This window comes from Ambystoma mexicanum, chromosome 7q (genome assembly GCF_040938575.1).
Source record: "Ambystoma mexicanum isolate Mex_15411 chromosome 7q, UKY_AmexF1_1, whole genome shotgun sequence".
Taxonomy (NCBI): domain Eukaryota; kingdom Metazoa; phylum Chordata; class Amphibia; order Caudata; family Ambystomatidae; genus Ambystoma; species Ambystoma mexicanum.
In genome coordinates, this window is record NC_090941.1 from 85,395,218 (window position 1) to 85,467,306 (window position 72,089).

Consider the following 72,089-nt stretch of genomic DNA (forward strand, 5'->3'; position numbering starts at 1 on the left):
GTGTTTCCGGCGCTTCCGCAAGGGAACTGGCCACAGGACTGGCATGACCCTGTGTTGCTCCTTGCCCAGATAGCTCAGGTGTGTCAGTCTCACCCGAGTCACTATAGGAGACCTGGGGCTTGGTTTGGGCATCAGGGGTGTGGGCGACTTCCAATGTGTCCTCCTCAGTCGCTCCACAAATGGAAATGGGGCTGTCGGCAACATCGAGGGGGGCCGTGGTTGCCACCTCCCCAGCCACACTCGACTCCGACGACCGTGGCATAGGGCATGTGTCTGCCGCCAGTGCAGGGTGGGGTGGGGGTGGTGCACCCTCCAAGGGCCTTGCTGGAGCTGGTGGTGTGCCTCCAGGTGTTCTCTTCCTCGCAGTTAGACGGCGGGCCCTGGCTTGGCCCCTGGAGGTGCTGGGCAGGTTGCTCTCCTGCTCCTCACTGTCATGCTCACTGCCTGTGGGGGTGGAAGAGAGGGACGGCATGAGTGATGAGAGCCAGCATTTGGACATGGCTAGAATAGCACATTCAGATATTTGTGGGTTATCGGCATTTGGGTGGGGAACGGCGCATTATTCAATACTTGGGTGGTAAATACATGCATATGTCTGTGTCACTCATGTTGGCCGGGTACTGTGCTGGCTCACATGCACACTGTTTACATCAACTGCCCTGTGTGCCTCATGGAATGGGCCACTTTGTGTGGTATGTGTCATATAGGTTACGGCCTCGCACCTGGCACTAGCCTGGGTCTCACTTGCTTTGGCATGTTCTAAAAGGGAGCCGACCATGCCGTGACTCGTTGGCCATGCCGTGACTCGTTGGCCAGACCTTAGCAGTGACTTTCATAACATTGGAGTTGGCAGTATTGACTGTGGACACTCACCTCCATCAGCGGATGATGTTACCCCGAACTCCATTTCTCCAACCCCTTCGATGGCTTTTAGGCCTATCATGGCCGCACATGTCTCCTCCCACGGCATTAGTTTCATGGGCGAACCTGGGCCTCCTCCTGTCTCCAAGGCCTGGCTTCTATTAGCAGAGAGGATGCTCTGCACCCTCAGCCGCAGGTCATCCCACCTTTTTCTGCAATCCTTTGTGGTGCGGGGGGTGTTGACCACGGCGCTCACCTTCTGCGCCACTAGAGCCCAGATGTCTTTTTTTTTTATCAACGCCACCCTCTGCATGTCATTGCTGAAAATAGTGTCAGCATGCTCGTGGAGGGTATCCACCAGCATTTGCAGTTCGTCAGGGCTGAACCACTCCTTTGGGAGGCGGGCAGCTTCCTTTTTTGGTGCTTTGGGCATTCCTAGTTGATGATGGTATCTTTCCGGTATGTCGAAAGTATGCCAGGGGTCCTGTCTGGTGAGGATGGCAATGGATTGTGTTTTTAAAGATGGCCGCCGTGCTCCTTCCAGTTCCTGTGCGATGACGCTTCTTCCGGTTCCACATTTTAACGGTGACCGTAAATAACGGTGACTACTATTTACAGTCAACGCTAATGCCACGTTACTCTTAGGCGGTAGTGTTCTCTACGGTGCGGTTCATGCTGGTAGGGGGTTTTCCAGCCTTTTTTGCGGTGTGCCGCTACGTTCATTACCGGCATGACGCAAAGCTCGTGCCCGCGAACTCGTAATAGTGCGCTTTTAGCGGTCTATTGCCAGCTCGGACACGATATTTGCGCCTGCCGGTAATGGGGGGAACTTACCTCCAATCTCGCAATGAGGGCCAATGGGTTTTTTATAAGGAGGAGATCCAGAAAGTCAGCAAAGACCAACACAGAATTTATAGAATGTAAACAGTTATTACTAGTGAAGGCTGTGGAGCTAACAAGCAATATATAGTCAAATGGTTGGGGTGATCTGCCAAATTCAACAGTCAGGTGGATGCCGGTACTCTAGAGGACACGGGTATATAGTGGGTAAGTCATGGAGTATACAACTTTTTACATTATGCTTCCCAGCAACATGTCTGAAGATATATTCCCAGAGAACAAAATATCCAACTTCACTGTGAAGCTGGCCAAATGTGTACATTTGGAAGGACAGTGGAGTGTGACACTCACAGAAGTACAGTATATCCGTTTGTGGGATACTTTAGGCAGCAGGTAAGCCACGTTCATAATTAAACAAGCAAAACCCACCAAGGCTTTCACTGGGATGGTTCACTGAGGGGTATTACCCAGATATACAGGATCTTGTCAGAGTCTTCAACAAAAGCATATCAAACATACCAGAGTATGATGATAAGGTGTTACATCAAGATCGTCATCAGCAGAACCTTATTTCGTCAGGGACTGGTCGCGTCTGTCAGATTTTCTACAACCGGGAGACTGCGCAACATATTAGGAAACCATGCATACGTTGAAAGTGTAGAACTGCAGGACAATACCCAAGCTGATATTAACAGTGGCTTTTACAGTTTACTGCTTTACAGGGATATAGGGGAGTATCAAAGGGTAGGGGAGAGCTATGCACCATTACTTAGAATTGTGGAGATTAGAGGAAACAACAATGATATTTTGAACATTCAATAGAGCAAACCCGATTACGTCCGTGTGTGTAAAATACATTTTGACACCATCAACATACTGATAGGAGACAATCAAGGACAGCTTGTAACATTTAAATACAGAAACATCTGGCTGCGTTGTACTTCAGACTGCTCCGGCTGAAAGACTAATCAAACAGCGTTACAAGGGCTGTGGTGAAGAACTATGGGGAAACCAGGGCCTATCTCTCTATATATAAAAGGGACATTGGGGATATGTGTGGATGTCTGTTTGAAATGTTCAGCATACTTCCCAACACGCTACAAACCTGAAATTTGGCACGTGTTTAGGTTCAATTGTGTAGCGTTGTAAAACGTATAACATATACATTTTTCGATTTGTGTTTTAAGCATTTTTTTAAGCAGTCTGCAATGCTTAGATATGTGTGAGAGCGTGTGTCTTTTCAAAATTCAGCATCCTTCCCAACATGCTTCAAACCTGAAATTTGGCATATGGTTAGGCTTTATGTTGTAGACAATGTAAAACGTATAAAATTACATAGCCACGGTAGTGGCTGTGTAGTTATGGTTAAGTTGCTGTTTCCATAGGAAGAGCCTTTTTTGGGTGGCTTATAACTTCGCTCTCCCTGGACGAATCCTCACCAAACTTTGCAGAAAAAGTATATGGGTCACTCTGATTTTCTTTTCAAAGTTTGCTGAGGTTTGGTCCAGGGAGGAAAGGTTATAAGGGGGGTCCCAAAACTTCTTTTTTTCCCATAGACTGAATGGGGAAAAAACCTTGCTCACGCCTACAGCCCAAACCGCTGGATGGATTTTCACCAAATGTGGACCAGGAGCAGTGGCTTGGTCCCGAAAGCGTGTTTTTGCAAATTTGGTGAAAATCCGTCCAATAGTTTTTTGTAAAATAACCAAAAAGTAGGTGACAAAAAGTTAATGATATCTATGTTCAGTCCGCGGACACACTTCACTGTTCGCTCCGTGGACAGGGTCCTGATTGGCTGGGCGATGCGCGTTGTGTCTGCGGACATTGGACGTGTTCGCTGATTGGGTGGTTGAGAGCGTATGGTGCGTCAGATTTTCTGGGCACGCCCGCCATCTTGTATTCGCAGACATCTGCAGACAGCGCGGTGAAACTTGGTGGAAAAATACTATTTAGTGAATTGTGTTGGTGTGTAAGACTGTTTGGGGAGGGTGGGGGAGTAAGCGATGGGTTAAATGTTGTATTTATTTAGGTGGGAGGCACCCCTGTTGTGTTCGTTCTGACCGCGGACAATACGGGTGTCCTGAAATGTTCGTAAATAAATGAAATGGGGGTGTCCTGAGGACACTACGCCTGTCCGTATGGTTCGTAGGCAAGTTGAAACTGTTCTAAGAACACTTAAAGTGTCCATGGATGTTCGTCAATAAACAAAATGGGGGTGTCCTGAGGACGCTATGCCTAACCATATTGTTCGCAAGCAAGTTGAAACTGTCCTAAGAAGACACGCGGTGTCGTGAAATGTTCGTAAATAAACAAAATGGAGTATCCTGCGGACTCTGTCCGTATTGTTTGTGGGCAAGTTGAAATTGCTCCACGAACACATCAAGTGTCCTGGGATGTTCGTAAATAAACAAAATGGGGGTGTTCTGAGGATACTATGCGTGTCCGTATTGTTCGCAAGCAAGTTGAAACTGTCCCAAGAACACACGTGGTGTCCTGAAATGTTCGTAAATAAACGAAATGGGGGTGTCCTGAGGACGCTGTAGTATTGTTCATGGGCAAGTTGAAATTGTTCTAAGAACTCATCAAGTGTCCTGGGATCTTCGTAAATAAACAAAATGGGGGTGTCCTGAGGACGCTATACCTGTCCGTATTGTCTGTAGGCAAGTTGAAACTGTTCTTAGAACACTTCAAGTGTCCTGGGATGTTCGTCAATAAACAAAATGGGGGTGTCCTGAGGACGCTATGCCTGTCCGTATTGTTCGCAAGCAAGTTGAAACTGTCCTAAGAACACACGTAGTGTCGTGAAATGTTCGTAAATAAACAAAATGGGGGTGTCCTGAGGACTCTGTCCGTATTGTTCGTGGGCAAGTTGAAAATGTTCTAAGAACACATCAAGTGTCCTGGGATGTTCGTAAATAAACAAAATGGGGGTGTTCTGAGGATGCTATGCTTGTCCGTATTGTTCGCAAGCAAGTTGAAACTGTCCTAAGAACACACGTGGTGTCCTGAAATGTTCGTAAATAAACGAAATGGGGGTGTCCTGAGGACGCTGTCCGTATTGTTCGTGGGCAAGTTGAAATTTTTCTAAGAACCCATCAAATGTCCTGGGATGTTCGTAAATAAACGAAATGGGGGTGTCCTGAGGACACTATACCTGTCCGTACTGTTCGTAGGCAAGTTGAAATTGTTCTAAGAACACTCATATCGTTCGCAGACATTAAAAGTGCCCATATGGCATAGTTAAAATGTTTGATTCTATCGGTGTGGCCTATGGGTGTGATATGCTGCGGTGGTTGTGGCCAGGGCCTAGAGTCTTGGGTGCATGGACGTACAGCCATGCACCCAAGACTCTAGGCCCTGGCCACAGCCACCAAGACCAAATTTATAAGCACCGAAGTTATAAGCCACTATGGGTGTGTTTGTTGCTAAAATCATTGGGTCTGTGGAGAAAAAAAAATCCATGTTGGATTAAAAAAAAAAATATTTTTGTTATGCTACAGTCTATTTGTTTGTTTGTTTTCAGTGTTCACTTGTTTCTGGCTAATGTTCTATATGTTGGCTTGTTGCATATTTTTGGAGCAGTTAGATACCTGTTGGTATATTCTAAATGTATATTTGTTGTTATAATGAAGTGGTATTGATTTATTTGTTTGGATATTGTAAAATTTTGGGGTAGTTAGATACCAGTTGGCGTATTATAACTGTTTATTTTTTTTATATAATTTAGTGGTATTCATTTATCTGTTTAGTTGTTGTAGAATCTTGGGGCAGTTAGATACTTGTTGGCATATTCTAACAGTTTATAGTTTTTTAATTGAAGTTTTGTTAATGTTTAAGTACAGATTAGTTAATACATTTTGGTTTTAAGAAGATTAAATAAGCATTTGTAAGATTTGCTGGTAATCTCTGCTTTAGAGTAATGGTACTATCATTACATTCAAGTCATTTTTTCGGAATGTGTGTTGTTTCTTTGAAGAAATACTTGAGTTACTTTGAGTAATATGTTCTTCTTTGGTTGTGGTAATTGATGAAGTATTAGTTTCTTTTACTCTCTTTGGAGGATTTGCAGTGACATCCTGTTGCATTTCTGTTTGATTTAGTTTTCTTCTACAACGTTTCTACTTATCGTGGAACAGGATATGTTTTTAGATGGGGGAGTATAGTGAACGAAGTCTATTGTATTCTAAAATGCAAGGAATATCAGCGTTTACTTTACTTGCATTAAAGTTGATTAGAAATAGACCATCAAGTGTACGTAAGCGTGATAGTGCTACGTAGCTCATACCTTCTTTAAAGACTGTGTTACCAATATCTATCAATGCTTTGTCTAGGGTAAGACCTTGACATTTATGAATGGTGACGGTGTATGCAAGAGTTAGAGAAAATTGTTCTCTGCGTAACTTCTGAAAGTTTGCCAAAGAGAATATTGACAAACTGAATGTTGTTGTCACGTGGGTATGTTTGAAAGCCAACAACTGTACCCAGTGCTCCATTAACTAGTCCTTGATCCACGTCAAGGTTACGTTTAAGCATTACTCTACAGTTTAAGGATAATTTTTATATTTTTTCCAACCCAGCTGTGTTGGAGATTGAATTTTCTAAACTATTTAGTCTTGTTGTGGCTTGCTCACACATGGGTAGTGTCATACCATGTACGTCTAGTTTGATGTGGCGCTAATTTCAATTATTGGTTGTATTTCTTTTTTCAACATTGTTTCATTGAATTTGGAATAGCTTGCAAGAGTTGGCATTAAGGCCATACAATTGATATTTTTGTGTGTAATTGTTCCATAACATCCGTAGCACATGCATTATCACCATAAAGTGCATGCATGTGCTGGATTTTCAATATTGTTTGTGCTTTTGAGATAGTATACCAACTCTAATACTTTTTAAGATGTTGGCATAAGTGAGACCTGCAGATTGCCTCATGTTTTCTGTTAATTCTCTGTATCGGAAATGTTGCCAAAGGATGACATTTGCTATGCTGCCAACAGTTTTATGGCAGAGTTTGTGTCCTAAGGTTTTAAAAATAGGCTCACCTTTCAATGGTGTCAATTGAAGAAGATCTCCGAAAACAATAATGTGTTTTCCTTCAAAGAGCTCTTCGTAGTTTGTTTTGAGTATTTCTTGTATTCTGAGGTGAATCAATGGCAACATTAGGTTGGAGACCATGCTCACTTCATCTATTAGTAGCATTTTCATTTGTTTTAATACTCTGCGTAGTTACATTGCAGCTTCTGTAGAAAGTTTGTAATAGTCTAATTTGTTTTGGTGTTCTACTGGCAGGAGTAGTAATCAGTGTAAAGTGACACCGCCTATGTTGTAGGCAGCTAAACCTGTGGGGGCAGTGACAAAAGCTGACAGTTTGTTTGTCAATTGTTGAAGGAATTTGCTGATGATTTTGATTAAGAATGTTTTGCCAGAACCAGCTTCACCACTGACGTACAGTAGTATAGGTTTATAATTTTGGCAGGTTCATTCTTTATTTTCATGTTGTACACCATGTGCAATTTCTTTTGTTACTTCTTGAAAAATGCTATGCTGTTCATTGTTTAGTTTTGATTGTAGTATAGTTAAATCTTCTTTATCTTCATACTGACACATGATGTTTTCTACTTCTGTCATAGCTAATTGTGCCTCATTTGCTATTAGTGGCTGTCCCAGTGGTTCTTGGCTTCCTGTTACAGAAGGTAGACTACTGTCAGGAGTGTCCTTATCTAGTTGGGCCTGGAGTTTTTCTTCATATTGCTGTTCATTGTGCAACATTGTTTTGTAGTGTGTAAAGTTTACATTGGTTATAGTGCTTTCATTTGCTATGAAAGCATCTTCGTAGGAGTCATAGTTATCTAGTATTTCTTCTTCTTTTCTCCATGGTTTAAAGAGTTGTAGCAGGGAAATGTAATATAGTTCTTTATGTTGAGGAGTCTTTAATGACAATTTCATATGATTAATTAAATTTGGTTTAGTGAGTTTTACTAAGCTGCCTTCACAATTTGTCACTCTGTGTCTACCTTTTTTTTCATCTGGTTCTATATTATTTTTGTATGTGAAGTTTTGGGCTATGGAGTATAGACACATGGTTTCCAAAGTGGTACTTCTTTTGGGTAGTATGTCTCCAGCAAATTGTTTCTCAAAATGTCTTGGCTGTTGGGATCATTTTTGGCTATTATTTCTATGTCGTCGTATGATTTGAGAACTCTTTTTCTAGATTTAGCAGGACCAAGATTTAGCCATACTATATTTTCAGATTTTCCATACAAAGCAGTACGGTTAAACGATCTGCTGTTTCATAGGAGCCACATTCTCTATGGAAGAGCATTTTTATGCCCAAACTGTACAATTTCTGAGACAGTGTTTGGTCTGATGACAGGTCATTCCAGAGGTCTTGAAGCTCTGTTTTTTCTGCTTTGGTTAAGTATGCTATAACATTTCTTGCAACTGCAGTGGAATTGTCTGCAATGTACTGCACATCTATGTTTGCATTCCATAAGGGGGCAATGATTGCATTGTAATCATTGATATATTTTTCTTCTTCTGTTCTTTTTATGTAATATATATTTTTAGGTGATTTACCTTTAACACTATGTCTAACTGAAGCTGGAGGGATACGCTCTCCCACAGGAGTGTTCCTTGTGGTGACAGGATTGGAAACGGAGGATGTAGTAGAGGATCTCAACCTACTACGCTCCTCGCAAGGTACAACCTTGCGAATGGCCCCACCGTGGAACGACCTTAGGTGTCGCTTCATAGTTGTCGTACCAAAGCTGTACGAACCAAGCCTCCCACAACTGAGAACCATTTGCACTCGTTGCAGGTGACTTTGTTCGCACGCGCCTTGGGTACGTTACCATGAATGGTAAATAACCGCCACACCCAAGAGTCACGGCGAGTGCTGGTAGTAGGGACTTCCACTACCTCATCCTCTTCATCCTCTTCATCCTCCTCTACATCCTCTCTCCTGTTCCCCTCTTCAGGCTCTTGGGGAGGTGGTGGTGGTGGAGGGGGTGGGGTTGGTGCTGAGGCAGATGTAGCACCAGGTTGAAGCAGAGGAGCCATGGTTGCCATCAGGTTTCCGAAAAATCAGGAAGATTGGCAGTCAAAGTACAGTGTTCTGTCAGGTAGCCAGAAACACAATGAGGATGATCTCTGGGGTGTGGCTTTTTATAGGCGTGCTGTCTGCGGATAGATCAAACACCAAAAAAAGGCTCAAAAAGTCCCAAAAAGTATGTAGAAAGTCAGGATTATTGTCTGGAACTTGTGCTATGGTGATTTATTATTATAAAATATTGTGGATTGCCTGAAAAGGTAGTTTTAAATTGTTCAGGGACACAAACAGTGTCCGCAGTCAGAACACACGCTCAGCATGGGCGCAGTCACATGATGGCATCGCGAACATGTCCGCGAAAGGAATGGGTGTCCGCAGGACACCAAATGCACTGAAAATGTTTTGCACGTGTGCGTTCGTGTTCTACGGACACTGTTCGGGTCCTGAAACTAATTAAAAGTGCGACACAAGTGAAACGAACAGTTATGGACAGGCGTTTGTTCTTAGAACAGTTTCAACCTGCCTATGAACAGTACAGACAGGTATAGTGTCCTCAGGACACCCCCATTTTGTTTATTTACGAACATCCCGGGACACTTGATGTGTTCTTAGAACAGTTTCAACCTGCCTACAAACAGTACGGACAGATATAGTGTCCTCAGGACACCCCCATTTTGTTTATTTATGAATATTTCAGGACACCAAAACTGGCTTTTTTTAAAAAAACACAAAGGACTAAATTAACACACACATAACATTTATTTTTCATTATATTATATATATGTACAATTTATGATAGAGAAGGAGTAGCAGAAACAGACACATAACACAGGGGAATTGGGTTTTTCAAGAGGATTGATAGGAGGAGATGAAGGGATGGAAATCTCATCAAAACGTTTTTCTATGTGGTGAGGGTTTGGGGATAATTGACTGGGATATGGAGAGGGGGGACAGGTACATGTTGCACAATGGTATCTATTTTTTTCTTTTATATGGTCCTCCACAAAATCTTTCAAAAGGTGGAAATTTGTCATGAGCTTGTTCATTTTTTCTTCCATGCGCTGGAGAGTTTGTTCTAAAGTATCTTGTTATGTATTGTTTTCATTGTTTGTATGGTCTGTTTAAAAAATATATATATATGTGTTAAGTGTACATAAAGTAATGCTTATTAATTTGGTTATATAGAGAAGTGTCTACCATTTGTTTCACTATCTTCAGACACTTCACCATGTGGGAAATTCTCCTCAAGCCATTCTAAAGTATTTGACATTTCTGTGAGAAAAGAAATATATATATATTACTTTTATTGTATTTAATATAGACATTTTAGAAATATATAAAAAAAAGTTTACTTACTAGATTGTGGTAAGTTGTCTTCTCACTGTTCTGTAGATCTGCTGCTGCTCCTAGTTGTGCAGTTTCTGTGAGGTAATTATGTTAGAAGCATACCTTTCTTGTTTTGGTATATTCCATGTTACTATATATGGTATTTAAATGGATGTTTAATGTGTTAGATATATAAGTTCTAATTCTTATTTATTGCTATATTTAATGTGTTTGTGTGTTGGTTTTTCAACTTGTACAGTGTTCATATGGCATGATATAACAATGTAATATACCCCTGAGTTTTTGGGTAGTATTGGTGTTGTCCGCGTCCATCTGCGGACATTCGCACAGTCCGCGGACATTAAAATCACTAGCTAGGGGTTCAGTATGTTCTATGTTATATGTATATAAAGTAAGGGAATCCTACTAGACATCTATCAAATTTACACTATGAATATGTATATTCAGTAAAATAAAATTTGATAAAGGGAGGTTATGGTCAAGTTACGCTAATAAAAACCTATGAAATTCAGTAAAAAAACTTTGTTAAAGGGACGTTATGGTTAAGTTGCGCTACTAAAAACCTATGAAATTCAGTAAAAAAAACTTTGTTAAACGTAAGTTATGGTTCAAAGTAAAACCGAAAAACCCCTGAAATTCGCCAGTTATGGTAAGCTAAGCAACCATAACTCGTGCCACCGTTCACTGCTAACATTAACACCCAGGACATCAAAGATGACATCACAAATGTCATTGATGACATCACTGATGACATCATATGTGCATTTACTTTTCATGAAAACTCTGTACAAGGTATTCTCATAATGTTGACCAAAAAGTGTCAAGGATCATTGGAATAAATATCATGAGCTAATTAGTGCACTAAGCAATGCATTGATATAAATAGAATTCTATTCTGAAGTTCATCCAGTATACTAAGCTACTCATGTAGAAATATGAGCAGTGTGTGCAGCATACATGATGAAGGTGCAATATTGATAATCTTGCCATGTTGAATAGTGAAATGAATATCTGCATTTTTATTAGAGTTTTGTGTACTGTGAAATACGTAATAAGTAGCTAATAAAACCCACTTAATACATAATTGCATTATTACAGACAAAACACAAAGAGACAACAACACATACAAATATGAGTATATGCAGAGAAATGATTGCTCTGTTTCAAAGCTGCTACTTACTGTATGTATGTGTATCACATGATGTGACTGGACTCTAAGGAAAGAAGCGTGAGTACAATGTATACAAATATGGTTATGTACAGGAAAGTACAGTATGAGAAAGTGCTGATAATCCTAATGAGTATCTTCATGCACAAAAGGATTACTTTCTTTCAAACCTGTGTCTTCCGCTAAGTATGTTTCATATGATGTGACTTGAACCTAAGGGAATTATTGTAAGAACTTAATTGAAGGATAAATCTACAAATATAGTATATTTAAAATTTTTAGTTCTTGACTGTTACTGAACAGAACCATGTGGCCTAGATATGTCAGTAAAGGAAAAACGCGGGAGGCAGACATGTGATGTCATCAGTGATGTCATCAATGACATTTGTGATGTCATCTTTGATGTCCTGAGTGTTAATGTTAGCAGTGCACGGTGGCACAAGTTATGGTTGCTTAGCTTACCTTAACTGGCGAATAACAGGGGTTTTTTGGTTTTACTTTGAACCATAACGTCCGTTTAACAAAGCTTTTTTTACTGAATTTCATAGGTTTTTAGTAGCACAACTTAACCATAGCGTCCCTTTAACAAAGTTTTTTTTTACTGAATATAAATATATGTATGTCTATTTTGGGGGGGGTGGGGATATGTGTGTGTGTCTGTTTAAAATGTTCAGCATACTTCCCAACATGCTACAAACCTGAAATTTGGCATGTAGGTAGGTTCCATGGTGTAGACTATGTAAAACATATAAAATATAAATATTCCTTTGTCTAATTCTTTTTTTTAGTAGGTACAACTGCTAGTATAAAGGACCCAGGCCGGGTAAAGCGATCAGTCACATTTTAGTGGGAGTCCTGTGATGTATGAATCAGGGCTCGGCGGTATCTTTAGAAGTCGCTTCAGATGCGCAATGCCCTTCATACGCTGCAGCCATGAATTAGCTAAACCACAGTTGAAAACGGGGGCCACCAGTATTGCAAAAGACATCATGTGGTGTGTGACAACAGCAGTTTCCAATCGTCTTGACAAACAGAAAAAGGATGTGCATGACAGATCAGGCATCATTTATAGACCTCGTAGGAGTGCTAAGAGGAAGAGGTACACATCTCCTCGACGCAACCCACAGAAACCTGTCAAGAAAGAAAGCTCAAGGAGTCGACGCAGACATCTGAGTAAGACAAAATGAGTTAGCCCTGAAAGACAGGGCAGTGATTGCTTCTAAAGAACAATGGCCTTCTTACACTGATCCTCCGGGGAGTGAGTGAAATAAGAGCTTAATCACTTCAGTGTACCGCCAATCCAAACCAGCATCGAGAACAGTTTTTTTCATGCAGGTGTCGCCTTTCGTAGTGCTATAGCCGCTAGCCCCCATAGAATTCATTGTATCAGGATCAACCGACTGACATGTATCTGGATTTCAATGAGACACTGCTGCATCTAACTTGTAAACTTACAAAGGCTGTCACCAACACCACATCTGAAGTATGAGTGGCCACTATTGCATATCCCATAGCACAATGTTCAACCAGGTGGACGTAACACTGGGTGATCGGTATGTATTCTTACAGGCTCATTATAGAGAGCATATAAAATTATTGCCCCGTTGCCTTGGAAAACCAGCTGGTGGCTGGTCTCTTCTACCGAGACAATGTGGGGCAGTTTGACACCACGGTTCTGGAGCGTATAAACGCAGTTTACATGAAGAGAGCCCACTATGCCAGAATCAGTAAAACATTAAATTTACTAGGCTATCTACATTTTCAGGATAAACTGTTGATAAATGGTGTTGACTTTAAATCCAGAAACACTGACATTTTCTGACACATCAGTATGGATGTCAAACCATATAAGCTAATCATTGTGCCAGCTAGTTAGCTCGTCAAATACGTGAGCTCTGCCCAACCATTAGACTAGTACATGGAGAGGCATTGCAAATATTTAACATGAAGTATCCTGTTGAGAGAGTAGGCATTAAAGACTTCAGCATTCGAACCGGTGGTCGGGGTACCAGTGACGACAACCTGTTCCAGGGACAGGTCGCAAAAATAATCTTCATGGGGATTGTTGAAACAGTATTGGTTACAGGTACATACGCTCGAAGCCTCTTCGACTTCATACACTGCAACATGAACTATGAAGCCTTGCGTAAGGATGACGTCTTGATCGCTGCCAAATCATACAAACCTAACTTTGGACTTCTGTACATAATCAGGGAGTAAATGGGGCTGCTGCCTATTATGTGGAAGCACTTCCATGATGCAGCCGTTGCATTCCCATGCAATGACTATCCACGCAGCTACCAAATACTGGCTTTTGATCTAAGACCCGACAACACATCATCAAGATAGTTATGCAAAGGTAGCGGGCGCCCCTCTCTCGAAAGAACAGACTTGAGAACCTGTTCAGTGGGTATTAACCACTTGAGAGTTCGCAGTCACTGCTTTTACTCACTGTGCCTTTCACAGATGGGAAATATCCATTTGCATATCAGTCTTTGTCCTGCCCAGGGGCAGTCCAGCACCGAAATGCAATGGCAATTCCAACCTGAACGAGAGTACCACCAGCAACCCCATACACGTGTTTCACCCTTGTTGGGGATCATCAGTGAGGTGAAGCTGATGCCTCTCTAAGCACAGTGAGAGGGAGACCACGTTAACCCTAGGTCTCCTGGGCAGGACAAAGACTGATATGCAAATGGATATTTCCCATCTGTGAAAGGCACAGTGAGTAAAAGCAGTGGCTGCGAACTCTCAAGTGGTTAATAACCACTGAACAGGTTATCATGCCTTGTTCTGTCGAGAGAGGGGCGCCCGCTACCTTTGCAAACATCATCAAGATACTTCAACCTATTGAGGAGTAGGAAACTACGATCTGACATAAAGTTGAAGGAAACCTAGCTACTACCACCCACTTCAAGTGTGGAGCATTTTTGACAGTGTTATCAAGATCAGCATTTAGCTCAACACACTCTTTGATATTTAATGGAAAGTCTACAGATAAAAGGATTCCTGTGTGTATGCCTCCATTACATGCCCCAAGTGACTATGCAGCACCCGTCCAGATAGGCTGGTAATAAAAACTGATCCGCAGGCCCGAAGTGGAATGCATTGTTTAGCTCTGTGATTGAAGGGGAATACGCTAATGGTGTTTGACAACTTGGCACACCCCGCAACACCACATATATGCCTGTGTTTTAACAGATTAAGAGAAAGGCATTGCAAAGTATTTACGCTATACCACTTTGCCAGTCCAACACTCGAAAGTGATTACGTACAGACAACGTTGTATATTTTTTATTAGTCATATATCGGAATGGTGATCACTGTCGGCTGTTTTGAAAATGTACTGTGACGGTATTCCTTAATATTAAGATATTGCACAACGTGGAGAGATCTCACAGACTTTTTGCCCTATGTCAGAAATGCAGATGTGCATGTTCTATCTAGTGTTACCGTCAACAACTGAATGTAATAAACAACCAGTCCGTTTTATTAATTGTAAAAGTATTTATAAAATAAAAGACATATTTAGGACAGAAAGGAGAAAAGCCATTGATTATATGTTCATAATCATTATAATGCAGAAAAGGGGGGTGGTTATACTCCCACAAGCGATTCAATACAGAAAGGAAATAAATACTTTAATTATTTTAAAATATACACACACAATGGGTATTTTGCACTAATCAGACAATCAACGTGGGTGTATGCATCTCCTGTGAGGTCTACGCGGTTCATACTTATACATGGAAGGTCATCATAGTATTGTGATGCTTTTATTAAAGAGGTTTTAAAGCTCCAGGTATGCCACTGTGATTCAGGACTGGATGATCATGATCTGTTTATAGGGGTGGTTTGTGTGGCTGTATTCACAGCACTGTGTTGTTGTGCGCTAACGCAGCAGGCAGTTTTCAACCTTTCCCGAAGGTGTTGCTGGGTAGCATAACCTACAACGGATGTCAGGATATTTAAATCAGTAAACTGACTGCATGAACCTGTTCCAACCGCTGGGGGTATTTTTTTATAGAAGTTGGCTGTCGACTTGTGATACCGCACACAAGATCATGCAGGTTCCATCCCCTAACAACCCCACCTCTGTAGATAAATTCACCCACTATCGGTCCATGCTACCAATCCTTCTGAAGCTCCATTTTATTTAGCAGTAGTTTCCATTTTAGGTTTATAGCACTGGCTAAGCGTATTCACCACATCCACCACAACAGGGTCTAGTTTCTGTGGATCCTTCATACTGCTAGATTCATCAGGCGGCATGTGTAATGTCAGTTTGCCTTTTTCTGCATCATATGCTTATCGTGGTTTAAGTATTTATGCAGTATATCTGCATATAAAACCGCTTTGTCATGCACCGTTAACTCAGGCCTGTATAAAACATCCTTAATTTATTAGTTGAGTCTCATGGTAGTAACCTTTCACATATATCCCAATCATTTGGGGTTGTGTGGGTATGTAAGACTTTCTAACTGGCACTTGTACACCAAATACATTTTGTGAGAGTGCTCCATCACTGACCCACGAGCAATCTGTTGAGTAGTGGTACGGCTGTGCCTATGAGAGATCCTAGGAATCCACCGGCCTGAGAGACCACTTTTGTTTTAGCCTGCAAGGGTACCTGCTTTTTGACCCATTTCTTGATGATGCCCTTCTTCTTTTTCAAAACAATGTCTTGGTGGTGTGTTAGAGGGACATCTCACTTTAAAATGTGCTGGGCAATCTCTGAAAATAGTGGCCAGCAGATTGTCAGACACCATAGCTAGAATGGCCTTAATTGGCTGCATGGTGGAGTATACAAGCATTTGGAGCAGCGCCATGTTTCTACATATGCGTGTCGACATGTTGAAAGCACAAGCAGCTTCTGATGCGACATTACAGTTAAGGGTGTTTTTTTAGATGTTCTAGATGTCTTTTTAGGGCTGTAAACAACAGATAGACCAGATGGGAATATAGAGGTGCACAATCTATAATCCTCTAGTGCGGTAGTTTTTAATTCAACAAGCAGATACCGTAGGGATTACTGGTTGCATCTTCAAAAGCCTCCATGAAGAAATGCTCTATCACAGCTAGTTGTTCATTATCACAGGTATTTTAAATAACAATGTATAACTAGTGTTTAGTTATAGAGCTGTTGCTCCAACCCTTGTTGAACACGTTCTGTGCAATATAAGAAATTCTTAGATTGTGATGATGTACTGAGTAAAGGCTTTTTCTAGTTTAGTACTCTGACCACTCTCTGTCATCAAATCGTCGAATGACCATGTTCACCATGCTCGATAGTAATAGGTGATCATCATTGAGACTGTCCGGCATACCATCTACAAATTGGAGGTATTTAAACAAGTGTTGCAAGGTTGTATAAAGAGGCTGCCAGCAGCTGTAAAGTCACACAATATATGTGGGTATATGGGTCATCGCTGTTTGGGCATTTTCGAGATGTTTTCTGACTAAATATCTCTTGCCACAGTCAGCACACACACAAATGGATGTTGTAGTCTGGTATCAATAACACCTGCCAATCAATAACTGTAGGGATGTGTCTAGCCTCCTAGTGCTAATGTCCTTACATCAAACACGACACTGAGAGTCTTCTGTAGTAACTCGTACTAATCTCCTATTGTTTTTATTGCACATGATATGTTCTGGTATGGTGATAGCCCTGGGAGTATTACACACATCTCCCTGTGTATACAACTGTACAAGATCTTTCAAACTGTTAAAATGTATCTTGGCTGTATTGCTAAATTTCAGTATTATGCCTTTGACTTTCATACTCAAAGTCCCCAGAGATGTACGATAGGCGTATGTTTTGGGGAATGTAAATATAAACTCCACAAGGTCTTCACCAGGAGTTTACTCTGCATTTAGATCCCCTAGATAATCTCAGATACATCGGTTAACATCTATGGGGGTGCTGGCAAAGATAACACTTTCGGTGTCATGATACAGAAGCCTCTCTTGCAATTTCTCCATCACATACAGCTTCAAGCGCACGTGAACGGTTGTGAATGAGGCTATAAATTAAGTAGTATTGTCAAAATTTGTTGGATATTCCTCAGTGTATTGCCAGCATAAACAAGCCGTTTCATCAACTATGAACACGCAGCTGCTCACATTCTAAGAATTATCAAATAAATAAGCATGAAGCACATTGGGGTCTTTGATAATGGTTGTGTTTGACAAATTAACTCTTTGTGCAGCATGCCCCATAGAGAATTAAGGCATAGTTTTGCTAATAACCGTGGAGCTGGGTTGGTGTCGATTTACTCCATACTCAAGCGTATGCCCTCATGTTTGCAATTATAGTCGATGTAGGCCTGTTTAGTGGCATTGTCCACAAACCACAATGGAAAGCCAGTGGCCGCTTGTATCTGCTGGGGGAACATCTGAACAGAAGCACAGAACAGCTACACGGTAATTGTTTCAAAATGCCATATCTCTTTTATGCACCCCAATCGATAGCCACGTTTGAAATCAGTCTGTAGCTTGATCATATTCCAAGTGCCTGTCAGCCTCTGCTGTTATTCCATGTGCTTACACCAGGCCTGTCTTTTCTCGATGTATGTATGATGAAGCAGGAATATTAGCTTCACAGTACATCTATCGGGCAACATGGGTAGCTAAAGCCCTTAGAATGGAAAGTCCTTGCACATGATTAAACCAAAATACTGGTATATCTCCAAATATTGTCACAGATGCCCTCAGGGTGTCTTAGCAGATAGGTTTTTTCATTGATGGGTATAGACTAATGAAATCTAAATAGTGTATTTGCTCACCCTCTGAGATATGGTGGTGTAACTTTAAAGCATGTGTATTACGACCGCCGTACAATGCATCACAGGGTTGTATGGGGTCAGGCCATTTCTTCTCTTTAAGAAAACAACCCACTTTTGGATTGTCTCGTACCATTGAACACCACTTATGTTCCCAGAAACTGACCATGTGAATATCATGACTTGTTAGAAATGTCTGTTTCAACAGGGTGCATCCTTAAAGTTGTCCATAAGTAGTCCCAGTCAGTTTACTGGTTGCCCACCTGTATAAGAATCGAGACAACCGTGACAAAAAAACATTTGAATTTGTAGGCTGTTTCCACCCCTGAACCAAAGCATATCTGTCCAACATGTATTTACTGTAACGTCTCTCACCACCGCCTATTAGGGCGTGTTGTATCAAGATGTTCTCGGTCTGTGCTACTTATGAGAGCCTTTGGATAGCCGCTATGGAATAAAATTTCTGATGCCCATGAAATGAATCTTTTGGCCAGCAGTGTAATTGTTTCAGGCTTAATGACGAAAGCCCTTTGAACTGGGAAAACTGAAATATTCAAGGAGTTTACTAAGTGTCATGGGTAGGTAGTTCAAGAAGTTGATGCAACACATTCGAAAGTTACAACAAACATGGCCATGTGCTTAGCACCCTGTGTGTTAAGTGTTACTTACATTTGCTCCTTCACCAGTTTTTTTAGTATAAAATACCAGGCATACCCTTTGGCACTATGAACACATGTAGCCCATGAATTTAGTTGTTACAAAGGTGCTAACAACACCATTCCCACACAAATCACCCTCAAACTCCAAACAGCTTTTTAGCAGGCATAAATGTAGTTGGGCTGGTGTGTTATATTCTCCCGTCGGACTTCCATGTCCTACACAATATCATCCTTGATTTTCTTCTTAGCTCTACCAGGCGTCATATTACACAGATGCTCAGTCATGTTGACAACAGACACCTTACATACCCGACATAGTAACCCGTTACACTTATCACTCTCGGGGGTACATTTCCCACACGTGGGACAGCCAAAACACGGCTCATAGACAACAGCTCTGTAGTCAAATTTTAATGTGAATGTTTAGACATGTACTCGACCTCGCTAAGTTGTGACATTGCAAACATTTTGAAAGGTTCTTCTTAAGCGCTTTACACTCCTCTCTTAAACACAAGCGACAGTGATACAGCTGTGTGTATTTTTGTTGTTAGAAAATGTGGTGGACATTTTTAGCCTACAGGAAATTTTGTAGATGGGTTATACTATAGAAATGATCATTGTGGTGTAAAACATGCAAAGTATTTTTAGCTGGTTTATCCTTTAGCAGAAAATGATGCCACACACTGCGCAGAAGTATTGTATTTTGATGGATCAATCAAAATACTCCTCAAAGAGAGCCAGCTGGCCAGACCATAAAGGCATGTCTGTCAGACTACCCAGCTCTTCATGGGCTTTCAAAGCTTTGTTATGTATATCAGTATCTTTTATGGTCCATTGGTCGATTAAGCCTATGGCAATAGATGCCAGAAACAGATTCAAGGGCCCATGAATGAAATGTAACAGGCATCTGATTTTAGATGTTTTAATATGACTGGGAATAACTTTGTTCAGAGGCTTGTAAACACTTTTGGAGCAGGTGGTGAAAAACAGCCCATGATTCTTAAGGGTGCAACATACATAATTTCGGTCTTTTTTGCAGGGGCCTCCACAGCTTTTACAAAGATTGCAGAGTGCAGAAAACATCCTGCGGCGATTACCTTGTAAACAAGGGCCTGGTTAAACCATCAGCATCCATGCATATCTGGATGAAATCGATGGGGCCAACAGTTTCCAATATACACCTGACCGGTGTTTCCATGGATTCTGTTGTAATGGCTAGCGTAACTATTCCAAGTTTACAAATTGAATTCCTCATAATGCTACATGGTGTGAAGGTTTTTTAAACAATTTTATATGTCCTCACCATTTCCAAACACACAGGAACCTCGTGCTGTGGGGTTTGCGGTTGTGGCCTTTTTGAAAATGTTTGGGCTCTAGATCTACACAATTGATTGCTCAGTGCCTTTAGGGGCCTTCTTAATCGGGTAGCCACCCCTGCTCTGCACGGGTGCCTCCACTGTAACAGTTCCTCTGTTTATAACTTCACCCGTTGGATCAGCCCCATTACAGCAGATGCAGGTTAAACAAGATTTTGCCTTAGCAGTTTGATAGCTGTTTAAAAGATACATCTGTTTTCCGATAGGGCATTTTGTTTTAGGGTGGACGCTAGTTGCTAGTCATAAGTATTTGTTATCGCTAGCCCCTGTTATATCCAATGCTTGTAATATTTCTTGGGCAGGTATTGGTGGGGTGGTGACTGTATTAGGGCCAGCTATCGCTACATTGTGATTTGCACCGGTTAACTGTAGAGTAGAGCAGTGTTATGATTTTCAAACTGACCAGCGCCCACAGGCGCTAGTGTATTATGTTCCCCATCCCGGGCATTGTCTATTGCTCTATCAGGATAGTTGGACTGGCTGCCCGTGGATGGCCAGAAGGCCCCTCTGCTAAAGATGTAGTTCCATCAAGCAGCTGTTTTATTAATGTGGAAACCACCGGCTGCACATTTTCAAAAAGAACCCCTGAACTGTTCCCCCAGTTTACTTTTACAGTATGACTTCAAACTTCTTCTCATCGCTAACATTTTTTTATAACTCTATTTTAAAGTGGGGGTCTCTACCTGTTTCTTTTTGCTCTTTTTTCCCTGGAGTTTGGAGTTTTTGCACTCTACTGGTGTCTTTTTTGTTCTTTTTTGCTGAAGTTTTGGGTGTTTGTGCTTTACTGGGGCCAGCGCATATTAACCCTGTATAGCTGAATACATCATCAGTGTTGTCTATAGTATTACTACTAGCATTCCAACTATTATCACATCCCTGCCCCACATCATTAACACCATCCTTCTGTGTGTCAGCAGTGATCAGCACATGCATCAGTGTTATTTACCACAGTAATCCTGACAACCCCACCATTTTTAAATGTCAACCGGGGCAGCATGGTGGTTATCTCACACATAATCAGGAATAGCATGATCTTAATTTTCCCTTGCAACAGCTGGATAATTATGGACACTTGTACACAGACATCAACACATGTTTCAGGGGTATATTGCAGATATCAAATGCCGTATCACAAAGCTCATGAGTGGACAAATTAATAACTGGCTCTAACTCATCATCCCAAAGCACATCCAGCACTATGTCTATGTGATCCATTTGCGCAATCTCATTGACAGGTCTAGCACAGCCCCCATGGACACATTCTCATCACCCTCATCCTTCCACGGGCTGATGCCTTCATACTAAGGGAAGGGGGTAGGTTCACACTGTTGAATAGAACCCTATATGCATTGGCAAAAGATATCCCTGCGGTCTAATGACATTGTCGGGTGGGTTCACCTGGACATCAACAATACTATCTATAATCTGGTCTTGACAGCTAGCCCCATTATTTTGTATTTCACAGTTAAAATCTGTTACACGTTTCCCAGTGTTTACTAGTGTAGACTGTGTCCTAATATCCTCATCATCTCTAATGACCACCACGTGAGCGGCATCACCCTGTTGAATAAACGTGTGTGCCACCCCATTATAACAATTGCCTGCTGTATCTACCCTGTGATGCTCAGGTACATTGGTAAAGACCGCAGATGCAACACCCCATGTCCCACTACTAGACACTTTCTTGACCCTCTAGACCTCTCTCCCATTTTAATAACCAGTCCATTTTGTACCTGGGGTTGAATATTTTGTCTTTTGTGAGAGTTGACTTTTATATCTTCGCAACCCAGCTTGTGCTTCAACTCCAGTCTGAGCTGAGGTTGTTGCATGCTTTTGAAGTAGCATTTCAACCCAACGAACATCCGGTGGCATGAATGAAGGGGCAGGTATCACAAGTGGCCCCATTATGGCACATTCAATAGAGGGTTGCACATTTGAAGGAACTGTGCTGTCCACCATGACATCCTGTGGCACTGGCTGAGCTTCAACTCCATGGGCCATTCATGAGGCAAGGCTTCCCTCTGTGGCATTCCACTTTTGCAGATTAGTCCGCGTGATACAGGCTCTCTGACCGAATAACTGTGGGGCCCAAAATACGTGCCCCCTTGTTAAAACCAAACAGCTTGCTTCATCATTTCTACAGACCCTCAGATTTACAGATAGCTGTGGGGCTCAAACTCAAGACCCAATTTATGCCGCCAGGCCTCTTGATGAATCATTCCTGTGGTGCAAATCAGTTCCTGTGCCCAAGACCCTTTAATTTGTGGATAGCTGCCAGGCCCAAACTGCACACCCCATTGATGCCACAAGGTCCTTTGATGAAACATTCCTGTGGTGCAAATCGGTTCCCGTGACCGAGACCCTCGGATTAGCAGTTGGTTGGGCCAGGTGCCAAGACCCATTGGTGCAATAAAAAACCCATTCTGATCCAGTATCTTATTCTCCACACACTGGCTCCTTTTAGAGGATCTTGAATTGGCATCCATGGGTGAATATATCTCCATATCCTCAGCACCAGCTTACAGATCCACCATTTACTGCAGTGCAGTCCCGCAGTTGGCGTCCCTTGCACACACCTTTTAAAAGAATACAAAAGGACTATGAATTCAAAATACAATCTCTGCATCATAATAAAAAAACATGGCTTTAAAATAACTCCAGGGTGCTCACACAAAACAACATTGGGTTAATTTTAAACAACACCATCCTAGCCTATGTTTATAACAGGCCAATCCAATAAAAGTATAGTGCTCAATACAAATGCTGCTGAGGCTACACACCCACTGAAAAATTGCTATCTCTTCAAAATATCACCTTTATAGAAAATATAAACCAAACTCCTTAATGAGCAGCAACTATTTATCCCCTCTCTCCATTGTTTTATATCTGATTTTGTGGGGGATTCAATTAAATGTATAGGGGCACAATACACCTCTATATCATACAAATCAAACGCATGCACACAGTTTATACAATTTCTCAATATGCATGTAATATCTTACAATTGGCTACCACACCACGTGGGGTCTGAAAAACCTCAGCCATTCATGTGGGGCAGGCAGCAAAGCTAGCAAAGAAATCTCTATCTTGTTACTATCACATTAGTGAAGTTTAAACAACACAATAGTTTTACATTTTAAACATGGCAATAATAAACACAGTTTAAGTCTCAGCCACACACATATGGGGCCATGTGGCAAAGTTAGCAAAAACATTGCTATCTCCTTAATATCACATCCATGAAGCTTAAACAACATAATAATGTTTACATTTTAAACAAGCAAATCACACATGCCTTTTAAAATAACTCCAAACTACTCACACAGACCATACACATGGTTAATTTTAAATGAAATATTCACTTAACTATTTACACTGCAGAATGTAAAGCAAGATGGCCACCAATACAGTGGTAAAATACAGGCCTGCAAAGGGTTTATCTCCACACATGCTCTGCAGGAGTCCTGGAATCTGCGTGGGGCAAAGTGTTCAGCTTCAAAGGTTCGAATTGTACCCCCTGGATAGACCCTGCCAAGTCTTGCCACATCCTACTGCAACAGGCAGTTTATCTCAGCATATGATGAACTCGGGGTTGGGGGGGCAGTTAGTGTTAGGCCCAGGCTTCCAGCTTCAAAGGATCCAGTTTGTTGTCCCAATTACACCTCCAGAGTGCTCTGCAATATAACAACTCAGGCCCCACAATTTTTCTTTTTAAAGGGTCAGTCGCCCTCTCCCCAATTTTATCAGCCTGTGTCCGCATGGCTTGGGAGGGGGTTGCAACTGTGCTGTCTCATGCAGACCCATTGCTGCCCCTGGCTTCAGCTATTTTTGAAGTACACCACACCCAGCCTAGGAAACTCACATACATAATTGGTGCCTACATTAAAGTACAAATACATTGGAACACCTACATTTCTGCATCAGGTACATTAACACACTGAGCTAACAGGCCCTGGAATCGGTAGGTCGGACTGATAGAGGCGGCAGTGCACCATGAAAAAAACAGAGAGAGACAACATAGACTCTGCATGTCCTTTTACACAGGGCTGCTGCAAGTGCTGAACCAGAGGCATGTAATGGTGTTCATTTTTCATTTTTAAAAGTTGATGTTGAATTATAAACATTGGAAACCCTTAAAAGCGACAGTTGCGTGTATACATTCAAAGCGTTTCATTTAAAGATATGCCCGGAGTGGCCTAGGTGTAAACTTGGTTCTGCATCTTGATGTTAAAATGCCAGTGCAATTCATTAAAGAACAAGCATTTACAAAGCTAACATTTTGCACTTTTGTATAGGCATGGCAAGCCTGTATACATTGTGATGGTGTGGGTTGGACTAGGTGTAAACTTGGTTTAAGAACTCAGTGTTAACATTCCAGTGCAATTAATTAAAGAACAAGCATTTACAAAGCCAACAGTTGATGAGTTTGTGTAGACATGGGAAAGGCACTGCTGGAATACATTTTGATGGTGAGGGTTGGACTAAGAGTAAACTTGGTTCAACATCATGGTGTTAAAATGCCAGTGCAATTCATTAAAGAACACGCATTTACAAAGTCAACAGTTTGCACTTTTGTATAGGCATGGGAAAGCCACTGTCTGTATAAAGTTTGATGGTGTTGGCTGGACTAGGTGTAAACTTGGTTCAAGAACTCAGTGTTAAAATGCCAGTGCAATTCATTAAAGAACAAGCAGTGACACAGCCAAGAGTTTGCGCTTTTGTATAGACATGTGGAAGGCACTGCCAGTATCAAGTTTGAAGGTGAGGGTTGGACTAGGTGTAAACTTGGTTCCAGATCTTAGTGTTAAAAAGGCAGTGTAAATCATTAAAGAACATGCATTGACAAAGCCAACAGTTTTCTCTTTTGTATAAGCATGGGAAAGGCACTGCCGGTATTCATTTTGATAGTTTGGGTTGGACTAGGTGTAAACTTGGTTCAAGATCTCAGTGTTAAAATGCCAGTGCAATTCATTAAGTGACAAGCATTGCCATAACCAACAGTTCACACTTTTGTATAGGGATGGCAAAAGCCCTGTTGGTATAAAGCTTGATGGTAAAGGTTGATTAAAGGGAGCTCAAAGTCATAGGGTTCAGAAACATCCATATGCACTAGATCAGGTTTCCTATCAATTTTATGTAAAATGTAACCCATAATAATATGCACCTCTTCCCAGTACTCTTAGAAAAAGGTGTGCCATCATTCTTGTTCTCACTTATCACAGTGGTGTCAAGTCTCAAGGAAGGAAGGGAGGGCATGTTACAGTAACACACAGTAGTATTTTCATTTGCAGACTTTAGGGTTTTCATAAGTGCAAGGGAAATAGGGTTAGGGAGTTCCTGCTACAATTTGCAAGGACTGACCTGTTCAGGAGGCAGGTTGGTTCTGTTAATGTCAGGTTTCCGATATGCTGTATAGCTGAAAGTGGACCCACACCCAACGAACAACCACAGAAACTTACAGAGTAGCGTGTGCCCAAAGGGGCAGAGCTCAAGGGAAAAACCCTGTGGGGTAAAAAACCCTTGCTGGTATGTAGGATGAGTCTGCTGACTCCTCGATGTCAATGGAGTAAACACTGCGGCTGAAGGACATGCACTGTGGATCTCTGAAGAACAATGCAGGTAAGCAAGAAATAAAGCAGGAAAGCCACACACAGATAAAGACTGTGATGCCGAAGCTTGCAGGGAAGCGAGCAGCAGAGGACAGGAACCCAGCGGGAAATGGAACAGAAACAAAGATGGGGAACGGAAGGTACAGAATCGAAGGAAAGACACAGAGCACCTGGTAAGAAAGCAAGAACAGCATCAAATGCTTGCTGAAAAGAATCGACACAAGGAGCTTACCACTGTGAGGCTTTACATGCAGCTTCGGATGCCAGCGAGTGCTGTGCAAAGCTCTGCGCACTCCCTCGATCGCCATCTTGGAATAAGCTAGACTGCTTATTCTGATCCGTTTTCCTGAATGAACATAGCACCATCTTGAGGTGGAATGAAGTCCCTGAGGATGTCTCTTCCTCCAGGGTTGCCATAGGGACCATTGGTTCCTAACAGTTCCTTCACAGAATGGGAGCCCTTATCCCCATGAGGGGAGACTCTCCCTGTGAGGTCCCACTTTCGACTACCCCAGGAGAGCTGTAAGGGAGCAGTCCCACCTCCCTAACCACATAGGGTAGGGCTCCGCCATGGGGAGAAGGGGTGGGTTTATGTGAATTGTCACAGAGCCTCAAACAGCAATCAATTACTATGACAAGCTCTTGGGGGGCAGAATGCCAGGCCACATAGGCATCTCAGAAGCAAGCTGTTGTGGGATGTATTGACCCACTCCGCTATGCTATGAGGCATCACCCTGCCAGTTATAGGGAAAGAAACAGCAACAATGACAGCAAAACACTTGTGCGCTCCAAAAACCTACAATAACCTACCAAAAACTGTGTGCTTCAGCACACAAAAAGAGGGATGCACAACCTGCCACCCATGGTGCATTATCAGGGAAATAGAGTACACCCTGCAGAAATGTGCCAGTGGACTCCATGACCAGCAAACAGAGTGCAGAGAGAAAAGCAGCACTTTGCAAGTGAAACCCCAAAATGTGCCTACAAATGACATTTGCTTTGTTGCCAAAAACTCCAAAATGCCCATAACACAACACTTCTCAACATTCACAAACTTGCCTGGTGCTAAAATTCATGTATCAAATGAAGTATTGTGAAACATACAAAGTCTGAAAACTGTCAGCCTAGGCCAAAATCTGGGTGGAGTACCCAAGGTTACCTGAATGACAGCTGTCAGAGGAGTACTGAGGAAACTTTAAAATGACCTAAAACTAAAAAGTCTGCTGAATTAGCAAACATAAACAGGATTGTTGCCGAAAAGGAATACAGATTTTAGTTGTGGTTTTGATCCCACAGATTTTAACGCCAAGAAAGAAATGTATTTATATGTGATACAACAAATTTGTTTTTTGCTGGATTTAAGAAGTTAATTAGCTTGGCTGAGGCACAAGAACTGTAAAAGCAGTTTTTTCTCCCAGAAGGAGGGCCTTCCTCTCAGCAGAAACTCACTGGGAGGTGTCAATTGCGGGTTAGAACAGAATCTTGTCTACAGAAAGCGAAGGAACAATAGCAAAGCTTCATCCCAGGAAGCTGGAAGTGTGAAGGGGGTCGTAAATAGCCTCTGGAAGGAACAAACAACGAGCGGGATGCCCTGGAATGCAGGGAGACAAAAAGGGGCGGACCATCTGTTGCTAAACAGGAACAAAGAACACATTTTTAAAAGACTCATAACTTGCTATTCAAAATGGTGAAAAATATAAAAAGGACAGAGTTGTTAATTTAATTTCTGGCTGCACGTGTGAAGAGGTGGTAGAACTGTGTGACATGTTCTTGACAGGAATGGCAAAATATGTGGTTTAATGCAAAATGTATTACTGTTAGAATTGTGAAAATGTACATGCATATCCCTGTGTTAAACACGCACATTTATGGAAATTTGCATAACATTTGGAAATTGTGTTCATAGCGAAAAGGGCAAAATTCTGTAGAAAGTTGAGACAAGATACCACCGCTGCAGGATTTTGAGGAATAGCTGCTACGTAAAATATGGCCTCTTTGTGTGTGATTTGTATAAAGGTGACCAATGTAGAAATGTACATTTAGTATCAGATCCGATCTTGAGACCAGTGGCTAAAGGGATGTCTCTGAGGACTGTAAAGCAAATCATAAAATGTGACATCATCCGGCCTTGATACAATCACTCAAATTGCAAGGCGGAGATGAAGTGTGGTCCTATCCAAGCTCACAGGGGCAAGATTAGCTAAGCCGGCCCATACACCTCCTTTGTGATGTCATTTTAAAGGATAAATAGAGACAGCTGACAACACATAGGTACTCACAGATCCAGTCACGTTCCTGATTCCGGTGAAGCACTCTGATCCAGCATTCCACAACCAGCTCAAATGTATTCTCTCCACCCAGTAAAGAGCTGTGTGGTGTGAGAAGGCCTTTTGAACCAGTATCCTGAAATCCTCTGGCTTGCCACCACTAGGCTTGCCTGAGGAATTCGCCATCCAGCTGATTCAAATACCCACAGACTAGGAGGGCAGATCCTGTGTAAATCCGGTGACCGGCATAGCTGATCCAGTACCGTGCCTGATCTGCTGTCTTTCCTAGACCAGACCCAATCCATGCATGACCAGAACTGACAGTCCCATTTAAAAATATATCCTATGAGTATTTATAGGAAGAACTGTGGCCCATAGTATATTTGCATTGTCTTATCCCTATTTCAAACCCATCCTCTCTTTCCTTCAGAACCAGTATTGTTAGAACCATCTTTGCTCTGACCCTTTTCTCATCTGAAGAAGTCGAGTTTCCTTAGCAGGCGGATCACCCTGATCAAGTGACTGTAATATCCCTTTGTAGTATTTGCGTTTTCATAGACATCCTCTAGTGTAATCAAACCCATTTGTCATTTTCAAAAGTACATTTCTGTTTTCCATTCTCTCGCCTATCTCACAAAAACAACCTTTACTAAAACCTCTATAACTCCCTCAGCTTTTGTGATAGAAACTCCTACTTGTACCTGACATCTGTAGCTATCCATAGAACCCCAAATGGCACTACAACTCAGTGCGATTCTCCCGTTATCGTGAATATCGTGCAATGAAAAGTTTGCCACGATTTTAAAAATCTGAAAGGTTTACACGTGTGAAATAGCTCTAAACTGCTTCGACTTGAACCTTAAGATTTCAAATGTTTTCTGCTGACTAAATCATTGCTTGTGATTGTTTGCAACTGTTCAAAGCGGCTCCCATAAGAATTTAGAACAATTTAAGTATTCTGAACACATTTGGTGTCTTTGCCCAGTCAATTCTAAAGACAAGTGTAAAAAGGCCATTCTGACAGCTGAAAGGTCAATTCCGTTTTTCTATTGTGTTTTATGGGGGAAGATGGGACTGATATTCTGTTTGATTTGTGCTATTCCTGAATACCTGCTCTCTCCTCCTATCTCTTTACATTGCCTATTGGGGGTTGAGGGGTGTTGCAGGGGGAACCTCTAACCATAGTGCCATCTGTCCAAACCAACACAAAAGTATTCTTTTCTGTGCTGCATCTGTTTTGCTCCTTACTTATTCCTAGTGTATTAAAGATATTATCCTGTGTTCTGTCACTCCATTGGTGATTGTTGTTTACCCATTAAAATATATTTTAAATACATAAATAAATATTTACCTTTGCAAACCAGCCTGGTTCCTGGTTCAGTGTGACCGGGGCATGGGGTCTCAGGAGAAGGGTGTGATATGAGAGGTATATCGTTCAGAATATTGAACTTATAGACAAAATAAATAAAGGTTTCAGTTGTGCACTACACGCTGGGCTTTGACTAGGGTGTGTGCTCGATTGAAATCACTTATACTGTATTACACATTGATTGATTGTTTATTTATTATGCACTTATACACAAGTGTTTCAAAGCACAACCATGCATGGGCAGGGAAGAGATAAGGAAGACAAGACAAATGATCTTACTATGTGTGGTACATTCAGATCATGCAGGTGCACAGAACAGGAAGTGTGTGGGGGGGGCAATAGGGACCAAGTGTGCCAAGTCCCATTAGAACATGGGTTAAGTACAGAGACATACCACTCTCATGGGTTGTAACGGTAGTGCTGTGGTAAGTGCAAGGCCCAGAGGCAAGTGCAGGGGACCGGCGAGGAAAGCTTGGGTCCAGTGAGGCTCTGAAGGTAACCAGGCAGCCAGTCAGCGAAACTGAGCAGAAGCAGAGGAGCAAAAGCGAGAGAGCAGAAAGAGGTGGTTAACAGGGGAGAGGGAGAGAGAAGGAGGAGGAGAAGAGGAAAGTCTTGAGGAGTTCCCAGAATTTAAGAAGATCTGGCTCAAGATGGAGAGAGGCAGGGAGGCTGTTCCAGAGGGAGGCACCTGCAGTAGATAAAGATCTCCCCCAAGTCTCTGCTTGGAGAAGCGGCTCACCCGCAGAAAGTTGGAGGAAGATGAGCGGAGGGCTCAGGAAGGAGAGTATTTTGGAAGAGACTGTTGCAGATATAGTTGGCCCAGGCCCCAGAAAGCCTTGTGGACAATTGAAAGGGTCTTGAACTAAATCCTTGCAGGCACAGGGAGCCATTCAAGGGATTTCAGCACCAGAGAGACGCAGTCCCTGGGCTTGAGGCCAAGGATAAGTCTTGTGGTTCTGTTCTGATTGAGTTGAAGCGGATGTAGGGTAGAAGAGGAAAGGTTGAGAAATAGACTTTTGCAGTAGTCCAGCCTAGAGAGTACCAGGGCTCTTGAGACAGTGAGTCTCTGGGGGAAAGTAAGAAAGGGTAAAATACCTTTGAGACTGTGCAGTTAGTAGTGGGACTTTTTAGAGATATCCACAATGTGTCACGAGAAGGAGAGAGTGGAGTCGGAGATGACCCCCAGATTTTTTGCCTCATTTGTAGGTGGAGGCGCAGGGCCAAGGTAGGCCGGCAAGAGAGAAAGTGGGAAGGCGGGAGCAGAGGTCCTGATGAGGACAATCTCTGTTTTACTGGCATTGAGGCAGAGGTCTTATGCAGCACACACCAAGAGGAAGAGGCCAAGAGTAGCCTGAAGGAGAGCTGCATGTCATCAGAGTTATTCAGGAGTGGCACAGGTACAGAGTCGGGATGATACTGCAGGCAGAATAGCAACAACCACACTTACGTGATAGCTGAGGTGAAGATCCCAAAACCCCAGGCCAGCTGGATGTGATACCAAGCCTCACGATGCATAAGTATGGGTTGCTGGGGAGTAGAGGGTCGCCCAAGGCCAGTCTGGCCCAGACAGGAGCAGACAGGGCCTTAGTTTTGGCCTTGGCTGGGGGCCAGCATTCACCTGCAGGCTTCCCATGATTGGCCCTCAAGTGGAAAGGCAAGCAAATCACAAGCAAGTTGAAGCTAGGCAGCTGATGCAGCCTTCCTCAGTGAAGAAGGAGGGGGCCATGCTGGAGAGGGGCAGGCCAGGCCAAGGCACCGGACCCAGAGAGATGAGGGCTGGGTTTTTCACTGCGGGAACTGCTCTGAGTGGTAGTGGCTGTAGGCTCACACACAATCACATGTGCAAAAAAGTGTCTTCCTTTTTGTTGTCTGCTTTTTTTTCATTTTCATTTTGTTAATTATTCTTTTTCAAATTTCTCACATTTTCAAATTTCACATGTTATACACCCACTGTTGTTGTCATAAAATAAAATACTGCTTTCCACATAATATCAAATTATGAACATTGTTATGTCAACAAATATATATCTAGACAAACTCCAACAGCAGAACTACCAGATTTCGGAAAAAGAGTACGTATGTACAAGAAAGAAATAGATGAAGAGTATTGTTGAAACAAAGATCCTGGCCATACCAAACTGTGCATTACACCGGAACTGTCTCCCAATGCAGCACAACTAAACACTTCATAATGATCCATAAAACAGGATGGTGAATCACAGCACCTGAACAGGATCCTAAATCATGCTGTACATCACACCCCAAATGTTCTCGCTAAGAGAGTGAATCAAATGTTGTGACTACAGATTGAACCCCAAAAGGTAGCTGTGCATCAAACCATTGTAGTGCTCACAAAAAATATGTTGCATTGTACCTTTTTAATGTTTTCTTCCTTTTAATGCTTTCTTGGTAAGCATGAACATATATAAATACATGCTTTGAACAGTGATCGAAGTGTACGAAAAGAAGTAGTGGAACTATGTTCCCTGCTGGCCCGCACCCACTCCCCACAAACCCCATCGCCATGCCCTCTCCCACACATAATACAAACCCCAAACACTTGCACCTGCTTTTTAAGGGAACGTGCAGTACAGTGCACTGAAAGTGCAAGCTGCAAAGTCTTCCTACACTTTTATTTTAAAACGAAACGTAAAATAAAAGGATAGGAGCTGTAAAATGTAATTTAAAAAAGTAGAGGAGCACCGCTCCCGACCGCTCCCGCTCACTTCGACCACTGGCTTTGAATTTAAAGAATGAGCCATAAGAAAGCTTAAGTACACATGTGCCCACTCTGAATGCTTGTACAAACAGTGTCTCACAATTTACTATACGTGACGATCAATAAAAAGAAAGTTTGATGTTGGCATTGTTCAATGGTTTTTGTTTGTTTGTTTGTTGTTTGTTTATTCACTTAATTACGTGCACCAGAGGTAATAGGGCGCAACAATATGCAGCTGCAAAGCTTACATAGTTATACAAATTATATAGAGATATGCAAATATAATAGCAGTTACAGTAGACACAGAGCACAGTTCAGAGTGCAAATAGGAAGCTATATAGTTACAATAATATATAATGTACAAATATACAATTTAAGGATGATTCGCTCTGTGGAGCCCTCAGACATAAATGGCTATAAGTTTCAACAGTAGACAATGTTCAAATATACAATTACAAAATGTTCCACTACCATGTAGCAATAGGCTCACAAATGGAGCAGATTCCACTTGTGTTTCAAAGGTAGCATGCCGTTATGTAAAAGATAATGGGTGAACGGCCAACAGGGGTAGGAGACTATGGGTCGGTCGAGATGATATGTTTGATAACATTTTTCCTAAAGTGTAGGAAAGGGTGGTCCCTACGCAGGTCTTGAGGAATAGTATTCCATAGTTTCGCTGCCTTTACAGGGAAACTGTTGCCACCGATAGGGGTGAGTCTAAATCTAGGTTTAGTCAGACAATTAGTATTGCCAGCTCTAGTTGGCCTGGTAGAGATTCTTCTTTGGAATTTATCTGACAGGTAGCTAGGGGCAGCATTGTTAAGGGCTTTGTGCGTCAAAGACAGCGTCTTAAGCTGAATTTTGTTGCCTGTGGATAGCCATTTATGTTGGTGTCTGAGCGATGAAATATGAGTTCTTTTATTAGTACCTAGGGCTGCTCTTAAGGCATTGTTTTGTAATATCTGGAGATTTCAAATCGTATTTTTATTGGCCCCACTGTAAAGGGCGTTACAATAGTCAATTCTGGAGAGTATTAAGGCTCTGGCCAGAATCAGACAGCTATCCTCCGAGAGGAAGGATTTATCTGCTCTTAGTAACTTGCAGGTGTGAGTCGTGGATGAATTTAGGGATTTTAATGGTTTGTCAAAAGACAGTGTGGAATCCAAATAGAAACCAAGGTTTTTTACCTCCTTGGAGACTTTGATAGTATTCCCGTCGATATTAAATGAGGCGAACTCCTGTCCTAGTTTTTTGATGTTGGCCTGTGAACCCAAAATCAACAGCTCAGTCTTATCATCGTTCAAGCATAGGCCATGAGTGGCCATCCATGCTTGGATGATAAGATATACCTTGTTCACCAACCCAGTGTCCTTACTGTGATCCCCAGAAAGCAGGAGGAGAATCTGAGTGTCGTCTGCATATTTTGTGTAGGTGACACCCAGAAGGTCCAGATCATCAAACAGGGGCTTGGTGAAAATATTGTAGAGTGTTGGCGAGACACAGGAGCCCTTCGGAACACCGCACTGAAAAGGGGTCGGGTCAGCGGCTGCCGATGGGGAGAAAACTCTCATTGTTCTCTCTCTCAGGAAAGATTCAAACCATCGGATAGCTTCCTGGAAGAAGTGGGCAGCTGAGTCAAGGCGTCTGCAGAGGACCCTATGATCGACCAGATCAAATGTGGCTGAGACATCAAGTAAGAGCAGAAGTACTGTCCTTCCTTTGTCTCTCAGCTCGTCTATTTGTGATTTTAAATCAATTAAGGCAGTTTCCATTCCGTGTACTGGGCGGAAGCCAGATTGTCTATTGCCTAGGAGTTTGTACCATTCAAGATGTTGTTGAATTTGATTATAGGCAGCTTTGTCCAATATTTTAAGTAGAAATTGAACCGTGGTGATGGGACGGTAATTGGTCGAGTTGAAGGGATCTAGTGTCTGTTTCTTGAGGAGAGGGAGCACCCAAGATTGTTTAAGATTGGCCGGGATGGTACCTGATGCGAAGGAGGCATTGATTAGTTTAGTAATGAATGGAGATAATTCTCTAGCAGTATCTTTTATAAGTTGTGCTGGACAAATGTCGCCTTTGCAGCTGGAGGGCTTCAGTGACAGGATTATTTTTTCTACTTCCAGAATAGACATTTTTGAAAAATGGAATGTATTATTGTGTGCTGTCCGTGATGCGCGAGGCAGAGGGTTTTTTGACACGCACTGTAGATTGAATGCTTCTTTTTTCTGCTGAATTTTGTTTTGGAGCATGTTAATTTTGTTAGCTAGCACCTATTGGATGTCTGCACACCAGCTTTTGTCTTTCGTACAGATATCAGTTATCGCTATTGGAGATTCTAATTCTTTTAGAATAGAGAAAAGTTCTTTCATACTGGAGTTTGATTTAGCAATACGCTCATCGTAAGAATTACGTTTGGCTCGGCAAAGTGCCTCCTTGTACTGCGAGGAGAGTGAAGTTAGTTTAGTTTTATTCTCGATAGAGGGGCAAAGTCTCCAATTGGTTTCACTCTTTCTCTTCAAGGTGCGAAGGTCTTTGAGTTGTGGCGTAAACCAATTGTTAAGGTGGGCTCTTGGTTTGCTGGCTCTTAATTTAAAGGGGGCAATCTTATCCAGAGTGGTGAGCATAATGTTATTATATGCATGGACTTCGGTGCTTGGATCAAGATTTTCAGACAAAGCATTAAGAGTAGGGAGGATAGCGGGAATTACTTTCTCAACTGTTATATTTTTTTTATTTCTAGTGATACATGGTGGTGCTAGAGGGGGAGCTGGAGGTGTGGGTCTTTTAGTGGATCAGTGAGTGATCTGTCCATGAAAGAGGCAGGATGGAAGAAATGGTAGCTGAGCAGTTGTAGTCCGCTATCCAGTCCAAGATTCTCCCCTTTTGGTGTTTGGGTTTGTTTACTTTTTGAGATAGTCTAATGAGCTAATTATGTTGGCTATATCAGATGCATTTTTGTCCGATTGGTCGTTGAAACCTATATTAAGATCCCCTAAAAGGAGTACTTGTGAGGATAATTTAAGGTTATTTGTGAGTAGGTTGTGCAGATCTTCATCAAAGGTGCCAAGAGGACTGGGAGGTCTATAAATTAAATAGATAGTGAGAGATTGTGAGTTGTTTATCTGGAATTTGGCAGAAAGGTGTTCACATGATTTTAATATGTGGGTAGGAGCCAATCTTAAGGGGAGACATGTTTTAGAGATGATGGCAATACCACCACCTCAGGCACCGTCTCGGTCTTGTCTCACTATTGTATATCCATCCGAGATAGCTAGCATGAGTGAAGGTCCTGCTGCATTGTGAAGCCAAATTTCTGTAATAGCAAGGAAATCCAGATTACCTTCTATAATAATGTCGGCTATGTTAATGGCATGGGTGACAAGCGATCTTGCATTAAGAAGCGCTTCTTTAAAATGAGGGGTCTCACTAGCTTCTTTGACTGGACTGATATGGGCTGTATTATTATCAACACGTAGTTTGTACTTGTGGTTGTTAGTAGTCTGGGGGACATTTGTATTAGGGTTAGATACGGATTGGGATCGCTTAGGGTGGCTAGGTTTCAGACTGGGCTTGTAGTTAGTTTTAGGATTAATGGGTGGTATAGATCTTCTCAAAGGTTTGTGTAGTTTAGTTAATCTGGCACGGAGTCTAATATTTCTATTAGATGTGGCACAAGGTAGTGAGGCATAGATTACTACCTCAGAGGCACAAGGGACATTATTTGTGACTGTATTAGTCAATGTAAGCAGACTACGGTCTGAGATAGGTACTGACGGGAGCTCAGCGAAGTATACTTGGCTACTAGTGCCCATATATGTAGTGGCTGCCATTGTAGAGAGCAGTGATATTAACGTTAACATCATTCCAATTAAAGTATTAGGATAGAAGCTTTACTCATGGGGTACCTGGGCAAGGTTATGGCTAAGTAGCACAAGAGATATCTTCACTAAGCAACATAAGAATGGAATACCTATCTGTCGGCTAATCACTTATGGCTAAACATAAATTGGGCAGTGAGGATGAGGCGGTACACTAGTACAAATCAGGGTAAGGCAACTAAACACTGGCACAAATATCGAGGACACAGTAGGAAAGGCAGCTAAACACTAGTACAAATATTGAAGGACACTTGCCCAACATAACTGTAATGGAGCAATTCGAGCAGCTGAGCACCTGAACAGAAGCAATACCATGGCAAGGCTGGCGGTAGTAGCAGGTGGGTCATAACAAAGCCGTAGGCAACTAGCTAAAGCATCATATGTGCGGCAATAATAGTACAGAGATGTATTATAGCTAGGAGTAGGCCAAAGTCTGTATAACATTGTGAGTTACCCAGTTAACAATGGTACATCAATGTGGAGTATGATTGGAAATTCATTACAAGTTACAGTTTGTCTCGGGCAACCTTTAAGAAGCAATGTTGTATAGGGTATGTGTTTTCCTTGAGCATGACTCAGCGACAAACAAAAAGGGAAGACAACTTATGTAGAAAGCACTAAAAAACGCTTACATAAGAACTGCTGAAATTGTGCGTTTTAATGCAGAATCACCAAGCATGAAATAAAATAATATACATCACAAAAATCCGTAAGATGTGTTTGCCAAAGCACAGGAGCATTACAGCATATCAGCAGACCACATGTGTTCTAATGAGAAACGATTGCAACCAATAGCAACGGAATGAAATATACACAGTTAGTGCTAAATCACTGAAGCCTTGTCTGATTAAGTGTGCCTTCATTAACATTTTATAAAATGTGAGCAAAACTACCAATCGTGAATTGAAGGCCTGTAGAACATACTCCAGTTTTTATAAATGCACATAATGTGTTAGGCCTATCCAGCCAATCTGTTTGAGTTTGGGTGCAAGGGACACCTGCCCAGGACAGCTTGATAAACCAAAACATAGAATGACTCGGCTGCATGATAGCCTGTTGTTGGCTTGCTTGAGAATCTACATGGCACCCTTTGTGTTTCCAAAGCTTCCCAAGAATCCATTGCACCCATATTAAAAGCTAGTATTATTAGTTTCATGTTGGCTGTTACTCGTGTGGACACAGTAATTAACAGAGTTTCTGGGAAGGAGGTCTTAACATTTGATTTAACTTTTTTCTCAATCAGGATAACAAACACTTTTTCTAAGGTAAGCACGAGTGGGGTTGTCCTATTGGTCAGGATCCCTCTCCCCTCATTTCCTATCTCCTTTCAAGTGGTGATATGAAAAAGTCTTAGATTTGGTTCGTATAACTCAAGGTTTGAGATACCAGTGGATGATGTTTCCTGATGGTGAGCTTCCTGGATCTATTTCATGCGTAGGGCTATGTTGACTCATCGAACAGTGCCCCAGAGCCATCAAATATATTTGATGGGGTGCTCTTATACCTAAAATTAAAGTAAGTATGAAAGATTCATCAAAACAAAAGTAATTGTCAGGATCAAGCCTGCATCTTGTGTGTTAGAAGGTGTTATACCAATATAAGGCACTTCCCTGTCTCTCCACTCAAGTTCAAGTATGGATCTAAAGTCAATCTCTTTTCCAGACTTTGGGATCCTAGTTTGTTTCCCATAATGCAGTAGTATCTTTGGAATTACTTCCTATTAGTCATTTATGTTTTATTCGGCACGTACAAGGCTGGCTGTTGGGCCGAGCACAAATCGAATATAAGAACCAAAAATGTGTCTTGTCCATTTGCATCACACTTCCCAGAAGACCAACACAGTGTAGCACAAATTAAATGTGCAATTTTAGAGCAGGTACACATATCAAAGCGAGGAGGTGATTTGATCAGACTGCTACTGCAGAAAGAAGTTGAGTGGATTGATGGTTTGGACTGTGTGGTACCAAGGGGGATGAACATTGCGTGTAATCTTACACGTTTTATTTAAGATGGACTGTCAAAAAATGACCAGGCTCTGTTGGGTTTGAAATTTCGATTTGGGTTTGAAATTTCAATTTGGTGAGATTGTGAGCAGACTTGTCCTGTGAGGTTGGACTCTGGTCTAAAATGGGTCTGTACTTTTAACCAGTCATAATGTATGGTATATTTAATCAGATTGGGAGCAGGAGGTACCTAACAGTTGGAAACTGTAGGACCGGAGATACAGGACATATTTTTCTGAAAATATCAACCCATACATACAGGAGGTCAGAGTAGTAGAGAGCAGGTTCGCCCATTGAGTTGGGCTCTGTATACATACATCTAAGTGCAATGGGGAGGGGCCTTGTGGCACCCGACTGGCTCTGCTGGATTTGTGGCATTTTTGGCGTCCTTCTTATTGTGCTATGTTGATCTAAGCTCCTAAGTGGGTGAGTTCAGTAGATTTAACATGTAAAAATTGTAGTGGGAAGGGGAGGGCCCTAATGACACTGGACAGGCCTCTCCAGACCGGTGACATTTAGGCAGCCTCGTCATTTCAGACAACCTACCTGATTAATTTAAGGAAGAGCATTACATCATTCATACTTTTTCTTTTTTCTCCAAGTCCCGTGTAATTTATTGATTTTGATATTGTGACTGTCAGTAAAACCAAAACCATGGGTAGAGCATAGGAAGAATGTTCATAAGTGGAAAATTCCTAATTATTAAGATTGTAAGTTAGCACTTACAAGATAGCCGCTGTCTTTACGGCCCCACGGCACTAATCATATAAGGACATGTGACTGTCTGATGTACTGGAATGCATTTAGGGAGGGAGATCTTCAGCTTGGTCATTCTGCAGAGTTCCTGGTTGAGTGCAGATGAAATTCTGTATTGGTAAGTGGACGAATGCGATGGAGTGTTTGTAGATGGAATACAATGAATGGTTTAGGCTCTCTGTATGTGGAGTGACTAATGATGGAATTGTGTGTCACTTTTGAATAGGAAGAAATCTCTTGATTGCTGGGAGAAGACATTAATAAACTGTGAGTTAGCCCGTTGAGGTCCAGTGAGGCTACAAAGGCGGGAGAGGAGTTGATTTATGTTGCTGCAAAAAAAAAACATTTTCAAATGACCCAATTCATACAGGGGTGAATGGCTATATATATCTGTTTTACTTTGGTTTTTAGGTTCTACAAACAGGAGTGATTTGCCTAAAATGGGAAGGTAAGTGTACTTTATTTAATTTGAGCTTTATAAATATTCATCTGGCAGGTTAGCAATAGTTACCAGTTAGTAATTACATACATCTTTTTTAGGTTAATCAAAGAAATACCAATTTAGAAGAACACTGTACAGGCCCTGAAGATGGATACCTAATCCGAAACGCGTTGGCAATACCATCGCAGTGTCTGAATGAACATCTCCATGCTATTATTTGTTGACAAAAAATATGTTCAGTGTTTGTTGATATTGTGATGATCAAGAAATGTGATGTGGTAACACTTAAGAATATTGAGTTCAATAAATGAAAGATTACAATTTTGTAAAATTGTCTTTTTATAAAATTGTATCACTCAGAGATAGGTGAAACCAGTTTGAAATGCATATAATTATAAACACTGTTTGGTGTTACAAAGGACTTTGAGTCTGCAATTTGAATGATCTACAGAGTCTTTCTATTTTTATTTTTTTACTTCAATATGTACATTATGACGGATTTTATCAGCAAACAAAGCTTATTAGCAGTGTTTGTTTGTTTTATTATTTATAATGCGCACCGGACCCAAGGATATTAGGGCGCAGAAAGAAACAAGAATATTTTTAGCTTAGGTTACAGGGCTGTACAAGTAAATACAATGAGGCTAGAGAGAACAATTCCAGAAAAGTCAGGAAGGTCAAAGAAAAGATTTAGATATTATATACAGACAGAGGCTGACACAGGTAGCAGAATATGGCGGCAGACCTTGGGAGAAATGTACAAGGGAGATTGGAATGAGCTATCAGGCAGTGAGTGGTGAGGAAACAACTTTATATACATTATATACAGAGAAGGAAGTAAGTGTTTCTGGTGTGGCACTAAATGTGTAGCAATCATTTTCTTTGATCCAGTTAATGATGTTGTGTCTGTGAGTGTGAGGGTAAGTTTGGCCTGCCCTTAAGGCATGGGGTAGGGAATTCCACAGTTGAGCGGCTTTAACTGGGAAGCTACATCCTCCAGTTTTAGGGAGCTTAAACCTGGGTACCGTCAGGGTATTGGAGTTAGCCATTCTTGTTGGACGGTTAGAGGATCGTCTCTTAAACCCTTCTATCAGATAGCATGGGGCGGCATTGTTTAGGCACTTATGTGAAAGTGAGGCAGTTTTTAGAAGGACTTTGTCCTTGGTGGTGAGCCAGTTATTCGTTCTCCTTGTCTCTGAAATATGATCTTTTTTTGCTATACCCAATGCTGCTCTAAGGGCATTGTTTTGGGGAATCTGGATTTTATTGGTGGTATACTTATTGGCTCCCAGGTATAGGGCATTTCAATAGTCTAGTTTCAATAGAATTATGGCTCTGGCCAAGGTGATGCACTGTGCGTGGAGAGGAAGGGCTTGGCTGCTCTAAGTAGCTTACAGGTGTAAGTGGGGCCGAGGCCATGGGGTTGACGTGTTTGGTGAAGGATAAGGTGAAGTCTAAGTAGAAGCCTAATGTTTCAACTTCTTTGGCAACTTTAATGGTGTTGCCATCAAAGTTAAAGCTAGTATATTTAGGGCTGAGTTTATTAAGGTTGAAGGTGGTGCCAAGGATTATGAGCTCGGTTTTGTCATCATTCAGGCATAGACCATGGGTGGCCATCCATGCCTGGATGATGAGGTACACTCTGTTCACCAAGGCCAAATCCTAATCATAATCTCCCATCAACGGTCTGAGGATCTGGGTATCATCTTCATAGTTAGTGTAGGTGATACCAAGACCATTGAGATCATCAAACAGGGGCTTAGTGAATATATTGTACATGGTAGGGGAGACACATGATCCTCGAAGCACCCAGCAGGTAATGGGGATGCGGTCGGCAGATGCTGAAGGTGAAATGACACGCATGGCCCAGTCATTCAGGAAGGATTGTATCCAGCCTATTGCTTCTTGTGAGAAGTGCGCAGCCAAATCCAGGTGATTACAGAGGACTTTATGGTCTACCAAATCAAACGCTGCTGAAAGGTCGAGTAACAGCAACAGGGTGCTTTTTTCATTGTCCCTGAGTGCGTTGATTTGGGCCTAAGGGTCTATCATCGCTGTTTCGGTCCCTTGTTGGGGCCGGAAGCCCCTATTTTCTCCACAGAAGTGCATCTGCGTCACCTACTGGCAATAGTGGGCTTATTTGTTGTATATTTTCCCATCCATCATTCAGACCAGCCTGTCTGAGCCAGGTAGCAGCCTGGGTGTGATAACCTTGTACAGCGCGCTGCCTGTCTGTTGAGGGCTGGGCTTGCGCCTGCACATTGTGCAGGGGGGAACCACACGAGTGGTCTGCACGTGCCCTAGAGTGCTGCTGCCTGCTACTCACATGCACAGGTTCAGGCCTCAAGTCAGAAATGCAAGTATATGACATGAGCTCAGCAGCTGTCAGCCGCCTGCTGCCTCCATCGAATTTCAGCAAAAGTCAAAAGGGCACACTGGCTGTGCCAAAGAAACCAGAGCCAGAGGCGCATGATTCCAAACCTGAGTCTGACCTTCTGATATCCCCCATACTTATTAGTTCCACTTGGGATTTCAGCGATAGCGAGCAATGCCTGGTTTGCCATTGTTGGGATGCAGCTGCCAGCAGGCTCGGCTCTCACGTCTCTCCATGCCTTACACTGGTGCTGAGCAAATTGAAGGTCCCCACCCTAGGGTATTTGCATGCCTGCCAAAGAATCAATGTTGCTTTCCAGGCTGGCAAGCCACATGTGTTACGAAGGCGGATGGCTACAAAGCAGCCATGTGTTACTTTGTGTGAGGTTCAAAGCACTCATTTTAATGTTTGCATGCTCCTATATAAACTGACATTTAAACATGTCTGGACGATTTAAGTGTAGAGACTAACCTATGATATTGTGATAGCTATGAAGAAATCACCAAAAGGTGTGGGATCCCTCTACCGAGAACGAACACGGCCAAATAATCTGTTCTATGGGAAGTTGCCCACTCCGGTGGGACTACAACCACGTTTTAGCTCACTGTACCTTTCACAGAGAAGACCTATCCATTTGCATATCAGTCTATGTCCCACTCACAAGGGCAGTCTAGCACTGAAATGCTAGGCAATTCTCCTCTGAACACGAGTACCAACAGCAACACCAGACACGTGTTTTGGCCTAGTCGGGCCTCATCAGTGAGGTGAAGATGTGCCTCTGTGAGCATAGTCAGCAAGGGGTCCATGTCTGAATTACTCTTCTGTTTTAAACACAGTGTATTAATGCTCTAACCTTTTTCTTTGACACTTTGAGATTAGACTACATTTCCAAGAGTGCAAGGTATTACTATATACTATACTTGACTCCTGTATCCTTAAGAGTTCAGTGATTCAAGGTTCATTACTTACATTATCCTTGACACTTACCGATTAACACATGTCGCCAACATGCCGCTCTCTCTTTAATTTTCATTCTTGCACTAGAATCTTTGACCCCACAAGAGTACAGTGCTTAATCATTGTTGCCATAAAGCTTAACGATTGGCATCTCTTTCCCAATAGTCAGTGGTTTTACCACTTTCATTCTTGTACTTGACACTCTCTTTTTATTTGAGCTACATAGCTCAGTTCTGAATTTCAAGACATTTTGGGGTTGGCCTCTGTTTCAAGCAAAGTACCACGAATTTCATGTTCTCTTTGACCTAAAGAGGCAGATGCAATGCCCCCTCATCGTGACTATGACTGCCATATTGACTTAATCCCTGATTCAGGGATACCATATGGGAAGACGTGTGCGTTGACCCTGAAGGAAAGAAAAATCCTAGAAGTATATTCAAGACAATCTTAAAAAAGGGTTTATCAGACCTTCGACATGACCAGCAGGCGCCCCCATCTTCTTCATCCCCAAGAAAGATTGTGAGGAACTGAGACCGTGCATCGATTATAGAAGAAAAAAACATGACAGCGAAAAACCATTAATCCTACCCCTTTTTATGCCGGTCAAGTGGCACAGCGAGTAGAGCGCTCGCTTTGACATCCGTGCAGAGCTTGTTAACGCATGTTCGAATCCCGGCAGGGCCAAACTCATCCTTCCGAGGTCGATAAATGAGCACCACACACCGTGGGTAATAATAAGCAGTGCTCAGATACCTGAGGGTTCGTAGCGCTATATAAATGCCAAATTATTATTATTATTATTATTATTACTGTCCTAACTGATAAAGTCCAAGGGGCAACTTTATACACACAAATTAATCTAAGAGGAGCCTACAAACTACTATGCGTGTTCCCGGAAGAGACCAGTGGAAAACGGCTTTCAGGACCCGAAGTGGACATTACAAATACATAGTCATGCCATTCAGCCTTTGTAATGCCCTGGTCGTTTTTCAATATTTTGTAAATTATATTTTTGAAAACATTCTGGATCATTTTGTCGACATATACTTGGACGATATCTTGATATATTGCTAATTATTACAAGCAATTCATAGCCCACTTTTTGCACATAATCACTCCTCTCACTAGACTTCTTAAGAAAGGAGTGGTCTATCAATGGGATTCACTAGCATAAGAATCCCAACAAAATTCTTATACCTTAAACAAAAATTCTTATACCTTAAACAAAAATTCACCACAGCCCCTTCAGTAGTTCTTCTCCCCATGGGTAATCTCTCTTATATAGTGGAGACGATGCCTCCAAACAAGCACTCAGAGCAGTACTTTCTACAATGAATACCAGATACCAACAAACTACATCCAATGGCTTTTCACTCCAGGAAACGTACGCCTTCCGAGAAAAATGACACCATCTTTGATAACAAATTGTTTACCATCATGGATGCCTTTGTTGCTTCTAGACACCACCTAGAGGGAGCTCTATTTCCTATCACTGTGTTAACAGACCATCAGAACATAGGGTTTTTGAAAAGCGCGCATTGCACTAATCAACGACAATCTAGGTGGGTTAATTATTTCAGTTGTTTTGACTTTGTTGTGACTTACAAACCCGGTCCTCCGAATCCAAAAACATATGTCTTATCCACAGGTTGTGACATCCTTGAAGAACAAGAAAAACCAGATCTCCCTTTTGTGTTATCAGAAAAAAGGAATGCTGGTTTTGTTCACAAAGGACTCTGTGAAATCTTCAAGCACCTCACAAGAAGCCATTGCATTTCTCCATGAAAAGGATCATCAGGACATCAATGGACTCCTTTATAATGACAAACAGTTAGAGAATGCAAGAAACACTGACCGTCAACAGATTATGAAATGTTGTCATGACAGTGCAGCAGCCAGGCCTTATGAACAACGAAAAACACTCAAATGTGCTGAACATTATGCATGGTGGGATAATATGGAACTAGATGTTGAGGTGAGAGGACCACTCTCACCTTGGGGCAGCCGAGCTGCTGTGCATCTATGCTGCGCCACTGCTTAATTGACAGTAGGCCCACATCCACGTCCAGTCTCAACTCCACTTTATTTAGAATGCCCCTCTTCCCCTAAACACATGTCACTTCCCTTGCATCCCGGCATAACCCAACATCCACATAACAACGTGGATTAACTATAACGTACCAATATGTCAACCTTCCCCCTTTTTAAACATAGAGTCGGGTGCTAACCCATCCCTTCAATAAGTCTTATGGGTTTACTCTTTGCCCGAACAGGGCGGCTGGCCCTTGACAGTTCTGGCCTGAAATGGGGGGGGGGGGTCTGTCCATGAGTCACTCACCATCATCATATGTGTCCTCTTCACCGGAAACCTGCTCATCTTCTGAGTATGGGTCTTCAGCATCTGTCCAGGTCCCTTGGTCGTCACAGCCATCCTCCGAGACTTCCCAGGTTGATGTGCCACCCCCAGCATTCCTTAAAGTGTGACACATTGCTTGTGATTGTCTGTCCTTCTGCGTCGACGGCTGTGACCATGGTGCCTTTTACACTGGTGATTGTGAGAGGGCCGGGTGCAAAGCGAGAGTCTTCCTTCCTTCTTTGGTCCTGGCGTACCATAACACTGTCACCATCCTTGAAGCTGTGTTCCCTGGCTCTTCTCTTCTCATCTTCATTTTCGTTGTTTCTGGCCCTAAATTCATCATTCTTCAGTGTGGTGCATCTGTGGCAGTCGTGTCTGCCATCTGCGACCACACAGGAGGTCAGCCGGGCATTTGCCCGTGGTGCTGGGAGGGGTATGGTGTAATCACAGACTAGCTGGTACAATATTTGTTCGAAAGGTCTGTGGGACAGGTGCGCCACCTGCAGCACTCTCTTGAAATTACCCATGAAGCGTTAAGCCATGCCATTGGTTTCAGGGCACAGAGGTGTAATTTTTCGATGTTTAAACCCCATATAATGAGCAACATTTGCAAAGTCCAGGCTGGTAACCGGTGGGCTGTTGTCCAATTTTATTATTTGAGGGATGCCATATGCCGTGAGGATGCAGTCCAGAGCAGTGATGACTGTTGTTGCTGCCGTGGAAGGTACTATTTGTACTTCTGGGTATCTCGAGTATTCATCAACCACTACTAAGGCATATGTGCCATCTGTTAGGGGTCCAAAAAAGTAAACAGCCAGTTCCCCCCAAACGCCCCCAGGGAGTGGTGACATCTGTAGGGGATTTGGTTGCGGTGCTGGTGCTATGGCACTGCAGATCACACTGTTTTTTAGGGTGTATTCCACTAGCTTGTCGAGCCCTGGAAACCAGATTTTCTGTCTCAGAATTATTTTTTTTTAGACTACATCTCTTTGTCCCTCGTGGACCAGGTTGACCACTTGTTGGCACAATGACTTGGGCAAGAAGGTTCGACAGCCCTTCATGATTATTTGGTCCTCTGTAGTGGTGAACTCCTCTTGGACCAATTGCATTGCCATTATGTCCCCTTGCAAGGATTCCGTTTTTTGTTCGTTCTCTTGCATGCTTCAATTTTTCTTCACTGATGCACTGGGCGAGTATGGCCAGTATGTTTTTTTTTGCTGGTGTATGATGTATTGCAGATATGCATCAGCGATGCAATGTTCCAGGGCAGATGGCCCTGTGGGTTGACGGGAGAGGTAGTCGGCTGGGTTTTTGCCCTTGCCTGGCCTATGGCAGAAGGAGAATTTGTAGTCCTGGAAGCAGATTCCCCACCTTTTTATCCATGGGAGCATCCGAGCCTGGGGGTTGCTGAAGACGGTTAGGAGGACTTGGTGATCAGTGACCACTGTGAATGCCTTTCCGAATAAAAATAGATGGAAGTGCTCACAGGCCCAGTCAACCGCCAGGCTTTCCTTTTCTGCTTGATAGTATTTTTGTTCGGTTGTGCAGAGGCTGCAGCTGGCATATGACACCATGTAATGCTTGTGCGAAATGCGAGCTAGAATAATATGGCGTTCGGTGAACAGCCATTTTGGACACTCATCTCCCATCATGGTAATAAAAGTATGCGTCTTCACGGGCCTCGTGGAATAAACAAGCATTTCAGTAGCTTAAGCAGAGAAAGGTCACGGAACAACATACATATTATTTCTGAGTAGACTTGCTATGGAGAATAGTTATGGTATTGTCCACTGAAGGACGAATATGGGAAGAGAGTGTCGGAGCGTCCTGCAGCTGCATGATAAGGCATTCTGGGAATTAATGCGAGTTGAAGGGCGCTGGGTTTTTCAGCTGCTCACTGTTTTTTTCCGCTCTCTGCCCCTTCCACTTGTGATCTGCTCTTCGGCCGAGGGCAGACCCAACTGAGAAGGGCGGGGACATGCGCCCATAAAGAAGAGGGCATTCTGTGGAAAAGTTAGTTAGAATTTGGACCCCCGGGGGATGAAGTCTCGCTGAGAGGGAGGACGCTCTGCCTCAGATCCCGTTAGCACGAGTGATCTCTTTGCCTACCTACTCAGGGACTAAGTAGTGTCGTAGTGGCCAAGATGAAGGTCTCTTCTTCATCTTTACTAACAGTGATGCAATCTAAAACTATATTTCTATTTATCTAAGTGTATGTTTTTTATGTATGCTAAATTCATATATACACATATTGTGTGACTAAATGACTTACAGCGAGCTATTTGTTTTAGTATAACGCTTAGTTTATTTGTGATTTCTTGCCTGTCTGAGTCCAATAACTTGTTTTGCCTGGGGCCGGGGAAACGTAAGTGTAAGTGTTCTCCTCACGTGTCAAGCAAAAGCAAAACAAACCACTTTCTTAATGTGGGGAGGTCGGGGTCATATTGTGACAGTATCATACCCAAACCCACAGGACTGGTGTCCACCGTCACCGCAGTGTCCTTGGTTGAGCTGAAGTAGGCCATATCTGAGGCTGAGGCAATGCAGTCACAAATGTCTGTGAACTGCTAGGAATGACCTAGGGCTGATACTTCCATCCATTGGCCGCGGGGTGTCTTGTTGTGCTTTGACCTTCTCTGGGTCCAACCTCATGACCTGGTCAGAGAATATATGGCCAAAGAACTTAAGGGTTCGCTTTCCAAACTCGCATTTGCCCTTGTTGAGCGTGAAGTTGGCAGTTTCTAGGGCCCTGCAGACTTTTTGTAAGTTGTCATTGTGCTCTTGGATCGACTTCCCGAATTCTACGATGTCATTGCTGTAATTTAGACACCCTGGCACATGTTTGATCACCTGATGGACCTCCTCATGGAAGATTTCCACAGACGATGATATGCCAAATTTCAGGTGTTTATAGCAGAAGAGCCCCATGTGTGTTACAAAATTGGTGATATAACTGGACTCCCACGCAAGTTCCAGCTGATGGTAACCCTTGTTTAGGTTGAACTTCCAGAATACGGTTGCACCATTAAGGAGGTGGATCATGTCTGTTATTCTCTCAGCTTGGTGTTGCTCTCTTTGTATTGCCATGTTAGGGCGGTGCATGTCTATGCACAAATGAATGGAGCCCTCAGCTGATTTCTTGGGTACTGGAACAATATGGAAGACCCATGGGGTGGGTCCCACAGCTGACTCGATGATGTGGAGGTCTAGTAGGCATCACAATTCTTTTTTCTACCAGACTTTGGATGGTTATCTGGATGCCCCTGTAAGGATGGGCAACTTGCTTGACCTCTGGATCAATGTGGAGTCTCACTTTGCAGTGACACAGTGTTCTGAGACCTTTGAAGAGGTTGGCGTATGTTTTCGTGTTGTCTCCTTCAGAGGCATTATATTTGTGGGCCATCATGTTGTATAGGATGTGGACAAGTCCCGTGTCCCTGGTCGTCCTGAAGCTCAAGATGCAGCCGCTGTTGGCTTCCGTGGAAAAGACATGTAGTTTTATTCGGGCCATGTGCGACTTGTGTGTGCAGACTGTGGAAAAGGTGCCCTTGCACGGCAGATGCGTGTTGAAACCTATTGCCGATGATGTCAAATTGTGCGGGCAGCAAATTTGGTGGGTGAGGCAGGCAAATGTGGGCCTCCTCGCTTATGACATTGAAGGTTGTGCCCGTGTCAATGAGGAATTCTGTTGGCGTGTTGCATACCTGCCGTGTTAGGATGGGGCTATGTTTTTTTGCTGTCTAGTTTCCTAGCACCCATATGTATCCTTGCCTTGTTTTACTGTTGTGTGAAGAGGAGGAATCGCTCCCTGACTGTGATTGTATCTCTACGTAGCGGACTCTCCTTCGGGGTGTGTGAGAGGTTCTCCTGTCAGGGGCCAGGAACGATCTTCTGGGGTTTTGGGGGGTGTTCTTGGCCACCGCTGTGTGATATGATATGATATGATTTGATATGATATGGCATTTAGAACGTGCCTATGCACAAGTGTTTCAAGGCGTGACAAGGCAAGGTAGGGGAACAGAGGGAAGACAGAGACAACAATCCTACTAGGCCAGATGTCATTCAGATTGCGCAAGTGCATGGGAAGGGCCAAGGGGAAAAGTGCAGGGGGGAAGGGGAGGGGACAGTTCAGTACATGGGATAATCGAATAAACAGTAAGTAAAAAGTGTGGCCAGCTGGTGGCAAGTTCAAGGGTAAGTGCAGACATCAGGTGTCAAGTGCTGGAAGTGGGACTGTAGGGATACAGATAAAAGTCCCAAAGTAGCCAGGTAATCCGTGCAGTTTCAGTTTCAGCCAGGAAATTCAGCAGGGGAGAGAAGGAGAGAAAGCAGAAGCAAAGATACAGGTTTTGCGGTGCTTCCGGAACCAGAGATGGTTCTCCTCAAATTTCAGGGTGGCAGGGAGGCTGTTCCAGAGGGAGGCCCCAGCTGAGGAAAGAGATTGACCGCCAACTCATTGCTCGGAGAAGCGACTGACCCTGAGGGAGTTGGAGGTGGATGAGCGAAGAGTTTGAGAAGAAAGATATTTAAAAAGAGAGAGAGTTGAAGGTATTGAGGCCCCAGGCCCCAGAAGGCCTTGTGGACAATGCAGAGCAGGGGCGTTGCTAGGGGGGGCTAAGGGGGCTATAGCCCCTGATCTTTTGGTTGTAGCCCCGGATAGAATCTCAGGAGCTACAGCCAAAAGACTAGCTAGCCCCCAGTCCCAACAGTTCCGACATCATTTTAGCCCCGGGTCTTTTCCAGACCTAGCAACTCACCTGATGCAGAGGGTTTTTAACTTAATCCTTGCAGCCACTGGGAGTCAATACAGAGATTTCAGTCCTCGAGAGATGCAATCCCTGGGCATGAGGCCAAGGACAAGTCTTGCAGTCCTGTTCTGGATGAGTTGTAGAGGGCGGAGAGTAGAAGCAGGCAGATTTAGAAAGAGGCTGTTGCAAAAGTCCAGCCTAGAGAGGACCAGAGCTCTGAAGACAGTGAGCTTCAGGGGGAAGGAGAGGAAATGAAGAATACCTCTGAAGAGGTGCAGCTGGTATTGTGACTTCTTAGAGATGTCTAAGATGTGAGGAGACGGAGAGTGTGGAGTCGAAGATGACCCCAAGGTTTTTAGCCTCACAGGTAGGAGCAGGAAGAGGGCCAAGAAGGCCGGCCATGGAGTGAACGGAAAGGAGGGAGCGGGTGTGTCAATGAGGAGAATATCAATCTTACTGGCATTAAGGCAGAGATCATTGGTGGCACACCACTCCTGGATGGCAGTCAGATAGTCAGAGATGAGAGAGGGAGAAGAGGTGGCTGAAGGTAGCCTAAAAATGAGCTGAGTGTCCCCGGCATAGCACTGGAAGTTGGGGCAGAGAGCGGCAATGCGGTGGGCAAGAAGTGCCAGGTATTGGTTAAACAGCCAGGGAGAGAGGTTAGACCCCTGGAGAACACAACAGGTAGACATGGAGATAGAGGAGTGGAAGGACCCAAGTTGAACCTGGGAGGGTCAATCAGAGAGGAAAGAAGTCAGCCATGCCAGGGCCTGACTGGTGATACACAGTTTATCATGGAGACGGATGAGCAGGATGGCACGGTTGACCGTGTCAAAGGCAGAAGAGAGATCAAGTAAGATGAGGACACAGGGGTGTTGGAATCAAGGTTGGAGAGCAGTTCTTAACGGATGTTCAGGAGAGCAGTTTCCATGCTTCTGGCAGCTCTGAAGCCAGACTGATGATCATGGAGACAACCAACAGATTCAACAATATCTTCTGCACTTGTGGCTCGCTCTCCTGTCTTCTAGTTGGTATGTGGGATTGCGTCTGCTGCTCCTCGGGGAGGTTGTCAGGACAGTTAGTGTTGGGGCATTTCTGCAGACTGCTCTTAAATGGTCATCACCCCCACATGCTGTGCACTTCTGTCTGATGGCTGGGCACGTGCCTTCATGGTCCCCCATGAAGTTCCCACTCGTAGCAGCACGAGTAGAATGATTTTGTTGAGTGCAAAGGTTTGTCGTGCTGAGCTGGTGTCAATTTCCTAACATTTTCCTGATCTTTGATGTTCGATGATAACTTCACCCATCCTAGACTGAGCACCTTTTGTGCGACTGCCAAGTCGGTGCGAGCCATCACTAGTATATCGTCGAGGGTCTTCTGTTTCCAGGGTCACTTGCATTTGAAATCAGCAGATTTGCACCCCATGATGACCTGGGAGAGTAAGGCCTCTTCATTCGAGAATTGTTGAAAAGAGCAGTGCTTCATGCTGATGAGGAGCCTCATAAAATAACTGTCCATGGTTTCTCCTTTCTCTTGCATGGTTGCATGAAAGATGTGTCTCTTATAGTCTATGTTTGTGAATGGCGGGAAATTGATGTCCAAAGCATCACAAATTTCCTGGTATGTTGCATTTTCTTCATCAACCAGCTCGTAGAGGATGTCTCTAACTGCAGCTCCCACTGCCAACGTAAGGATGTTCTTTTTACTTACTTCATCCATAGGGCCCATTGCTGCCACATATACTCTGAAAGCTTTCATCCATGGTTACCTGTGTCACTGAGATTGAACGCCTGGGGTAGTTGCCATGGGGTAGTTTGGCCATTGCCATGAGGAAATGCCTCCGAGAGCCTTTCAGGCACTGTGCTGAGGATGGCTTCTTCTGATATTCCCCTTTATTTTGTGTCTCTTTCGGCAGCAGTGCACTGGTTTGGGCTGGAAGCCGTGTGTAGCTGGCAGCACGTGTGTATTTCCTGTCCACAGTGCTGTTCTTTGGTTATAGTGTGTGTGAGTGGGCCTGGGTGGGCCACACCCCACTGTTCCTCTGTAGGGCGACCTTGGGCCTGCTCTCTAATGTTCAAATCCCTCTTTTTCCTCTATTTTGGAGTGTCTGGGCATGCAGAACACACTTATATCTTGCGTGGCCACCAGGGGGCGCTGCAGAAGCTGTTTGCAGCCTGAGGAAAAATCCCTGCTGTGGCCCAGGAGGGGTCTGCCGTGAGGACCGCCAACACTCTGCAGTTTCACCATGGGCATGTGTATCACCGCCGTAGTGCCCGGGTCAGTGGGAGCACTGGAGGCATGCTGCACCTCCCACGGTTATGCCATGCGATGAAGGAATGATGTGGAGGGGCCACCCCTGGTCCACCATCCTCGTTGCCAATGTTGACTTTACATCAACATTTGAGAGTGGTGTACGCCTATCTAATGCATACCATCCCCAGAGCAGTATTTCTGCTGTTATTGCAGTCATACAGAGAATAAATGGCCATCCTTTCTAGCCCTGGCAGAATTTACATATAACAACACATTCCATACTTTCAGAGGAGTTTTTAATTTTTTTTGCTTACACTGCATACCATCCACGCTTGCTACCCATGGAAACCTTGATCCCCACTCAAGTTCCCTCCGCAGACGAATGGATATTGAGAATCCAACAAGAGCAACAACAGCATGTTACTGATCACCTCAATCAGAGTAAAAAGAAACGCAAAGGAGTATGCTGATAACCACAGACGACCAGAACTGAAATACAAAGTTGGTCAAAGCGCTTGGTTATCCACCAAGAACATCACTATGCCCAATATATCCCACAAGTTCAAGCCCAAATAGGCCCTTATTCCATTGAAAAGATCATCGATACAGTGGCTATCCAGCTCCGATTGTCACCTCATTTCAGAATTCATCCCGTATTCCAGGTTTCTTTGCTTCACCCCTATCATTCTACAAGGAATTCTATGACAAAATATTCCAGACCACCCCCTTCTGAAAATAAAAGAATAAGAAGAATACATGGTCTCTCAGATCATAGATTCCAATTGTCAAGGTAAACATCTGTACTACTTGCTGGATTGGGAGAGTTATGGCCCAGAAGATAGAACATGGGAAACAGCAAGGAACCTCCATATCCCACACTTAGTGAGATACTTGAACTCACACTATCCTCAGAAGCCAAAGCCCTTGAGGTGACATGAAGGGGGACTTACTGTTAGGAACACCTCACATCACATCATGCACATGCTGCCCTTCCCGAAGCATCCAGCTCGTCCTATTTCCTGGTGCCTGTATCCAAAACGGCATCTTACCGGACACTGCCAGACAAGGGAATCATTGTGAGACAACCGGAAGAAAAAAGCACCACTTACGGTGCGCTCAGATAAGACGGATTGCTGTGAGCAGCGCTGCATCTCAGTAAACCAATTGTTTCATTGTTGTTTCCTTATACCTCTATCCCCTTATAGCCTTTCTGCAGGGGTCTTGTCTTTTCGGCCCAGCACAGGTTAGGTTCACTGCCTGGCTCCACACACATCAATGTGAGTATACTGGGGAAAGAGTGTATTCCAAATTTACCTTCCTGACAATTAGAGTATTAAAACCTGTTTTCTCATCCCTACAGGAAAGGATTCAAGAACTCCCCAACCAAGACGTCAAGTCAATCTCTTTATCTGTGGACCAGGGGGAGGGGTGACCCTGGGTACCCTTCTTTGGCTTGAGAGCCACAAGGCCTCGCCCTTTGTCTGGTTCTCTGCATGAACACCTAGCAGCAACCTGCTTTGGACCACCAGCAGCCTTTGTCTGTATCCAGGTCCTGACTGTACCTTTCTATCTCCTAAAATGGTTCCATCAATAAAAATATTTCAGAACATGGTACTTGCAGATCTACAGAAATTACAAACCCAGATATGCTAATCTTAACAGAGGTGAATTGTCCCAAATTAAGTCTTTGTACTCAGACAATAATATCACTATCCGTCCAGCCGACAAGGGCGCGGCATTGGTAATTCTCAATACTGTGTGCCTCATTATGTGGTTGCCTGTAAAACCTGCCAGTAGGTGGTGGGTTACCAGGGTTACCGACAACCCCATAGCACCCTTACCACATCCTCAAAACCCTGGTGCCACCGGATATCACAAGGGTGGCAGTAACATTTACTCCTCATTTCAGTTAAGTCCAAAGGACTCCACGGAAATGGGGACACGGAAGCAGTGGCACAGTTGCTAACAGTGCTGGTGCTTCCGTGATGACCATGTCGGTAGGGGCCTGAAAAACCAGCAGCTCAGACGTGCTGGTGATCTGTGGCCCCTACTGGCATCGTTGTAGTATGGCAGTCCGGAAAGGGTTCCGGTACTTTGCTACCGGCACCCTTATTTTTGCACCACCATATTCGTCATTAGGCCCCATGGATTATGAGAGCAAGTGTAACAGCTAGGGAAAATTAATGTATACTCACCCATAGATTATGACCCCACTGCAGAGATTTGTAAAGATCTCAAAGATATTCCAAAAATTGTGCTTGAGATGGAATGGATTTTTGACAAAACCAAAGCCTGCCTGGCCTACCTGGCCACATCACACCCGAGAGTTCCTGCCTTTTACTTGCTCCCCAAAACCCACAAGAATTTGGTTAATATGTGAAAAGTACTACCCATTTTCTACAAATATTGGAGACTGTTGAACTTACAGACGATGATATTTTGTTTACTATTGATGTCAACAGTCGTTAAACCAGTATACCACATGATCTAGGGCAAGAAGCCGTGGACTGGATCCTGTTGCAGACAGGTCCTATAGGAGCAGCACAAGAGTTTATGATGATCCTCTTGAATTTCATCTCACAGAACTCTTATGTTAGATATAAGAACCAGTATTTTTTACAAACATCAGGAACGTCTACTGGAACCATCATGGCCTCAGGGTACCCAACTGTTACATGCACAGATTCAAATCTACACACATTTTACAACATCCAGTCTGGTACAAATACCTCAAAGTCTGTGATAGGTATATTGATGGCATCTTTTCTGTTTGCATGGCACGCTTAACATACTACATGACCTTTTGGGGTTTATTAATGCAATTGATCCACACAATCAGTTTACCAATGATAATGGCTCTCCCAATGTACATTTTCTGGATGTACAGGTGTTGGTTCAGAACAACGCCATCTCTACCACGCTATACAACAAATAAACTGACAGGAACAACCTACTCCATCAGTTAAGTTTCCATCCTCATAACGCTCTTAAACATGTACTGTATGGTCAGATGCTGTGAATTACATGCATTGTCAGTGATACTGATCAGTGTAAACAGGAATTCGAAAAACGATGTATCAAATTCAGGGATAGGGGATACCATTATAGCACCTCTCAGCTGCATTAGAGAGAGTTTGCATCAAAACAAGAGCATCATTATTACAGGACAAACCTAAAAAAGCATCTCTGCCCCAGGTTTTAGTGTCCACATGTTCACTGCAGAGCCAAAATATTATGAGAAGTTTTGTAAAATATTAGGGGATATTCACATATGATGAAAGAACCAAGACACTTTCTCCTAACCCGACTGGTTTTGCGTAAAATAGGAGTGACCATTTACGTGACATGCTTGTCAATACAAGCGGTTTAACAACTACTGGTTGGTCTAGCAAAAGGATAGAGACTTACCCTTGTTCAGATTGTGGGAATTTCATCAGTTTGATGAAAGATCCTTATGTATTTCACCCCTAAACAGGAGAGTAAATTGCACTGAAGGACTTTGCCATTTGTACATCTCAGAATGTTGTATCCTGTATTAGGTGCCCTTGCAGCATATACTATTTCAGCAAAAGAGTAAGAAAAACAAGGTTTTGTTGGAACAAACATAAGTCATGCATACAAACTAGAAACATGAATTTGGTGCTGGCAAGGCATTTTTAAGAACACAGTCACTCAATCGCACAGGTGAGATTTCATGTACTGGAGGTTTTTAGGACTAAAGAATCTCGTGGTAACATCAACCGAAGGAGGGCACATAGAGAAGCATTCTGGGTGCACTGACTTGGTTCTATGGCACCCAATGGGGTGAATGAGGAACTGAATTTACACTGTAGCATTTGAGGGCTATTTGACTCACCAGGATGCAGCCCAGTTATCAGAAACTTTGTCAACAGCATCGCTTTTTTTGTTACTTTCACATCTCTGACTTTTTTCAATTTTTTCCAGTTTGTGGTTTACTATGAAGAAGATTGGATCACTATATTCCGACCAATAGTGTTTCACTTGTTCTCCTTTTCGATCCTTAGTTTTTTAGCTTTAGTTCTTTTATTTTAATGGATTTGTTGAAGTGATAGTCTATTTTTCTTTATATTTTTTGTCTTTGGTTGCAGGTTCAGAATTATTTTGATTATTTTTCACATGTCACTCCATTGTCCCCATGAGTTCTTGTTGGTTGTTTAATCATTTTTATGCTACTTATTGGTAGTATATTTTTCTCTGAGGACCCTGTTTGTCTACATGCATTGTTTTTACTGGTGGTACACAGTATATTTGCACGTTACTCAGTTTGTTTATGAACCAGACTCATTAGGGTTGCCGTCTGCATGCAAAGCTGTTTAAGTGGCCACTTAGTCTGTCTTCATCTATTTGGATATGTTGGACGGACACGTTTTTCATGTGATTATTGTCACATGACTTAGCTTGATTTTGAATATGAGCATTCAATAACTTTAGTACTGGCTAGATTGGCTCCAGTACATTCACTACACACCTCAAGCATAGGAGAACTGCTACTCATTTCATTATCAGGTATGATGTGCCCTACACTTTGCTGTATTTCTATATCTAATTCTCACACTCAACTGACTCTCTGAGACTCTGGAAATAACCTTAGACAGAACATACCAAAGCACATAATCCATAAATCCATTGACATTACACAAAAGAACACCAACACAACTCAATTAAATACCTAGCATACATCCACAACACTGGACCCCTTATGGATACAACCAACCAGTGCTCTCAACCATAACTCCACCCTAGACTCATATAGCACACACACCCAACATAAAACATTAGCACACATCCGAGGCACTGGCCCTCATTCCGAGTTCGGCGCAAAGGGATACCGGGCACCGTTAAGGACATCGGTGCCCGGTAATCCCTTTGCGCCCTATTCCGACGTCCCTTAGCGGGTCCCTTCCTTAACGCCTGGTTTTACCAGGCATTATAGACGGGGCCTTTTAGGGGACTTCAGAGCTAATAACGGTACCACAATTTGCGGTATCGTTATTAGCACCTTCCCCTTCCCATTGAGCCCTATGGGGGCGGAAATGGGAATGGGGAATGGCTTTTTCAATGGGGACTTACCGGTCCCGCAAAGGTCAGAATAGACCGGTAAGTCCCCATTGAACCAGGGCGGACTCAGTACAGGTATTGGAGGTAGTCACGGTGCAAATAGCGCCATGATTACCTCCAAACTCGGAATGAGGGCCACTGAGTCCTACCCACACGGTTACAACAAGCGGGCCTATCAACCAACTCTCACATGCAAGACAACACACACAGATGCCAGTTTCTCCTGGTTCTGAACCTATCATATCATCTAATACACCCCGCCTCTTCTTTTGCAGAGTCATGTGAGTGCCTGGAGACTGCCCTTGTGTTGTGGCGGTGCACGGTTTAAATCAACATATAACATATATATGGCAAGATTTTATGTTGTTCTCACCTGAGTGAGACGCATAGTATACTGTATATACTATGTATACTATAACGTGCACATATTATTTTTGACAGACTGTGGAGTAAGCAGAATTTTCCTAACTGAATTGTCCATACCATCTCCTCCTGTATGAACTCGATTTCACCAGTCAAACTTCTGCTTTTTAGTAGGGGGTGCCATGACATATAGTAAAGTGGTAGCATGGTTCATGTATACCAGTTTTACTCATCATCATGTCCTCTGATTAGTTACATAGATCTTGGTTGTTGGAATTTTGATTGTTTCTGAAGTAATTGATCAGCGTTTGTATTTTGCGCTGTGGCAGGTCACAGCTCTATCACTGCTTGCATACTTTTCAGTCTCTTTGCCTTCAGACTGTTTCTTTTCTTCATGCTGTTTTATATAGCTTATGTGGTATCCATATTTCTATAGGACAGTGATATTTTCACAAACACACTGCTCATCTGATGTTGTGTGTGCACCACCAATTGAGTTGCATCTTGTTCACCACTAAATCTTTATTTTCATTACTTGTCCATTGCTACCTTCACGTGGGCAATCTCTTACATTATTGGAATGTGATATGATGCCGTTATGTTACTGTTGTATGCTCTGTTTTCAAATGTTTTAATGCAATATTGAAATGTGTGCTGAAGGAGAACAATCAAGCACCTGGTCATTCAATTTAAGAAGAGTACAGGTACCCTGTAGGCAGTTTTGATTTGAATTAGCGCTATACACATAGATCTGCTAAATTTGTTGGACAGGGTGGAATCGGTTTCCATAACTATCATAAATAATTCCAATGAAGCAGATGGCAGAACGACGTTCTGTGTGTGTAAAAGGGACATTGGTGACTTGCAAATATCCTTTTCGTACCTCTTATTCGGAACATCCTCAAAATGTTATTTGTCTTGTGAAATATACAAGCACATAATATGATAAGAACTCAGTAACTGGGAAGGCGATGAAAGTAGTCCATAGATTTAAGACAAAAATGAACACTGCAAATTATAGTTTGAAAGATGAAAAATAAAGATGTACTATTCTTCAGCTAAATAGACTTTGCACCCTGCCAAAGAGATGATAACAGTACTTCAGTGATCAGAGAATAATTCACATGTGACAGAAATACATAGAATCCAATATTCCACTGTGTGGCAATCTCCTGAGCATTTGGTGCTCTATTGTGTTGCCTATGACCAAAGCCTTCTAAACCCAGCTTGTAGCACAGAGTGCACGCAGAGCAAGTGGATGTGAACCAGTCTGGCAGTCTGACAGGGGTGCTGTGTGGAGATCTTCAGAACATGCCTCAGTGTTCGTTGCTTTATTATGTCACCTATGACCGGCGCCTTCTAAACATAGCCCTCAGCACAGCACATGCGTGGATTAAGTGAGAGGAAGTGAAGCAGTCCTCGCAGTCTGACAGAGGTCTTGTGTGGTGATCTCTTGAGCGTGCCTGAGTGTTCGTCGCTCTATTGTGTTGCCTAGACCGCAGCCTTTTAATCCCACCCCACAGCGTGAAGCGGGCCCACATTAAGGGAGAGGAAGTGAAGCAGTCTGGCAGTCTAGCAGTCCGGCGGGCAGACGACAGAACGCAAGGCACCAAATTCAAAAATTCTTTGTATCTTTTCTTGTTTGACAATTTCTCAATGTTTGATATAATGTCCCATTCCCTAGCTTTTCTTTTAATAGCAATGTTTATGCTAGTCAAATTAGGCATTTCATCGTCGGGTAAATCTATTTTGGGGAGAAAATTAAAAGCAGTGTTATGTAATACCAAAAGAAATGTATTGTTAGTGTCCTTTTCATAGCCTTTCCCAATCACCGTCATTAGTTCATTTTGCGACTCAGAAGCAAACTAATCCTTAAATAAAGCAAAGTTCTTTGGACTGGCCATTAAGATTCTAATGAGACCAGGCCATATTCTATTTGCAGTGCTTCTACCGGGACTGATTGTGTCAGGTTTATAATTGATCGCAAAATTCTTACCTCTATTTTCTTTAACCATTGGGTGTGTTTTTGCTCCAAAGCAGACAAGCCATGAAGTAAACTCAGAATAATGCTAGCTCTATATAACTCCAAAATGATGGTCTTGTTTACAGTCATTTTTTTCAATTTCTTGGGCAGTATAATCTCCCCAAGTCGGTGTTGGGAGTTGCAGTGCAATCAGGGAAACCTAAATAAAGATATTCCTTTTTTACTTGTAGTGTGCACTCCAAATACATCGTTGATTCCCTTTCCGTGTATTTGCATCCCACCAAACCACACTACTTTCATCTTAGATATGTTTAAAGCCATAGAATGTATTTGTGCATATGTAGACACAGCTGCAGTGGAACGTTGGAGCCCAATGGGGGTTTTATCTAGCAGAATGGTATAGTCACCATATGCTAGCCACCTGGCTGGCTTGTCGTTGATTTTTGAAGAGAAGTTTCTTACAATATTAAGATGACTTACCAAATCTGTAACAAACAGATTATAGAGCATTGGTGCTAATACGCAGCCTTCTTTAAGGCCGCAATTTGTTTGCCTATATCTTACAAATTCACTGAGGGAGCTCAGGTGTACGGATGCTGTTGTGTTTGTGTAAAGAGATTTAATAAAGTACAATAATTGTGAGTCGATCCCCCATTTTATGAGTTTTTCTCAGAGCAGAGCTTGAGACACTAGGTCGAAGGCTTTGCTGTAAACTACGAAGCAACAGTATAATCTGTGCTTGCGAGATGTATCCGCCATCAAATAGTGCATAGCACATAGGTTATTAACAGTAGAATGTTCTTGTATGAAACCCGCCTCCAAAGTAGGAATGAACTTCTTATCTGGTGCCCAAAGAGTTAATTTCCTGAGAAAAATGGATGCAAACATTTTTTGAGAGGTGTCCATCATCGTGAGTAATCTATAATTTGTCGGACCAAGTCTATCATCTCCTTTAAAGACAGGAATCAGCATTGATGTTAACCAGCTCTTGGGAATAACACTGGATCTTTCAACGTCTCAAAATTAATCAAAGAGGACTGTAGCCCACCCCCTGAGCATTAGCTTTGAAAATAATATTTGCAATGCCATTCGGTCCTGAAGCGCAAGACGGTTTTTAGTTGTTGATAATTAACACTAAATCGTCACTATCAAAACTCAAAGCTGATTCCTTGCAATAAGGCCTAACCTCAGTAGATACCAAGTTATCAGCTTTGGGGTCATAGTATAGTTCATCGACAAAGGCCTTCCAGGAAGTGTCAGTGACAGGGTGTCATTCTTTTGTGGTAGAAAGTGACAAAAAACATTGTAACTGGCCCAACATTTCCGATTATCATTTGATTTGAGGACGCCAGCCAAATAAAGCCAATTTACATTATCAGTTGAGTGCTTATGCTGGCGGAGCCAATTTCTATATTGTGTCTCCACATTGGAGATTTGGCTTTCCTTTTCTTGTTGGGATATATGAATATTCAGTCTAATTTCTGCCCTTAATTGCCGGTGGTCTTGCTTTTGTTGTATTGTATTGTGTATTTATATAGCGCCTATACACAGGCAAGTGTTTCAAAGCGCTCAAGGAGGGTGGGAACATGGGGAAAAAACAACAGTCACTCAGAGCCCTTGAAATTCCGAAATGATAATAGTCTGCACAGGCAGAGAAAGTGCATAAAAAATACATTTAGTAGTATGTGATCCAGCAACTAGGCCAGACGGTGATTCTGCAGTTTTAACAGTGCAATTAAGGGGTGAAGACAAGGGAGAACAGACAGATGATCTTCATGCGGGGTGCGTACAGATTGAGCAAGTGCACAGAGTGTCACAGAGGTGGAGGATCAAGTGCACCCAGTCGGTTGAGACTGGGATAAGTGCAGAGAGATCCACCCTCTTGGGTTAATTTCTCAGTGCATTGAGTGTGGGTGTGGTGTAGGGCCCTGAGGCAAGTGCGAGAGAGGACTGGCGGGTGTGCCGGGGACCAGTGAGACTCTGAGGTACACCAGGCGGCCAGTCAGCATGCTGTAAGGAAGAGGAGGGAGAGAGGGATTGAAAAGAGAACTAGGTTAGCAGGGTAGAGGGAGAGAGAAGGAAGAGGAGTAGAGCAAGGTCTTGAGGAGTTTCCAGAATTTAGGGAGATCTGGCTCACGACAGACGGCAGCAGGGAGGATATTCCAGAGGGAGCCACCTGCACCTATTGGTGAATCGCTCCATCAAACAACAGACCACAAAATGTGTCCAATTTGTTTGTTCCTTACCCAATGCACAGACGCTGTAATGTTAGCAAATAATGTTTCCAATAACCAGCCCTCCTGCACCATCATACTTTACAGCTGAGACTGGTTATTAATTAGATAATTAGCTACAGCATTTATATGAAAACCTGACCGTATTATATGGGAACCCGGTTTATTAACATTGATCTGGGTGTTACACCTTATTACCCTTCTTGGGGCATAGTTTGTAACTGACCAAATCAGCAGCACATGGTCGCTGGATGCCTTGGGTTTAATAGAAATCGGAGAGCATTCTTCCAACATAAGAAGGTCTGAACAGACATAATCAATGTGAGTAGCATACCGGCCATTTGGCCAAGTATAGGTTGCATTGTTTTGTTCTGCATTTGTTATTAAACAGGGAAGGTATCCTAATTCACTATGCAAAATAAATTGCTTCCAGTTACGATCCCCAATCCCCTGGTGACTTTTCAGGAGATGTAGATCCTTTACATTAAGGTCCCCTGCTAACAATACGTGTCCTTTAGGGAATTCATCATACCAAATATAAATGATATCTCCCAATGTCTTTTGAATATTCTTAGAATAGAGACCTGATTGAGGATCATATACATTCAAAATGAATACTTTACTTGTAATCATCCTAGAAACTTGCAACAATACCAATAAAACATAGGGTGAGTTGAGGGTACTTGCATAAGGTTCCAAACAGTATCTTGTTCTTGCCCCACTGGCGACCTTTGAAGGTGTAGCGGCCCTAATTAATATCTGGTAACCATCAATGTTAAACATATTGCATAACCATGTTTCCTGCAGGATGAAAACGTTAGTTGCCAAGATGGCTGCTACACCCGTGGGATGATGGAGAAAAGATCTGTATCCCAGAATGTTCCAAGAAAACCACTTGAGGGTGCCCACTGAGCCATTCGGTCATTGGTTTGCTGGCATAGTGTAGTCTGGAGCCCAATAAAATGTGTCACACATTGAAGCATCAGCATGGTTTTACTGAGCTTCGCTTCACTTAGGGTGAGTCATTCCGAGGACGGATAGGCAGTACCCCAGGTGTTAATCGGGTACAGGTGAGTTCCAACCGCACAAACTTCGGACGTCTTTGCCTTATGGCATGTTATAAGAGTAAATCCCATTTACTAAAGATGGGGCAAGTTAGACTTTAATAAAGCCGCCATAAGTGGTGAAGTGAACTCAATAAAGGCCCAGTTCTTAGGGCTGCCCATACTAAGTAGCTCAATTTCCCATATATCTTCAGACACAATGATGCCAGTAAACCCAATTCTACTGAAAAGCTCTAGTATATCACTATGATTTAAGAAAGGGCTAAACTCTGTGGGTTTTATTTCCTCTAAAATAACCCATTTGTCTAGTTCAGAGATATTTTGTTGTGTCGTATTACAGCTAATAGGATTAACAGAATCTGCATTCAGTTCCTTTTGGATTTTGTCTTTGTTCAAAGTACTAGCTAAATGACTTAATAGATTATTGTCTGACATTGCCACATATCTCAAGCTATCCTCTATAGGCTGAGCCAAAACATGGTTCACATAAGAGGTTGTAGCCTGCATAATATCCACCTCGTCATCTCCTAGACAATTTTGATCTGGCTGGTGTTCGGAGGAACAGGTGTTGACTGTAGCCAACGATCCATAGGGCCCTCTAGGTAAGTTTGTCGTGCAGTCCTGTCAGGTAAGAAGTTGGTAATCAGAAACTTTGTTTCAAGTGCTGGGGCCTTTGTTTGTGCAAGGTTTAGATTTGCCCCATGCAATTTATCCTCCTTACCCTTACCATGCTTAGCACAGGGTTTTTTCCCTTTACTTTTATTATTGTGAATATTCAAGCCCAATATTTGGCACGGATTTCCAAAGGTGGACACTGCTGCAGTGGGGACCGAGAAAATGGGGATCTCTTCATAGTCCCAGTCAGAGTACTCATCCGACAATTGGGTACTGTTGGCTCTAGTCTCAGTTCCCCTACTTTCATTGTGGTTTCTCTTTACCTGTCCCAAAGGGGCTGCCTCCCTAGCCTTGTTAGAGTTGGGCCTCGTTAAAGTTGGCCAAAATAGCGTCCACCATTTTCTTCAGTATGGATTTGATGTCAGTTTGTTCCTGCGCAATCGTAGCCATAGGCACATGCATAGTATCAAGTTTATTAATAATTAGCTCTGTGTTGGTAAACGTAGCATCCAAGCTTGCTGTCAAAATTCTATGAGGTTGCAGTGAATAATCAGTGTCTGAATCTGAGTCAGAAGAAGCAAATGAATCAGTACGAGAGACAAGCTTGGCAAAGTCCGGCGTGGCAGACAAGTTAGTGCTCATAATGTTTTACTCAGGTCTGCTCTGCGGAAGTGTAGTACGACACCTAATGAGTCTCTGAGTCCTAGAACCATATACAAAAATCAATTATTTTTATTATAGTGTCCAGTGTGAAATAAGAAGATTGATTAGTATCAGCATTTAGGGAGGGCATCGACTGATTTAATTGCTGCTCTGTAATAGGTTCCAAGTAATTTCTTTCATGAGTGGAGACTGGCTCATACAGAGAACCTAGGTGTTCCTCTACTATATCCTTTTTTTGGGGTAAGTTTTGCTTGTTGCCAAGACATGCAGGGCTCCTTTGTCTCTTACTTGCGCAGTTTGTGGTGCAGTGAAGCCCATATATCTTAATACAAGAAGACTTCATAGAATGTTAGCGATGAAAGCAAATTAAATGAACATTTAAATTAAATGTTCTTTCACCACATTATAGGATCCGCGATCCACCTGACACCAGACACTCTGCCTCACTCGGCCGACTGCCACTCTGTTCTTCTGTTTTAATCAGCAGGACAGGTGGTTGTAGGTGAGAGCAATGGAGCTCTGCAATGAATGCAGAGCAATCAAACACCAGCAAGATGGAAAAGCAATTTGCAATTGCCAAAACGAACAGAACAGTTGTTCTGTGGGAAGCTATCTGTGGCTGTGGAGAAACAGATACTCCGAAAAAATGACTTGGACACAGAACTATCTGGTCCATTCAAATTTTCAAATATAACTGGTGTAAGTTGCTACACAAATGTAGCAATCCATAATCTATTTCAATTGCCACCAATTGTTGACAACATTTACTTACACTGTACAGACCAATTGTGTTTGGAAATGTTAGTACTTCATCGAAACATAACAAACAATCCTGACAACACGTATAGTGTTCATGGAATGAGATAAGAATTAGACTACTGTGCTGGAATGGTGAAATTCACTATAAACCCAGAAGAAGATCCACAAGATTTTCTAATGTACTTACTACACGTACTGGAAAACAAAAACATACCTATAAATGAAATCTTCCAGATTTCATACATGTGGAAACATACATGCACTCTCTGCAACAATGTGACACAGGAACAAATCCCTAATGAACGCTTTGTGTATGTATCCGTACCTAATTGTGAATCTGTTCCATTTCAGCAACTTGTACAAAATGCAAACCATGGTAGATTATGTATTACCTGCAATTCAGATAATCGCTCCACCTTACTAATTCAAACACATACTAAATGCGTAATGCTAATGCTTCTACGTTACAATGCAAACAAACAACTGCAAGCTGACTGGATTCACACATGGTCAAGTATCACTTGGTAAGAAAACCTTCACAACAATAGGTATAATCTACCATGCAGGAGCGACAACCAATGCAGGTCACTACACTGCATATATAAAAGAGAAATCTGGATGGTTCAAATGTAATGATAGTACCATTACTCTAAAGCAGAGATTACCAGCAAATCTTACAAACACTTATTAAATCTTCTTAAAACCAAAATTTAATAACTAATCTGTACTTAAACATTAACAAAACTTCAATTAAAAACTATAAACTGTTAGAATACGCCAACAAGTATCTAACAGCCCCCATATTTTATAACAACCAAACAGAAAAATGAATACCACTAAATTGTAACAAGAAATAAACAGTTAGAATACGCCAACAGGTATCTAACTGCCCCAAGATTTTGCAACAACAAAACAGATAAATCAATACCACTAAGTTATAACAAAAAATAGACAGCTAGAATACGCCAACAGGTATCTAACTGCTCCAAAAATCTGCAACAAGACAACAGATAGAACATTAGCCAGAAACAACAACTGAACACTGAAAAAAAACAAAAAATAGACTGAAGCATAACAAAAAAGTTTTTTTTTTAGTCCGACATTTTTTTTCCCACAGACCCAATGATTTGAAAAACAAACACAGAAACTGAGCAAATTCCACAGTACATTGGTTTGTAAACTACGAAATATGAGGGTCGAAAAAAAGCTGAAATGTCTTTTATGCAATGTAATAAGTCTTTATAAAATACATACACTAACATGCTCTTTTCTTTTATCACAGAAATTGAAAAAGAATATGTGCTCCAGTTACCCAACTCATGAAAAAATATATCCAATCTCAAAAAATCACAAAGTAAGTAAATTCTAATAGAACGCATAAATACTGCTGCATAACAGAACTATTGAAGCAAAAATATAACCATACACCAAAATACAAAATGTTCACTTCCATTGATATGTTATACTACAGTGCTTGTTACCAAACTCTACAATCTTAATGACATGACGTAGCCAAAACTTCACATACAAACTATACAAATCAAACAGTACACAAACTGTAGATTTGCAAACATTTGATAGATATTCGATTCTATGGGTTTGATCTATGGGTGTGATATGCTGGAGTGGTTGTGGCCAGGGCCTAGAGTCTTGGGCGCATGGCCGCAGGCCGTAGGCCGTAGGCCATGCACACTTTAGGCCCTGGCCACAACCATCGCAGCATATCACACCCATTGATCACACCCATAGAATCAAACATTTTAACTGTCTATATGGGCCCACCCATATCACACTTTCTGCAAAGTTTGGTGAGAATTCATCCAGGGAAAGCGAAGTTATAAGCCGCCCATGTTGGCTTCTAACTTCAGTGCATATAACTTCAGTCTTGGGTGCATGGCCCTAGGCCATGCACCCAAGACTCTAGGCCCTGGCCACAACCACCGCACCATATCACACCCACAACCACCGCAGCATATCACACCCATGGTGGCTTATAACTTCAGTACTTATAACTTCGGTCTGGCGTGCATGGCCAAAGGCCATGCACCCAAGACTCTAGACCCTGGCCACAACCACCACAGCATATCACATCCATAGAATCAAACATTTTAACTGCGGCATATGGTCAATTTTTATGTCCGCTGACACCGCGCGTGTCCTTAGAACAGTTTCAACTTGCCTGCGGACAGCACGGACGGAAATACGATCCTTAGGACACCCCTCATTTTCACTAATTACGAACATTCTGGACAGCGCGGGCATGGCGAATACATCAGTAGAACCTGCCACCTAAACAAATACAGCATTTCACCCATCTCTGGCTCCCCAAACCTCCCCAAGCACTCTTGCACACCAAAGCACTCCCCAAAACTGCATTTCTCCTCTGTTTGCCGCCGCGCTTTCGGCGGATCCAATATGGCGGGCGCATCGGAACAATCTGACGCACATCACACCTCACTCCAGCCAATCGGCGAACACGTATCGTGTCCGTGGACATGATGCGAGCCGATTAGCCAATCGGTGTCCTGCCCGCGGAGCGAACAGGGAAGTGTGTCCGCGGAGCGGACATGGATATCACTAATTTTTTTAGACCTACTTTTTGATCATTTTAAAAATGTACTACTGGATGGATTTTCACCAAATTTACAAAAGCATGCTTTTGTTACCAAGCTGCTGCTCTTGTCATGAATTTGGTGAATATCCGTCCAGCGGTTTGGGCTGTAGGTGTGCACAAAGTTTTTTCCCCATTTACTCTATGGGAAAAAAATAAATTTTGGGACCCCCCCTATAACTTTGCCTCCCCTGGACCAAACCTTACCAAACTTTGCAAAACAAATTCAGAGTGGCCCATATACTTGTTTTGCAAAGTTTGGTGAGGATTCGTCCAGGGGGAGTGAAGTTATAAGCCGCCCAAAAAGTGCTCTTCCTATGGGAATAGCAACTTAACCATAACTACACAGCCACTACCGTGGAAGGGGAAGGAAATAGTGACTCGAGGGTGACCGAGCATAGAGGAGGATACCAGGAGGATACCTGAGAAGAGAGAGATACCGGGGGGGACACCTGAGAAGAGAGGATACACCCAAATTCCTATGCTTAATGTAGCAGTTAGAAGAAGCCTGCATCAAAAGTCCTGAATGAAATAGGAAAAACTAGGAGACCGAAGCGGTTAAAGATGCTTTCTTTGAAAGGGATGGGCTTTTACCGCATGTCAGCATGGATTTGTGTAGCCGGCTGGAGTCTGTCAATTCTGTCAACGTCTAGCACAAAGAAAAGAGGATCTGTATAAGGAACCCTCCCGTCCCCTGCACACTTTACAATCCTGTCACTAGACGGTTAAATCATTCATTAATGAAAAGAGTTCAAATAATGATTTTATATTGTCTAGTAAATCAACAGAGAGAAACATAAATCAGAAAGAGTTCAGTACAACATAAAAAGGCTGACGCATTTCGAGAATAGTAATCTCTTCTTCCAGAGCCAGATGGAGTTTCTGAACTGTAGATTAAAGCTATAGGAGAGAAACAATAAGGCTATATTGAAGAGATATGTAACTGAGAAGTGATTGTAACAGAAGTATAGTGCATACCAACGTTGTCATGCTCACATAATACTACCACATAATACTACATGCATGACAAAAAAATTCATCCGAAGTCACCACAAATGGCCTATCTCGAGAATCTCTATGATGGGTAAAAATAAAATAAATCTCAGCCTAAATGCTGGCTGGCATATAATAACACCTCTATTGGTGTGTGTAACAATATTAGTACACAAATGTGTATGCCTACTTGTCAACTGAAAAAAGAATAATGAATGGAGAACTGAATATGTCACTCACCAAAGCCCATGAAGTGAGCCGGTGTCTGCGTTCTGTAACTCAACGAGATAGTAAATGGCAGGACCAATGCATCTCTGTGCAGAGTAGTCCCTTATAGTGAAAGCTGTGATTCGGTGGACATACAGCAAGATCAGTGGATCTGAAATCGAGGGCCAAATGTAAAAATGCAAAAGATGTAATCTAGAAATGCCAGTAAAGTGCTGTTGAAATGGGCCGTAAACACGTAACTCACTGATGGAAAAATCTTGAGTCACACACATGTTGTCATACAGTGAAATGTCTTGAGCGCGGGACGCTGTGCATTAATGGTAGCATCAAAGGGGGATGCAGTATGTCACATAAAAACTGCAAGGGAAATGGAATAATGGATTTAGAAGAGTGGAAAGAAAAGTAATTGTTTACATGAGGAGTAGTACAGGTGCGCCGTATGCGCTGCAGGGAAAATAACTTACAGGGCCTTATCACGACTTTGGCGGTATTAGCCCTACCGCCGAACTCCCCGGCGCTAATATCGCTGGATCATGAGTTTGGCGGTAATGTTAATCCCCAATCCCCATTCCCCATTACCGCCGGCGGATTTCCCGGCGGCGGTAATAGCACGAATTTTCGGCAGATTTCCCCCCAGCTCAGAGCTGGGGCAAAATCCGCCGAAGTCCTGATTTGGCGGACCTTTAAATCCGGGGGTAATAGAGCTACCGCCGGATTTAAGGGTTACCGCCAAAGTCGTGATCAGGCTCAGTCTAGTTTAGTGTCACGTGAATCAACTGGTGGATATGTTCGCATGTGGGTGAGAATAGTCTGTCAACGTCTGTCTTAGCTGTTGTTTGTTTGTGTCGTCATAGGATGAGATTTTTCCTTTGAGGAATTAGCATAGAAATTACATGATTGTTTAGCTGAGATATTGTAGGATACGAATTGATACTTGTTGTTTGAAAAAGAAAGGATCATTTATTGTGAAGAAACGGGATTGACGCTTGCGACAATTGGTGCTCGCTCATATTGTTGAAGTTGTTTAAAGAAACGGAAAAGCATAACAAGTGTTATATAAAGAGAAGGTGAACAGATTTAAGCATGGAAGACATGACACCATTAATACACTTGTGCAAACAGTTGCCAAAACACGCACCTAAACTGAAAAAGTACAGTGCAGAATGAGTTAAAGGAACCGTGAACAAAATGTTTATGCCATGGCCCCAGGGTGGATTGCTGTCTAAAACGGCCCTGCAGCACATGGCGACATATTTGCACACCACATACACTGGCAAAAAGTTAGACAAATGCCTAGCTAGTTTAGAGCTTTGGAAGATGTACCTGTTACTGTTGACTGTTGTAGAGATTGTCACTAACCTGATCAAGCCTTGATGTGACGGAAACAGCAGCTGCAGAAAGGAAAGATCACCCTGAAGTCCCTGCTCACCCCTATCACCGGGAAATATGGACCAGTGAAGGGTAGCACAAACCCCAGGGAAACCCTCTGGGGTAAAAAAACCTGTATGCCGGGGAACGGTCTTCTTGGATGGGGGTCTTCTTGGATGGGTGACGCGGGAGACCCTGGACGATCCCTCTTGGAAGATGGATTCTTCTGAAGCCGAAGCGGGAGGAAGGAATTCTGCAGGGCGAGAGAATAAGAGGTAAGTGGGAAAAGGATAAGAGGTTTGAAAGTAAAGCTTGAAGGGAAAGAGAATGCTCAATAGTAACCAGGGTCGGACTGGCACATGAAATAGGCCCGGACACCCAAAAAAAGGGGCCCACCCCTCTCCTCAAAAAGGTGGCCCACCCTACGCCTCCAAAAAAGTGGCCCTCAAACCATCATCCGTGAATCGCGTCAATTCACGCATTTACAGAAAATGCTACTTAGGGTTGATGTGTCTCTTACATTACAACACAACTGATAAAATAACATACCTTTGCATGCAGTTCTGTCACAATCAAACAATCAATAATGATATTGTCACAAGCCACGGGAAGTTCGCGGTGTGACACTGGGGAAGCTTGCAAGGTGATGAAGGTCAGTGTTGTAATACTGGCGTCACTGAGCAGAGAAGACGCTTGCAAGGGGTGCGTATTAATATTGTAAGGATGTGGTCGCAGGAAACTGGGAAAGCTGGGGAGTTGTCGCGCTACTGCATTGAGTCAAGGGTCCTGTGAATGCATTAGTCGCTGCCCTTATATTGGGGTTGCTGTGGCTTATCGTTGCAGGATGGCTATCGTGATGCTCGTTCTCACCCCCACCTGGTTCTGCGCTCAGTGCATGTTTGATGCGCCCTGGAAAGGGTCTGTTGTGTGTTTGGGAGGTGTTGGGGTCCTGGTGCAAGCAGTCCCTTGTATTTCCTGGGAGTGTGGGGGGTAGATGGGGTAGCTAAAAGCCAAGTAACGACGGACAGACTTGGCTTTCTCTAATTCACGGGGGTGGCCGGGCCCCATAACAGAATGTTTTGTAGCGGTGAGATTGAGAAGTGAGACATGTTGGCGCTAGGTTGCGTTTTCTCTGTGCTAATTACGGGCATGCTCGAAGTGAAGGCGCTACTTTGGATAAACGGTGTTGGCAGGCGTGCTGCGACCAGTGTAGGTGCCAGAGGACTGGACCAGGGAGGTCACGAGCAGCCTGGTGGTGCCTGGGCACTGACAGGACTAGTGAGCCCACTACTGGCCACAGCTGAGCACAGAAGCCTGGCGACCAAGCCTGGTCCTGGCGTCTGGCAACGGTTGTGCTCGGTTCCATGAACACCGCATCTAGGGGCTGTAAAGCCACATAGGAGTCACTGCACATATATTAGTGTAAACTGGGGCTGATAGCATCACACATGTATTCCTAACCTTGCGAAAACTCCTCGTGTGCCGACCTGGTGTTGAGCTCAGTGCGAGGCACCTTGGAAAGAGTCTGTCGCAGGGGTCGTGACTCGTGGGGGGGGGGTTCTGTGGCAGTCACATGTTACCTGCAAGTGCGATCGGCAGAAGGGGCTGAAATCCGTGTAGTGATGGATAGAGCGGGTATACTCCATTTTTCAATAACGAATGGAGGACACTTCAAAGAACATTTTGTAGCGGGTAGAAAGGGTGCACGTTGATGCTAGGTGGTAGATTCCTCTGTAGTGAATACGGCGGATTGAAAGTGGTGGGGGAGGTGGAGAAATCATTGGCGCTAGGTAGCGATTTCTCTGCAGTGAATACGGACATTTTGGAAGGGAAGGCGCCACTTTGGATAAATGCTGTTGGTCACTATGGATGGCGGGGGTGCGAGCACCGGGGGACAGGGCTAGGGAGGCCAACAGCGGCCTAGTGGCGCCCGGGCTCTGCCATGACTAGTGAGCCCACTACTAGCCACGTCAGAGCTTAGGGACCAAACCGGGTTGGGGCCACTGGCAACGGGTGTTCTCGGTTCCACGAACACCGCATGAAGCCACACAGGTGCCGCTGCTCTTACATTAGCGTTGAGGCACCTCTCTGGACACATCGTGGTGTTAACGGGCATGGCACAGCACGGCTGTGAACACCGGAGGACGGGGCCTAAAGTGCACAGAAACCAGGAGTCCGGGGGGCAACGCATGGTGGTCACTGGCCACGGTGGTCAACGGTTCCATGAGCACCGCTTCTAGGTGCTATAAAACAATCACAATCACGCACGAGGACGAGTAACAGCGCACTTATCAACAAAACATAAGAAAA